This window comes from Papaver somniferum, chromosome 10 (assembly GCF_003573695.1).
Source record: "Papaver somniferum cultivar HN1 chromosome 10, ASM357369v1, whole genome shotgun sequence".
Lineage (NCBI taxonomy): Eukaryota > Viridiplantae > Streptophyta > Magnoliopsida > Ranunculales > Papaveraceae > Papaver > Papaver somniferum.
In genome coordinates this window covers 115,712,935-115,781,169 of record NC_039367.1, presented here as the reverse complement: position 1 = coordinate 115,781,169, position 68,235 = coordinate 115,712,935, and the positions used below count along the sequence as shown (strand labels likewise).

Genomic DNA, 68,235 nt, shown 5'->3' with positions numbered 1-68,235 from the left:
AAAGAAAATTAAAAAAAAGAAGAAGAGAATTTATTTTATTTTTTTTAGAGACCTTCCATTTTTTGTAATTATTATTTTTATTTCTTTTCTTTTGCACTTTATTTGGACTTTGGACTTGGACAATTTTTTTTTCAAACCCTAAGGAAGGGTACATTAAATATAAAAATGTTTGCAGGGAAGGACGACGATTACAATATCGTCTCGGCCCCTCGGGTTCGTACACGACATTGGAGTTGTGGCCCGAGTCGACTTCAACGGTTCATCCCCCGTCTGGAACGGGAGGTAAGTTTGTCGAAACACTCGTGAATCTCCTGTCAGCGAGTTACTGTATTCCTCCGTTTGCATATATGCTGAGGACTTGAAAACGGCTGCTTTAATTTCCTAGTAAAGGGAAAGGACTGGCCATACAAGATAAGGGTTTGGATTTCATCACCGTTCTCTTCTTGCCCGCCTTAGGAAAACAAAACCAAACGCGAACCTAAACCTAAAATTTGGAATAAAACGAGACCTATAGGGTAACGAGCTTAATAGGAAAGTCGTTCGAAAAATATTGGTTACTCTTTTGAGCATACTTCGAAGTTCATGATGGTTTCTGTGAGTTGAATGCGTGACTGTGCCGCCTTGGAATACGGTGAGGCCTTGGGTATCGAAGCTCTACGCAGCTTCCCTCGCCTCTATTCAACTTACTTTGACTCGGATTGATTCCAGAGGGGTTTTCTCAAATTGTAAAGAATTCCCATTCGAAGGATTAGAAGCTGGTATAGAAACAATCTAAGTGGAGCCATCATGCTTTTTGTTTGCTAGAAATCAGTAGGTTTGTTGTGGTGGAGTCAGCCTTGTTTGTGTTTGCATAGAACTTCCCTTCCTTTTAGGACGTTTTTCTTTTTCTTTTGTTTTTTTTAGTGTATGCCCGAAAGGGCTGGGAAAAAAAATACTTTTGGTCGTTTGATTAGTGACGAGCCTAGAAGTTCTTCTTGTGAAAGCGGGGAGCTCAAAGACTCTTCTTTTGAGAGCCCTGTTTTTGGAAACTTTAGTTTTGAGAATCTGTCTCTTCGTGAGGAAAGTACCCCTAGTACTTATGTTGTGCCAGCGATGGCAACTTTGAAAGATTACATGTTCCCTATTAGGTCTACCCGAGCCTCTTGCATTAAATTGCCAGCCACTACGGCTAATTTCGAGATAAAACCTAGTATTCTTCAGATGATCCATATATTCTTAGGGAAAGATGATGAGAACCATTATTTTCATATTAGGGACTTTGAGGAAATTTGTGGGACAATTAGAACAAAAGACCTTACTGATGAAGTCTTGAAACTTAAGATGTTTCCCTTTTCCTTGAGAGATAAAGCCAAGACCTGGCTGAACAACCTACCATCTAAATCCATTGAAACATGGCAGGAACTTGTTGCTGCTTTCTATATGAAATTATACCCTAAGCATAAAACTGCAGCTGTTAGACAGAAAATTAGTGCTAGTGTGCAACAAGAGGGAGAGTCTTTTTATAGTTTTTTAGAGAGATTCAATGATCTTCTATCCCAGTGTCCTCACCATGGATTTGATAAGATGAAACTTGTAGAGATTATTTATTATGGTTTAGACTATTCGACCAAAGCCATGGTCGAGTCTATGTGCGCTGGTGAGTTCACTAGTAAAAATGCTAATGATGCTTTTACCTTCTTAGGAGCTATCGCTGAAAAATCCCAACAGTGGGTGTCTTGTGTTGAACCCCCTAAAAGACTCTTGGTCAATAGAAGTAGCACCAATATGGTAGATGCAAGCTCCGGGTCAGATGCTAAGTTTGTTGTTCTTCCTAGAAGGTTAGAAGCTCTGGAAATGGGTCAGTCTAAAAATAGATCCCTTGATGAACCTAATAGAGCCTCTCAAGTCTCTAGTTGTGGAATAGATCCCGATAACTCATTTTGGGAAGGTCAGGTTAGTGAAGAGCAAGCCCGTGCTGTCTATAACAATGCTAGGTTTGAGAACCGTCAGAAGTTTGGCCCATACTCAGAGACCTACAATCCTGGTTGGAGAAACCATCCTAATGTTTCTTGGTCTAAGGGCCAGAATCAAGGTCAGTCTAGTAATTCTCAGCCTCCCCCAGGTTTTGGTTATGCTAAGAGCTCTTCAGGACAAGCCCAGTTCCAGAACCCTTCTGAGAATAGAATGACTAGCTTAGAGGAATCTCTTAGTATATTAAAAAAGAGCCAGGATATGCTATCACAAAGCCAGCAAATGCTAATAAGGATCCAGGTTAATTTTCAAGAGGAAACCAATCAGAATTTTAAGAATAATTCCCAGTCTCTTGCTAAATTAGAACTTCAAATCGGCCAAATAGCTAAGTACCTTACTGAGAGAGAGGATGGAAGGTTCCCTAGTCATACTGATCCTAATCCAAAAGGAGAGAAATCGTACAATCATGTGAATTCTGTTACTACCCTTAGGAGTGGAAAGAAAGTTGACAACAAGGTCGCCATGCCTGAAAGTGAACATGTTGTAGTTCACCCTTTTGAGCCAAAAAATGAGGAGACTGATAGAGTCTCTAAAGAGACCAATGAGGGTCCTAATGAGTCCGACTTTGTTCCCAGAGCCCCGTTTCCCCAGCTGCTAGTTCCAACTAAGAGCAAGTCGAACTTTAATGATATATTGGAGGTTTTTAAGCAGGTTACTATCAACCTACCATTGTTGGATGCGATTAAGCAGATTCCCGCTTATGCTAAGTTTCTTAAGGACTTGTGTACACGAAAGCGTAAGCTTAGTGTCCAAAAGAAACCCTTCCTAGCTAGTCACGTGAGTTCCATTATTCAGAATACCACTACTCCTAAGTATAAAGACCCAGGGTCCTCTACTATTTCTTGCACAATAGTTAAATACCGTGTAGAGAAATCTTTGCTTGACTTAGGAGCCAGTGTGAATTTACTTCCATACCATGTGTACCTCAAGATAGGACTTGGTGATATGAAACCTACCCAGATGACACCTCAGTTAGCTGGTAGGTATGTTAAAATTCCTCGTGGTGTGATCGAGGATGTTCTTATTGAGGTCGACAAGTTTATTTATCCAGTGGATTTTGTTATCCTAGATACCCAACCTGTCCCTGACCCAGAGAACCAGATACCAGTGATTTTAGGTCGCCCATTTTTAGCAACATCCAATGCGATCATTAGTTGTCGAACTGGTATTATGAACTTGTCTTTTGGTAATATGACTATTGAGTTGAACGTCTTTCATATTAGTAAGCTACCCTATGAACTAGATGACTCGAGCATAGAAGAGGTAAACATGATAAGAACATTAGTCGAGGAGTCATTACCAAACACTTTGTTAGAAGATCCGTTAGAGAAATTCCTAGGTCACTTTGGGATTGATTTCGATGATGATAATGTGATTAATGAGGTGAATGCTTTGTTAGATTCAAACCCTTTGCTAGACACTAGTAACGTATGGAAACCTAAGTTCGAACCACTACAATTTTCTAAGTCTACCCTAGTTCCTTCATTAGAAGAGCCTCCTAAGTTGGACCTAAAACCATTGCCAGATACCCTGAAGTATGTGTTTTTAGGCCCGTCTGAAACTTTACCTGTGATTGTTGCTTCCGACTTGGTAGTGATCAGGAAAGTAGGCTAGTGACAATCCTTCAAAACAACAAGGAAGCTTTAGGGTGGACCATAGCAGACATTAAGGGTATAAGTCCTATTGTTTGTATGCATCAGATCTATTTAGAGGAAGATACCAAACCTTCTAGGGAGATGCAACGAAGACTAAACCCTAATATGAAAGAAGTAGTTCGAACCGAGGTTCTTACTCTATTAGATGCAGGCATTATCTACCCCATTTCAGATAGTAAGTGGGTCAGCCCCGTTCAGGTTGTTCCCAAGAAATCCGGTATTACTGTAGTCCAGAATGATAACAATGAGTTAATCCCGACCCGAGTGACCACGGGTTGGCGTGTTTGTATTGACCATAGGAAATTGAACTAGGTCACTAGGAAGGACCACTTTCCCCTTCCCTTTATCGACCAAATGCTAGAGAGATTAGATGGAGATAGTCATTACTGTTTTCTAGATGGCTACTCGGGCTACAATCAGATCGTTATATCCCCAGAAGACCAAGAAAAAACTACTTTTACCTGTCCCTTTGGTACCTTTGCATATAGATGCATGCCTTTCGGGCTATGTAACGCCCCTGCGACTTTTCAGCGTTGCATGATGAGCTTATTTTCCGATATGGTAGAAAAGTTTTTAGAGGTCTTTATGGATGATTTTTCAGTGTTTGGTTCGTATTTCGATGAGTGCTTGCATCATTTGTCATTAGTGTTGACTAGGTGTAAGGAAAAGAATCTAGTGCTTAATTGGGAGAAATGTCATTTCATGGTTCGATCAGGAATTGTCTTAGGGCATATCGTATCTTCTAAGGGTATAGAGGTAGATAAAGCCAAAGTTGACCTTATCAAGACTTTACAGGTCCAAAAAACCGTAAGATATATTAGGTCATTCTTAGGGCATGCAGGTTTTTATCGTCGATTCATTAAGGATTTTAGCTTGATTTCTAGACCTCTTTGCAACTTGCTTGCAAAAGATGTTAAGTTTGTCTTTGATGATGCTTGTTTAGAGGCTTTTGAGAAGCTTAAGACTTTACTCACTACCGCCCCCATAGTCCAGGAACCCAACTGGAACTTACCCTTTGAGATCATGTGTGATGCTTCAGATTATGCTATTGGTGTTGTGCTAGGTCAGCGAGAAAACAAATTACTTCATGTGATTTACTACGCTAGCAAAACTCTGAATGATGCCCAGTTGAACTATACCACTACTGAGAAGGAACTGTTAGCCATTGTGTTTGCCTTAGACAAGTTTAGACCCTATCTCTTAGGTTCTAAGATCGTCATATATACTGATCATGCTTCTTTGAAATATGTTTTGTCTAAGAAGGATACGAAACCTAGATTGATTAGGTGGATACTTTTGGTGCAAGAGTTTTCTCCAGATATTAGAGACAAAAAGGGTGCCGAAAATGTAGTAGCAGACCACTTGTCTAGGCTAGTTGTTGATTCCCCTGATGATTCCCTTCCTATAAGGGATAGTTTTCCTGATGAAAAACTTTTCTTTGTTACCCAAGCACCTTGGTATGTGAATATAGTGAATTATCTTGTTACTGGTCGAATGCCCCAACATTGGGGTAAACAAGATCGTTCTAGGTTTTTAGCCGAGGTTAAGCACTTCTTTTGGGATGATCCTTATTTGTTTAAATATTGTCCAGACCAGATTATTAGGAGATGTATACCTGAGAGTGACCAGTCCAGTATTATTTCCTTTTGTCATGATCATGCTTGTGGAGGTCACTTTAGTGCTAAGAAGACTGCTGCTAAGATATTGCAGTGTGGATTCTATTGGCCTTCGTTGTTTAAAGACTCCCATAGTTACTGTGTTACTTGTGAGCGTTGCCAGAAATTAGGAACCATTTCCCGTAGGAACATGATGCCCTTGAACCCTATTTTAGTTGTTGAGGTATTTGATGTGTGGGGAATTGAATTTATGGGTCCGTTTCCTAATTCTTTTGGTAACCTATACATCCTTGTCGCCGTAGACTATGTCTCTAAGTGGATTGAGGCGGTTGCGTGTAAAACCAATGACCATAGGGTTCTGATTGAGTTCTTGAAAAATAATATACTTACACGTTTTGGCACACCGCGAGCTATAATTAGTGATGGAGGGTCGCACTTTTGTAATGGACCTTTTAGGCTTCTGATGAAGAAATATGGTATTACACATAAGGTAGATACCCCGTATCATCCGCAGACTAGTGGTCAGGTAGAGGTTTCCAATAGGGTAATAAAACGTATATTAGAGAAAATAGTTAATCCTAATCGGAAAGACTGGTCGTCTAGGCTTACTGATGCCTTATGGGCATACCGTACTGCGTTTAAGACCCCCATCGGAATGTCGCCTTATCGGCTTGTGTATGGGAAGGCATGTCATTTACCTGTTGAGTTAGAACATAGAGCTTATTGGGCTGTTAAGCAACTAAATTTTTTACTTGACAAGGCAGGAGCCCATAGGAAACTCCATCTCAATGAGTTGGACGATATTCGTATAGATGCTTACGATAGTGCGAAGGAGTATAAGAACAAAATGAAACTTGTGCATGATAGAAATATTTTACGGAAGTCATTTTCTCCAGGTCAAAAAGTTCTTCTGTATGATACCCGTTTACATCTTTTCCCTGGGAAGTTACATTCTCGGTGGACGGGTCCTTTTTATTGTTCGCACTGTCTTTCCTCATGGAGCTGTTGAAATTGAGACACCGGATGGTAGTAGTTCTTCGAAGGTTAACGGTCAAAGATTGAAACCATTTTTAGAGCCCTTTCCTACAGGTGATGTTGAGGAGGTCCCTCTGGAGGACCCTATTTACCATTGATTGAACATCGAGGAAGTTGTATGTTGTATATTAGTTTTTGATTTTCTTCACCCAGGTACTATCTTTCCAACTTCTCCTCGTGTTATTTTACTTTTGGTATCGCTCTTTCATTAGAAACATTGAGAAAAATGTTAGATTTAAGTTTGGGGGTGGGGAAGAACTTTTTAGTTGCACTTTTTAAACTTCTAGCGTCACATGGTATCCGGTTAGCTAAGTTTACATACCGTTTCTCACCGAAAAGATAGAAATTGGAATGCTAGGGATAACAATCTTTTGAGACATTAGAGAAAAAGACATTGAGATCCTTGAAATTCAGGAGAGAACTTGTTCCTTTTAGAGGGTAACCGTGATGGACCTAACCATACATGATGGAAAGGCAAGTAGGTCAGGAAATGCCAGAAAGACAAAGAAACCTCACAATGTAGTCTTAGTTACTGGATTGCGACTCTCTCTCAGTAGAAACTTATCATCATCAACAAGCGGAGCGACATCAAAATCTATGAAGAAAGTTGAAGACGTTTTAGGTTTAGAAGCAACAATAGAAAAGAATAATTCAAAAATCAAAGTTGAAGTTATAAGAGCAAATGATATAAGTTGTTAGAATCCATGATACCAAGACATCACAAGTTGCGAAGATCCAAGATTTGAAAGTCCTTCTCTCATGGCCATGTAAATTGTTGTCTTGTAATTTTTGTTTCCAAAAAAAAAAAAAAAAAAAATCGTCGTTACGTTTTGTTCAATAAGGCCAAAGGGAAGTAAAAATTTATAAGTCAAGGAAGAAATCGAAGATAAGAGTTAATTGTCAAGGTTCTATGAGGTTCGATAGTTTATCATCAACAGTTGAAGACCAAAGAAGACGTTGTTTCTACTGAGCACTATGAGAGAGTCGAAGAAAGATACATTTGGTTGCTTTGTTAGTCCGCTTTCAATCTGGCACAAGATCTTTCTAGCACTGGTTTAACTCATCACACGTAATTAGTCTAGCTGTGTAGCAGATGTCCCTCTCGTCTTTATCTCTCTCCTAATCTTATCCAGTTGTAAAGCAGCGGACGCATCTTACAATGTTTATCTAGCTGTGTAGAGGATATCTCTTTATCTAGCCGTGTTGCGGAAGTGTCTCCCCTTTTCTTCAGTCAGCTTTAGAGCTGACACCTTTAATTTCTATGGCATTCTAGTTACTTGGAGATAGGTTGAGAATTTGTATGTCCTCATAGCTCTTTGGATACTTGTGACCAATTAGAAGTCATGGTTTTGTGGGTACACCTCTGGTAAACCCTCCCGAGATCAACTCGGTTTTGTTTTTTTTATTAGTTTTGCTCGAGGACTAGCAAATAATAAGTTTGGGGGTATTTGATAGACACATTTTTGTGTCTAAATTGTCCTCATGATGAGACCAAGACAATGAGGAAGCTATTTACGCATGAATAATTGGTAATTATTTATTCTCTCTAATTTATAATTTATAATTCACTCAATCACTGCTTTTGCAGAGTTTTTAATTGTTTGCAAAAAATTTCTTCATTAGTTGTGATTCAATTAGATAGGTTATGCTTTGTTTAGATAATCTATACTTAGGGATACAATTAATTTTTGAGAATTTTCCAGATTATTTGTGAATTAAGAAATAAGAGTCTTAAAAGATAATTAGAGTTTTGGATTGTTTACCATAATTTATTCATGTGTAATAGTGAAATCAGTGTCTTGGTTGTTTTCTAATATCTTGAAGTCAATTTTGTAATAAGTTTTCTTTGTTTTTAAATTTTTATTAAGTCTAAAATTCATTGCCTTCACAAGTCTTAAAACAACCCTTTTATCACTATCTACAACAACTTTGAAAACACATCAGTGTACTCCCTGCTAATAATAAGGACACAGCCAATATAAAACAAAGAGAAAATATTTGTGTTTCATGAAGGAACTCTGTACCGTAAAATCTTTGGAGGTGATCTGTTGCGATCTCTGGCAAAGGTGGAAATCCCAATTATGTTGAAATAGACGCATGAAGGTGAACACCAAGGGAAAAAGAAACTATTCCTCCAAATATAAGAGAAGTATTACTGGCCAACTATGGAAGATGATGCAGCGGCGTTTGTTCAAAAGTGTCACGAGTGCCAAATTCACAGAAGCCTCATCCACGCACATTCTACTCCCCTGCACTCGGTGAGTAGTCCGTGGCCATTTTACAGCTGGGGACTTGACATCATTGGGAAGATTAACCCGCCATCATCAAAGCAGCATGAATATATCATAACCGCAACAGAGTACTTTACTAAATGGGTTGAATCCATTCCTCTGAGAGGGATTACTGGAGCGACAATTGCAGCATTTATTAAGGAATACATCATTTGTCGTTTTGGCGTGCCTAAGCACATCATTACTGATAATGGCACTCCCTTCGTCAACAAGAAAGTACAAGAGTTACTCGAAGAATACGGAATTAAGCAAGTCTTCTCTACTCCTTACTATTCCCAAGGGAATGGGCAAGCCGAGAGTACCAACAAGACTTTAATCTGAATTCTTAGTCGAACAGTGCAAGATAATCCACGGACATGGCGTGAACAACTGCCTATAACACTATGGGCATATCGAGTGGCACCTAGAAGCTCCACAGGCGTCTCCCCCTATTCACTTGTATATGGCGCGGATGCAGTCCTCTCAGCAGAGATTAAAATTTCGTCGGCCAGAATTGCAGTAGCAAGTGGAGTTCAATGGGATGAAGTCGCAGCATCAAGTGCCAGAATAGCAGAGCTAGATACTCTGGACTCCAAGAGAACTAAGGCGGAAGAACATGCTCAGGTATACAAAAATAGGGTTTCCAAGGCGTACGATAAGGCCGTAAAACCTCGAGTTTGTCAAACAGGAGATCTGGTATTGAAGACTGCTAAGCACATTCAACAAGACATGTCTGCACCGAAGTTCTCTCCAAAATGGGAAGGACCTTATGTGGCTACCAAAGCATATAACAGTGGGTACTACAAGATTTTCAAAGAAGATGGAGGCAAATTGGAAGCGGTCATCAATGGAAAATGACTCAAGGCATACTACGTGCGACCATCACTCCATCCCTCGCCGTTTCACGACACGGCCAACAGGCATTTTCCATTTCCCTCGTTTTTGAGTTATCAAAATTTCATTTAGTCAGAAAGTATTAATGAAAATTCCATTTGCTTTTCCCAAAAACCAATACAATTCAAAAAGAAAAAATCAGACATTCTCATGGCCGCACATTCAAAATAACAACTCAGAAAATACCATCCAATAAGTTGTAGTTTCTTGAAAGCATCATTTTCAGCCTGTTTTGGTACCTTTCAGTCCTATTCTTCAAATCCCGGATTCCCTGTTCCACCTTTTGAGATTCAGCAGTCAGAGCATTTTTCTCTTCCAAAATAGCCTTTGTAGCAGGAACAACGTTGGCAAAGATGCCGGCTCGATCAACTTTAACAATGTCAAGACGGTGTCGCATCCAACTTACGTTAAACTTCAGGGATTCGCAGGTAGATACCATGTTTTCCCACTTTTCAACAGTTGCTTCAGTGACGTCGCGAATGGATGTGCCTTCCATTTAAACAATCATGGGTAGAAGACAGTTCACTGTGGTGACCAACGCAGACGAGCAATGCTGCACCACGTTCCTGGTTGCAGTGTGGCCATATCTTCTCCATATTTTCGTGTACAAATCCACGAACTCCTTTCGCACCTAGAATCTACCTACACTTCGGTAGTTAGAAGATAAACACTTCATGTGGATATCGAACGTCAAACCTGCATTGGGATATTCGTAGCAAGAAATACCCAAATCAACATTTTCCAGGTCTGCAGCAGTTGGCGTACTCGAGTTTGAAAGAAGAGGTGTGGTCAGATCGTCGTCATCAACCACGGTCACGCATGTTCCAACTGGGTACCTCTACACAAAAAAAAATCTCTATTTGTTAAGCACTGATGGTGGCAAGAAAATATCTATTTGTCAGTGAAAAGCATACCAGAATGATCTTCTTGACTCGGATGTCCCGGATGGGGGAGTTGTCACAAGACCCAGGAGTTTGCCCACTCTAAAAGAAAAAAGAAGCAACGATGTTATGAGGAAGAGAGGAATTATCACTTCAAAATCAGGAGATAATTAGAATCATACTCCAGAAGCGAGCCGCCTGCGTTTGACCGAGGAATCCGGCTGACTCGAGGATGATTCACTTCTGTTCGACATAATGAAGAGATATGAATTCAACGAGAAGGGTCTTTATTCTGAACTGAGAGGAACAATCTAGTTTCATCTGCATATATATTGAGGAAACCCTAAGAAAAAACGGATGCCGAACAACCCCAACGGGACTTATCTGATAGCCAAGGATTCAACCCTGACTGGGTAACGTTTCTCATCGAAACCCTAAGGAAGACCGGAAGGAAACAACCAGATAGTCAAAGGACAGATGCGTCTCCAGCTTGAAGCCCTGGAAAAAAACACATCCTGAGTATATGAGGCAGCCACTTTCCTGGTAATATTTACTTACTTTAGTTTGGCCTTTTATCTCTTATCTGTCACCATCTCATGCTTACCCCGCAACAATGCCACTGTTACGTGCTAAGCAGGGGGCTTAATGTTGATGGTGGTTTTTAGTTCAGGGCTAAATTTGTAAAACCCTGCATTTAATGTGCGGTCACTCTGCAAGGAAACAGAGCCATGTAAAAGTGATGAGTGTTCAACCTCTTCACTGACGCATTTATTGAGCAACTCAATATGTATATGAAAATTATCCAGAATGGTGCATGTAGCAACAATCCCTGATATTCTGTACATTTTGGCACCTTGCCTGTATTATTCAGTTAATATAAGTTTTTTTGAATGCCTTATGTGCTATGTTCCCCGACTGAACCCATAATGTTGATATGGCATGACAATTTGTGTTCACTCGCAGCAGAGTAGCACGAATTTCCAAGTATCAAGGATAAGGTCTTTGCATAAAGTATTCAATCAGAAAGCATACTGCTCTCTGACAATGAACTTAAAGAACTCTGTGTCAACACATAGAATTCAATCAATTTTGTGATAGTTCACAAGATTCAGATATTACCCTGACTAATTTGCAAAAATTAGGGTTTTGCACCTTGCGCAGTATATCAGATCTTGCCTGTCGAAATTAAGCCTAAGGAAACTAGGTAACTAATCCGACATGGATTAGTGCCTTTTGCTAGTCCTCGAGCAAACTACAAAAATAAAATAACGTACAACAACTCCCTATCGCCGAGGACACGGTTGCATTTAGCATATGCAACAAGCCTTTAAACCCTTAGATGTCCCTAGTGGACGAGTTATAGTCTCGTGAGGGCTTACGATAGGTATACCCACAAAACCTACTCCAACTTCAAAGCGTTCCAGCGTCCCAAGCATCCAAAAAGCTATGAGGACATAGAGTTTCTGCATGCTAGTAATAAGAAGTTAGAAATACCAAAGAACATATTCATTCTTAAATCTTGAGTGAGAAATAACCACACCATAATGAGAGAATGCGTGTTTGAGAGCGATCAATAAGCATTTCGCCTCGACTTCTGCCTCACTTAAAAGGATTTTATGATAATTGCACTCAATAAGACAGCTTTTTTTATGGGTCTCACATGTGTGCAGGTAGGAATGAAGAAAGAATCCTACACACGTTGAATGATGGGAAGGAAACCTTCCGAATAATTTCTGGAGACTCCACAAAATAGTGGAAATTAAAAGACTTTTTTTTCTGATGATCTCTTAGAAAGGAAATCAACCATGTGGAAGGATGGGAGTGCTTACCACCTTCACATCCGATCGGCAGTGACGAAATCACCACTCTCACAACATCCAATAGAAACGTAGAACTTCGTAGAACTTCATCTTCTTGGTCTTCGTCTTCAACTGTTGATGATAAACTCTTGAACTTCGTAGAACTTCGACAATTTGTAACTCTTTCTCTTCAATTCCTTGTTGCTTGAAAATTCTTCGTAGATTTTTCTTTTTCCCCATGGCTTTATTAAATGAATACAAACAGAAATACAAACCAAAATAATACAAAGAATTTCTCTTGTCTTTTTTTTTTTTTTTGACAATAGAAATAACTACAGATTGAATATATAAAATACACAATGAAATTTTTATGGCCATGGGATAAGTACTTTACCGCTTGATTCTTCACAACTTGTGTTGTCTTCGTATCATAAACTTCAATATAATTCTCATATTTTGATTTACTTCGCTCTTGTAAATAAGTCTTCAACATGTATATAAAAATATGCTCATTGTATGTTGCTTTACTTGGATATGAAATTGCGCTCTTCCTTGTATTGTTGCTTGTAAACCTTAAACGCCTTCAACTTTCCTTGTAGATTTTGATGTCGCTCCGCTTGTTGATGATGATTGTGTTTCTATGGACCTGTTGTTGGCGAGAGAGAGAATGGTTCTAACTGCAAATCAAACTACAAGAAGGTGGTTTTCATCTATAGATGTCACCCTCATGATTGGAAAAATTAGCACTCAAAAGATCAAAGTGTAGTGCTTCTATTGGTGGGAGGTTGGGTAGCTCACCATTCTACCCGGAATTAACGTACGGTGACACACACTCAAAAGAAAGCTCTTTAGTCATTTATAAAGAAATCTGGTCTGGTGACTCGGTTGATATGAAAATGGGTAGTCTCCACTAATGATTGATCAACAACTCTAATAATGCGTTTCTCCATGCTTCTCATTTGCATCACCGGCATGATTAAATCCATTATTTAACACTCCAATTCGTAAGAAATCCGAACGTAGTTCCCTAACACTTCCAAGTTCAGTTATGTCGGTCAGAATTGTTTATGTAAACATACCTAGAAGCATTCTAGTGACTCTAAAATCTATACAAGTTGGACGTTTTTTTTGTGCAAAAATTTTAAAAACTCAAAAAGACTAAAAACTCTATATGTAAAATACTCCCCCACACTTAAACTTTACATTTTCCTCAATGTAATTGACTCGTCCTAAGTAAAATCAAGGTGGGAAATCAAAATATGATATGAAAAGCAAAGAAAAATAAAATACAAAAGATAGAGATAGAGATACAAAAATGATGGGTTGCCTCCCATTAGCGCTTGGTTTAACGTCGTCAGCCCGACTGTAGACTCTTTGGCTACTCCTTAGCCTGCGTCTAAGATATTAGCATGAACATCCGAATGAACGTCGCAAGGATACCGCATTGCTCCAAAAATATTGGAACGAATCTTTTCATCATCAAATTTCATCGTGAGCGTTCCTTTGTCAACATCCATTATGGTTTTGGCCGTTTTCATGAAAGGCCTCCCCAATAACAGCGGTATAGATGCATCATACCCGCTATCCATTTCCAATACACATAAATCAGCTGGAAATACGAATTGATTCACCTGCACAAGCACATATTCAATAATACCAATAGGGTAAACATTAGTACGATCAGCTAGTTCAAGAACAATACGGGTTTCTTTCAAAGGACCCAAATTAAAAGACTCATAAATAGATGCGGGGATAACATTAAACAATGCTCCTAAATCAAGCATGGATTTTCCAAATATTTTATTACCAATCACAACAGGTATATCGAAACTACCAGGATCCTTGCATTTAGGTGGGAGTTTCTTTTGGAGGATAGAAAAAACGTTTTCCCCCACACTCATCACCTCATTACCGGTTAATCGTTTCTTCCTAGTGCATAGGTCTTTCAAAACTCTTGTGTACTTAGGAACTTGCCTAATTGCATCTATCAGCGGGATATTCACATGAATCTTTTTGAATATATCTAAAATCTCCTTGTCTTGTTCCACCTTTTTAGCATTGTCGAACCTGCGAGGAAAAGGTAAAGGAGGAACATAAGTTGAAACAAGAGGTTTAGAGTTTGTTTTAGGTACCTCATCGGCTTGGGAAGAGTCAGTAATATCTTTCTCCAAAACCGTCCCCTTGGGGTCTTTGCTTTTCTCAGCATCTTCTGGTTGCACAGTTCGTGTACCACTTCTCAATGTTACAACATTAACAGTTTCTCTAGGATTAATAGGTTGAGAAGGGAGTTTCACACTATTTTGCGTCTCCAAAAGGTTCAATCTACCTGCCATGGTGCTCATTTGTGTCTGCAACTCCTTGATTGCATCATCAGTCGTTTGCTGATTGTTTTGCACCATTGTGGTTAGATTCTTCATCATAGCAAGCATCTCTGATGATTCTGAGTTCTGCACTGGTTGTGGTTTTTGTTGGAAACCACTAAGGCGATTAAAAAGCATCCCTGGAGCTGCTGCTTGCGTATTCGCATAGCTGAAATTGGGGTGATCTCTCCATCCTGGATTGTAAGTGTTGGAATAGGGATCATACTGTTACCTCTGCTGATTTGGGAATATTGCATTTACTTGTTCAGCATACGCAATGCATACATTCAATATTACCTAGCATTCATGGGAATCCCCTATCCTCATTCTCCCTTAATATTTCTCTAACATCTTCCTCGTTTGGTTTTCTTAAATACGTTGGAACAAAATTATTAATTATTACTTCACAAAACAATGAAAGATAAGTGAATAATTTTTTTTATACGAAGGTACTCATCGCTCGTATCTGCTGGTTTGCCGTAATCTAGAATCCTTAGAGCCGAAGTAACTTTTTGTTCATGACTATGGCCTATAATATTTAGTGCATTAAGATGATAATTAAATTTAGGTTCTACTGGACAAAGCTCATTAATAATCTTTATCACCAGGTACCGGGGCAATGCGGAATCGACGTTGAAAACATGATCGAGTACACACAATTGGGAAGAAAATAATTGTGCATCAGATTCTGGTGGAACCATTCCCTCCCTAGATATGTATATCTTCTTGTGAACTCTAGGTATTTGGTCTAAATGTATGAGCATCACAGTGTTGATTAGTTCTTTATCTTCAACTTCCTCATCATCAAGTTGTTGCAACCTCCGTCGATGCATTTCTTGCTACAATTTAAACCTATTGATATGAATACTCCTCTCTCCATCTTCACTCTCCATTGATGATTATGAAATTTAAAATTGATAATACAGATAAAGAAATAGGTAAAATATATGTAAAAACAGATGTGAGTAATTTGGTGAAGTAAAGGGGCGTACATATATGAATGACAAAGGGGGATAGTCGTCACAAAAGAGCCGTTCAATGATATAGTGTTCATCGAACGATGAGAATTACAACACCAAGATATTCATAATATCGCCAGTGCTACAGTGAATACATGTCGATAAAAGCACTATGCCTCAGTTGTTTTACCATAATGACACAACTGATTTGCCATGCCACCTGGTATGCCAATATACTTTTTTGACACGGTGCGTAAGAATTGGCCAAATTATAAGGCAGCTAGCTCACCTGATCATCTCCGTTCCTCAAAAGTTGATGCGCTCTAGCAGGTTTCAGGTTTGAGTCCTAGATGGTACAATATTGCAGAATTTAACATGGAAGGTAGAATCAACTTATCCCTATAATCAACCCTTATCTGCTTCGTCTCCTCGGCTGGTTCCTCATGAGGCTCGCTGGTAAATTGACACGACAACATGTTCACCTAATGCAGTAGTACATTGTTGGGGCTTATATTGTTAGGCTTCCACCTAGTTAATGTAATAATACTTAATAATTAAAAAAAAAATTAAGAAAAAATAAATGATGCAGCTAATTTTCCAAGGGTAGTATGACGTGGTAATTTAGTCCACTTTAGTGCCACGACTCCTTGGAATAATCTGGTGGGATATATTTCTTTCATTTTAGCATTACGATTCTTGTCTCTGGTCATTTTCCAGCCAATTAGGTAACAGATATAATGATCTATCAAATTCTCTCCAGACCACAAAACTATTCTCTCTATCTCCTTCCCTCCCTTCTTACTACACAAAACAAAATCCTTATTCCTTCATCACTTTATTTTTCTTCCTCTGCTTCACGAAAGAAAAAAACATCTTAGAAAATCCAAAAATGTTAGCAAGAGAATCACCTTCGAGTTGTTTTGATATTCCAGAAGAAATTCTATCGTTATTACCATCAGATCCATTTGAACAGCTCGATATCGCGCGTAAAATTACATCGATTGCCTTATCAACACGTGTAGCAAAACTCGAATCAGAATCGAACCGTCTAAAAGCAAAAGTTGAAGAGAAAGATGATTTAATATCTGAATTACAGTCTCAGATTGAAACCCTTGATTCTGCTCTTTCTGAAACTGCTGATAGACTTACTCAAATTGACCAAGAAAAGGTATGATGTTTTTAATTTGTATCATTCAGTTCTACTTGATATGTGTTTATCCCGTTTGTTTTGAATCCTGTTTTTTGGTTGTTGATGTAGGAGAGTTTACTGAAGGAGAATGAATCTTTGTCAAACACAGTAAAAAAGCTCAATCGAGATGTTTCCAAGGTAATCAATTGTCATACCATTTGGTTATTCTCATCTTATATAGTATATTCCGTTAATATGAGACCAATAGTATGCTTTTTACTCACTGAGTCACTGTTTTTGGGTCGCACCGGATGCAGGACAAAACTAGGACACTTTTTTTTTTCATAGTTTGTACCCTGAATGAATTGAGGCCTACCAAAATTAGCTGCACAAATTGAAATTGTAATAAGCGGTGGGACTGGGTCTCCCTTTAAAAGAGAGCAAAACGGTTTAGTTTTGGACCCGGCATTATAATAATACCGAGTTACCGAGTCATTACAACACGGGACTGGTTTAAATTCCTAGCACTTTTATCTTGCATATAAGCAGCATAACAAATGGGCTGGTGTGGAATAAATAGAGAACTGTGAAGAAACATAACCGATTAATCGCTTGAGAAACTGTGATCTGGTCAAATAACTAACCAAACTGTTTTGCAAACTTGCAGTTGGTATTCAAGAAAACACTCATGCAGTCACTACAAGAGGAGGATGAGAAGGCTGTAAGTTATCGATCACTATCACTCTAATACTGAAAAAAAAAATTATGCCAGCTTGATATTTGGCGACTACTTGTTCAAAACATTAATGACGAGTTTGACTATAAGAACTTTCCTTCTCTTCCCTTTCTCTCTAGCCAAAAGGATCTTCCCAAGTAGCTAAACAGATACAAGGAAGTCCAAATAGTATTTCTTCAGGATCAAACCATGGAGGTATATTCAAACTCGTCATTTCCATCACTTAGGGAGACATTTTAAATTCGTGGTTGACAGTAAAATTCGTTTCTTGTGTACCATTACAGAAGATGATGCTGCCGTATTGCCGCCATCGGTATCATCTTCAATTAGCAAGAGTCAGTTTTCGGAAACTGAAAATTCACAAGAAGACAGTGGTAATTCAGTAGAGACAGAGGGTATGTTGCAAGATCATCTGTCTATATTAAGACCTCTCAAAAAAAATTGTGTTAGTTCGTTATTTTGGTTTTGACCAATAAATGTTTCTCATCATCCTTCTGTTTTTCATACAGTTGTGGCAGCACCAAGATATGGTTCACAAGGTCCTCTACTAGCTTCTTACAGTAACACACCAAAGCTTACTCCCCCGGGTTCCCCTCCAAGTTATCCTCCACGAAGAACACTGTCTAAACCTACATCACCAAGGCGACATTCTATTTCATTTTCCTCCACAGGGTCAGGAATGTTTGATCGATCATCAATTTACTCTTCTATGCCAGCCAGCTATCAGAGTTCAGTATCAAGTTCTCCTGCTCCTGAAATGGCATCTCAATCTGGTTAGCTTAATTTAATAAATACTTCTAACTCGCCAAGTTTTTTTTTTTTTTTTAAATCGTTCTAACAGTTTTTTGTCATTGCTGAAGGCCGAACTCGTGTTGATGGGAAGGAGTTTTTCCGCCAAGTTAGGAGCCGTTTGTCTTACGAACAGTTTGGTGCATTCTTAGCCAATGTGAAGGAGTTGAACTCACACAAGCAAACCAGAGAGGTATGCATACAAAACTTAAAGACAAGCCACGATCAATTTCCTTTTCATTGTCATAGGTTTCGTTTAGTTTAATTGAGGACTTAATTTTGTTTTGCAGGAAACTTTTGTTGGAATATTTTCAACGCCGCTAACCAAAGGGGGGTTCTGGGGGGCATCGCCCCCCAGGCTGTGGTCGACCTGACAGGTCAGGTCGTGGGGGTCCAGGGGAGACCGCTCCTGGTAGGGGTTTCAAAGGGGCAACGCCCCCGGAAGAATTTTTTGAACTGACGGTTTTATTTGGCCGATAAAAGCCTGTTCGAAAATTTCGAATCCAAAAGACACCATTGATGTCTGTTGATGAAGGAACCTGACGTTTCGTGAATAGAAACCTGTTGGCGAATAAAAACCTATTCCCAACAGGTGCAAAACCCTTTATAAATAGCTTCTCCCAGTTTCGTTTAACATATAAGAAAAATCAATCTGTTTTCTCTGTTTCAAAAAGCATCATCAGAAATCAGAAATCTCTTTGTGTGTTCTTGATTGAATCAAGGGGTACAAACCTTGAATTCAGTTTTCGTTGCAGGGCTTTCATTGTATCCTGAAGGCAATATTTCGCATACCTGTTGTAATCGCCAATTGTTATTGGGAGGGTAGAAATATTTGTCTAAAAGAAATTTATACAAGCCTTGAAAGTTTTGGAGTGCAACACTTTCTTCTCTGATTCATTCATCCTTTGTGAAACCCAATTTTTTCCAACAACTTTAAGAAAGGCGGATGAAATATTTGGCGTGGAAAATAAAGACTTGTATACCATTTTTGAAGGATTGATAACACGAAATCTTCATTGAAGCGCAGATGTGATCATGTAATATTGCGATATGTTTAAAGTGAATGTAGGAGCAGTTCTTAGTATATTTTACATTCTGACTCATGAATTTATCCATGTGAGAAGTTGTCGACATTGTAAAATGTCTGGTAATGGTACATTCTGATTTGCAAAACGGAACCATATGGTCCAATTTCACTACTAAAGCTAACACAACGGAGTAGCAAATCAAGTAATACCATCGTAGACAGCTCTACTAAGGGCAGATACCAGTCAACGTAGACAGCTGATGTAGAAACTTGGGCCTGTAAATCATGTACACACAAGTCAACGGACACTGGCTTCCTACGTTTAGTATTGAAATGAATAAATAAGCGGTCTTGTCCCATTCCCATACTGAGATTTTTAGACAAGACAGGTCTGGTCTTCTCTTTGCCGATTTTGACAGAAAAAAGAAGATAATTATCCCACGGTGGGATTTTCATTTCAAAACTAGTCGTAAAAATCCAAGGTGACTAAACTTGTGGTATAAAAACCCCACTCAAATGTTGGGATCCATTAATACTCCATCATAAACAAAATGAATAAAAAACCCCCAATTTTTAAAAATTGATACAAAAACCCCAAATTTAAATGGTGGTTTCATCAAATTTTATTACAGTTTGAAACCAAAATTTAAATTTGGGATTTTTGTGTTAATTTTGTTTTGGTGGGGTTTTTGTGCCATTTTTGTTTTGATTTTTTGTGGAAAGATGTTGACACCTTTGGGGTTATAGCTCGCGGACCGTTTCAAAACTAGTTATTCATGTGGCACGTCAAATTTGCAATTCTGGTTATCCTCATTGGATTTGCCCTTAGCTTCCAAATCCAAAGCATCCACTTCTCAGAAACTGGAAGCATCAACGGTGCAAGAACCCCAAAGTTTATCCAACTCTTCAAAAGCATGTTTAACTCTCACGATCACACCATCACATTACTTCGACTGAAAAACAATGATTTTTTTCTTCTTAGTCGCATAGTTTCATTGCACAAAGGAAATTTAAAGATTGCTCCAAAGGTGTTTGATGAAATGTCCATAAGTACTGTCTTAACTTTCAATACCATGATATGTGATTAGGGGGATAGCTTAAAAAATTTCTTGATTTTGTTAGTCTAATCCGAGGATTAAAAGGTATGCACCGGGTGGTAGAATTGATGATTTCAAGAGTTACTTAAGAAGATGCTTTGAAGAGCCGTAGTTACTTGGAATACTATGATCTCTGTGTATCTAAGAAAGGTAGATCTCGCGAAGCTTTTGAGCTTTTTCAATAAACAATAGACGAGAGAAATGCTGTTGCATGGAAGAAGGTGTATATTTGAAGTGACTGACCCAAATATTAGAGAAGGTAGAGCTTTCAACTTACCATAGAAGTTCAATAGATGGACGGTAAGCATTACTCTTTCTATTCTAAATTCTTATTTACCTGCTACAAAATAAATTTATCTATCATACTTCATTACAGGAAAGATAATTTTGGTATGATATGGAGAGTGCCTTGTGATAGAAACTTAAATACAAATTTTATCTCTAAACTGCTACATCATGTATGTCACAGTTAGTAAATTTCTTATGCTTCGTCTTATAATTTCTTGCCTATTAGGAATATTAGTGAGTCAACAAAGTTAGCTACCAAATACTCAAATCTATGCAGCTAAATAGAATTTGATCTTGTTTTGAGTTATAATCAGAAGTAAAAAAAAAACTTGGCTTCTGTTCAACGTCACTCTTGTCCGTGTTGAAAATCACCGTGGTTCAACATTAATAATGGTTGACGATTAAATGAGTCAATTGATTAGACTAGTTTGATGGGTATATCTGCCTCTAATGATGCATTCTAGCCCCCAAGGATTCAGTCCAGCAAGTCTTGTACTTTTATTTGACTTACCAATACCATACAATCACCTTGCTACACTTGATGCACAGATTTATATGAATGTGACCAATTTTTTTTCATGAACCTTTCTAGCAAATACAATCTAACCTAGAAAGATATCTTCCAGATCATATTCAGATGTGCTTTAATTTACATACTGAGTCTTAGAGAAGGCAAGGAATGAAATTTATGTCAAGACAGAAACCACAAACTAGTATATCTGAGTTGGATCCTTTTGAATCAGGTGTCCCTTTGACAGTGTAGTAGGGGCGTAAAACACAACTTGGTTGGGGATTTTGTGATGATTGATGGGTGGATATATCCAGTCAATGCTAATGGCAAGTATCTTAAGTTCTTTGTCCATACTGATATAATTTTTGAAGAGTGTCAAGAACTAACATGCAATCATACGAAAAATGACTATTGATTTTACCAAATATAAATATAGAAACCCTTTACTTACTACCTTAAGGCTATAATCTGTGATTACACGGATCTAAAAGAGAGATTTAGAGAATTATACGAACTCGGAAGAGTAATATGGAATCTTCTTCATATGTCTCAGTATCTTTTCTGCCATCTGCTTTGTTAGCTCATCTCCATGATGAAATGCATTCACAAGCGTAGAAGGCAAAACCTATCCTGTGATATGTCAGAATTTGACCTGTTCCCACCTTTCATTAAGAACTTCTGAATTATCAAAAATGATTTCTGCCACAACCCTTCTTGTTGTTTTTGTTCTTTCAATACACTCAGCACATGTTTTACAATATTCATCTCACTTAGCATATTTACACTCATTTCCACATCCACTTTATCATCTAACAACGTAGTAATGGCTGAAAGAGCAGCTTCAACCACCTCACTGTTTTCATGGTATAAACAAGCTAATAACCTCTCTACTGCATTCGCATCAACCAAGCAAAAGGTGGTTTCTGAAGAACATACCCCTTTGTGAACTGAACACACCTGTGTCTTTTTATGCTTCTGCTTTGTAAGAAATAGAAGAAGTCTTGGTATGTAGAACAACTTCATGAACTTGGTCCTCTTGATTTGTGGTGGTTTTGATAGAGTTATTGATTGTACTGACAGCTTCTCTAATCCAATTGCTGATAACCTCTGAACTTCATCACTTGTTCCTCTAATTAGTAGTTGTGTCAATACTAATGTGAAGTTGCAACTACTTGCAAGCTGTAAGATCTGTCTTTCATATAATGTAGTTGTAAACCTGACAAGAATACCCACTAATCCTTCTAGGTAAAGATTTGTAAACCTGCTTGTTCTTGTTCCACTTATTTGGATTTCATTGATTGTTCGTATAACTGCAGGTATTCTTCCCGTCTGTAAAAGGGCTAGATTGAGTGGTAAGTTCTGGTGGGGCAACATTGCTAGGAATTTTGCAGCTATTGCAAAATTTTCAGTTAATTGGGTGATTTCAGGTGGAATTTTAATCAGGTTTTCTGGTTGGCCTTTTGTGTTACATAGTCTCTCTGCAAGTGTATGGCCCATGTAGGTTGTGAGTGTAACTAAGAGCTTAAGGGTTTCAATTCCAAGTTCCTCAAATGCAGAATCAAGAAATTCAATTAGAGTGTAGCTTGCTTCTGTTTCTTTGATCGCAGATACCACAGTGGATGCTGATTTTGGATATTTGATCAAACAGTGAAAAATCTTGATGAGGTTAAGGCTCATTTCATCTGAGGTCGAATTTCTCAGCAATTGGATGAGATTATACACAACATAATGTGATGTCATTGTGTGTCCATGGGTGTTTACTTTGATGTTCTCGAGAAGAATACCTGAGTCGAGTAGGTTTGCTAGGATTGCGACTGATTCTTTCTTAGAATTCAGTCTTCCGCTATCAATTTTTCGTTTAAACATCTCTTCAATCATGACGGGGACAATACCTGCTTCTACAAGTGTATTACTGTTTCGTCGGTAGGATGAGATTTTTGCGAGACCGTTGAATGCTACTTTTCTTGTTAGGGATTTTTCACTCTGCACCATTTTGATAAGAGTTGGGGAAGCTCTTTCAGCAACATAAGTTTCAGAGTCATGCCCGAGAACAATTACCCCAAGTTATGCCCCCATCTGCATGTCCTCGGATCCTGTTTCACTTATTCGTTTTAGAACATCTCACGGGTATCCATGCTACTATTGTGACAAGCTTGGGTAGTTTGGTTATTTTAGTGTATGCATTCTGGTGGACATTAGACCAAGTAAGAAAATTAATTGATAGTGAACATTTTGCAGGAAGTTACAATGGGCATACCGTCGATAAAATGGTTTAGAAGGGGTTCCAGGAGACCATTTTCAGCCATGCACTTTATGTTCTTCGGAGATTTCTCTAAGTTCCTTAGAATTTTGTTTGTGCTCTCTGCAGTAAAAGCATCAAAGGACTGGTTATATTTAATAGTGATCAGCATCAGAATCGCCCCAGCTATAGAACCAATTTTCTCGCTAAGTAGTTCAGAGGTGGAAAGTTCTAGCAACAATGACAGGGCAGCATGCCTCTCTGGAAGGTGATTGCTTGACAACATCGTTATTATAATCGTTATAGTTTTTTTCTTAGCAATCATATCCTGCACACATGCACCCACAACACAAGAATGTTTCTTTAGACAAACAAGATAAACAATGTTGGCATCATGCACGTGCTGTGGTATTAGAAGGAGAAATGTTGATCCATAAACTAATGGCTAACTTCCAAGTTTTTACTCAAACAGCCATCTTATAGAGTGTATTACGAAGTTATATCATGTAAAGTGAAGAGCTCATAAGAATATATATGTAAACCTTGGCTTCGTCATCGTTTTCTGCCAATAGCTGCAGTGTTGCAAGTGTCATGCACCTCACTTTCTTGTCCGTGTAAATTATTAACTGAGAAACTAATGACAAAACTCCAGTTGTACGCACTTGAACCTTGGTATATGGCTTCTTCTGGCAGAGATTCTGCAAATCTTTTAGTGCTTCAATTATCATAATGTCCGAGCTGCACAATGACAAAGCTGCCCGGGCTACTTTGATTCTTGCTGCTTCATTTCTCTCCGTCCACTCTTGAATTGTAGTCTTTAAAGCTATGTTGGTATTCAAGTCCTGTCACTAGTTTCTCCCTTGTGGTTGGACAGACAACATCCTCCGCAGTATCGCCTAGGTTTTTGAACCACTCTGTTATTGCCGTCCTCTCATAGGTCACTCCACTTGCTACAGTAACTGGATCGTTCATGATATCTTTAGTTAATGGGCAGAAAAATGTCTCATATAAGGGTTCCATATACTCGGCCAGTCGTGGAATTGTCTTTGATGACTCTGAACTACTAGTGGCATGGTTCCCTTGCCCCAAGTAATCTCTTCCACTAAGAAAATTGATTGTATCTGGGATGTCGAATGATTGAGAAACCTCTGTAGAGACTTGATCCATTGTGTAAAGATCAGTTTCTGTCGATTCTGATTTTAATACAGCTAATTTAAATGGTGGAAACTGTAATTGTGACTTTTTGGCTTCTGATACTTGAATTTGATTGTGGCTAATCTCAAAATGAACATCTTTCATCTCACTTGATATAGATCGAACAGCAATTTCTGCATATTCTTGGTCGGCAAAAACCGAGGATGGTATTAAGTTTAAGCTCTCTCCTATATTTCGTATGACACCAGTTAACTGTTCTATGATGCTACTGACTTCAGGATCAGGAACTGATAGGACCTGATTACTGCATTTTCCTATCAGGAACTTTGCATGAACTACATTTTCAGAGAGAGATTGTAGAATATCTGTTGCATTTGGTGGTGAATTCTCTGATGTTAGCAACTCCATTATGATGGGATTAGTTCGTTGAAAGTAGCATCCAATATCCATGAAGGTTTCGTTTTCTACTTTTACACACACAACTAATTCGGCAATCTCTGAAATAGATGCCAACAGGGACTGAGCAAGAATTGTATTACAGTTTGGATCATCCTCCAGCTGCAGAACAGAAGGAGCTCCATGTTATTCGTGATCAAGTTCATAATCGATAAAAGTGATTATAAAGACAGCGGTTAGTCTTCTTTCTAGTATATCTGATAAATTCACATTTAAATTAATAAATAGGTTTCGGCTACATTTGTAGTGGAGTATTTGAGTCATTACTGGAAATTCTAACCTTAATTATTTTTTTCGTTACATGATCACAGGTAAACTGAGTAATACTGAAGTCTGACGCAGAATCCCAAAGAATGTAATATTTCAGTACTTTAATGTTTACTATAAATAACAAAATCAAGAGGTAACTTAACTTTTTCCATTAAATCTGCAAATTTAGCTGAATGAAAAAAATAGAAACACAGGTTTTAGCGCTACTTTTCATGATTAGTACATGTGATTCCGTCAACGAGAGTGTGAAGGTTTGAACAAATATTTGAAAACTGAAAGCTAAGGAGTGCTTACTGCTGATATCTTTTCCATGATCCTGTCTGAACTGGCTTCTGTATCCGAGCTTTCGTAAGTCATGTTAGAGCAAAAAATAATTTGTTGAAAACACATAAACTAGAAAGAATGAAAATGTCGTTGAAGTGTTCACATAACTAGCAAACTGTATTCATTGTAAAACTAAGAAAGCTACGTGTGATTTAATATAAACTCACAGTGACAGTTATTTGTCTCGGTATATTAGAATCTCACAAAGAATCAGTTCTTAGACCGATGCTGATTCATATTATATGAATATGGATGTGCATATTGTAGTGGATTCATACGGACAATCTAGTAAAGCATGGCAAAGTAACCATGGACCTGGTCAAACTGAATTCGACATATAGCTTGGTCTCAAACGCTTCATTTTCAGTTTTGGCAAGTCATCCACAATCCCACTAATCTTGTAATCTATTTTACTCTGTTTTATTTTTGTGTATCGTTGTACAAGTTTCTCGATGAAAAAGACTGGAAACCACCATTATTTAATTTTATGGGTTAGGTAAATGTTGAGTTGATTGGGTAAAATGGTGACGTGTCCATAAGTAACATACAGGTTTTGTTATCTTGTGCATCCATGCACAAGATAAGAGTCAATCATTGGCATGGGAAAGTGTAAAAGACTATCAATCAAGAATATAAAACAAAGCTTGGAGCCTTGGACAACTTAGCCTAAATAAAGAGCGGTCAGGAGCCTTGGACAACTTAGCCTAAATAAAGAGCGGTCAGGATGCATTCTGATGAAAGCTAAATCCATGGTTGTGGTTTAAAATTAATCATTACGAGTGTTTTATTAATTAGTGTCTCATTAATCTTTTACAATGAATAATTTATTAATTTTACATCATTAAATGTCCTCTTAATTAATCTAATAAATATGTATTTTTACATTAATATCTAATTATAGTAAAAATTATATCAATAGAAATTAGTGGTTAGTAGTGGAATAAGTAGTGGCCGGTAGAAGCGGTGGTGGTGGAGGCGATAATATCAGTGGTGGTGGAAAAAATAATGTTGATGGGTGGTTTTATGGTGTTGGTGTTGGTGAATAGTCGTGGGCATTATTAGTTTTGTATATTTATAAAACTAATCGGTGATGTCAATGAATAGTCGTGGGCATTATTAATTTTGTATATTTACAACACATGCAACATTGTATTGTGAAAGATGTACATCATGATTGAAAAAAAAACATATATCATATTTTGAGGATGAGACCATACCATTTAGGAAAAAAAATGATCATAACCGCCGGATCAACTAAAAGGTATCCTACTACCTTTAGTACCTGGATCTATAAATTATGGTTCTAACCGTTAAAACAAAATTGATTGCAATCAACAGAGTATATAACAATAAAAAGCATAATGGAATAAATTAATTAACGACCTAAGTTTGTTCAACCAAAACTTTACTCATGATGTTTGTGATTCAAAATTAGAAATACGACAAACGGCCAACGGGAGGTAGATGGCGGTTGTGCTGGAGAAATAAATGGTATTAGATGGTTTTATAGTGGTGGCGACGGTTGGTGAGTAGCAATAGGCTATGTTAATTTTGTGTCGCTACAAAATGGGTAACATTATAAATTAAAAGTTTTGGTTGATCGTCTTATTGTAATATAAACTCGGTTAAAATACATGAAAGATCAAAAAAATAATATGAACCACAAATGTCACGTTATATAATTATTACAAACAAATGGGCATAGGTCAAAATCAATACAGAAAAATTACTTATCGAGATCTATCGTTATGGTAAGGGTTGTACCCTAGCTATGTATACTTTTTGCCTATTTCTTTGTACTGTATTATAAAATGAAGCTTCGCTAAGTTAGCAAAGATAAAGACCAGTCATGATTTTTCCTCCCAATTGGTAAATTCACGGGTACGGTCGATCCCATGAATACACGCTTTAATTGAGAAAAATTCATTGCATATTCTATTATTCCCATCTTAAAAGTCTAAATCAAAATGGAAAACTTTGATCAACTGAAAACAACAAACCTACCTTCCCATAAAACTAAACAATTGATTCTCTCGCTCACATTCGGTAGGATGAGTGGGTTTGAAAATTCTAATTTCTTACTTTGGAGAAGACGAAAATCAGAAATAAAGTTGGGAATGGAGATAGATCGCGGAGAGGAAAAAACTCAAATCCAAGAGTATAGTTCCGCTCAATCTTCTTTCAGTTTTCTTTCAATCTTCGTTCGCCAAAACGTACGTCTGTGACCAGTTAATGGAAATAGAATTTTGATTTTATCTTAATAGATAAACTCAGAGAGACTTACAAGATTATTCGAATTACACGTTATAATTTGACAATGGATTGATATTTACAAAATGAGCTTACATGTATACAAAATCCCGTGTTCTCCGGGCTTCTATTTCAAAGTCCATAATAATTTGACTAGAAGTTATTTTCAATAAATAATCTAACATGATTATATATAATTTATAAAACACTCATGCCATAAATTTACGGTTGTAAAATGATCAGTTTAATTAACTTTCAGTAGTAATGTTCTATTAATTAATATTTTATAATAAATATTTCTTTAATTAATCAAATAAATATTTTTTCATTAATACATAATAAATTTATTTTATATTAAAAATCAGTAGGTATTAACAGTGGTTGTGATGGTGGGCGGGGGTGGTGGATCGGCGATGGGGATGTGACGGTGGGCGGGGGTGGTGCATCAGCGGTGAGGATAATGATAATGGGTGTTGGTGAGAATGGCGGAGTGATGACGTTAATGATCGTGGTGGTGGAAGAAGTAGTGGTAGTGGGATGAGAAAGGTGTCTTAAGGTAGATAATAAATTTAGTTACCCTTGGTTAAATATTTTTTTATTTGATATATAGTTTTTTTTTAATTAAAATAAAAATTAAATGCCAGATTTTTCTAGGGAGAAGATAAATTAACAGTTGTGGTTTTAAGATTTGTCTGTCGGGTCGGTGCAGAGAAGAAGATGAAACCTATTAAAAAAAAAATTGACCATGTACAAGGCTACAAGCGAATCAATTGTAATTGATTTAGTTTCTCATATCTCTCTATATTCTTATTTTTTGTCATGATTTCTCAAACTACCATTTCTCCTCGACTTCATGTTATTATGCATGTTTGAGAAGTAGTTCATGGTAATAGATAAAGAGAGAAGATAAGTAGATAAGAAATAAAATTGATCAAGAATTACAGATTATTAAACTTTAGTAAAATGAATAAACACAATTTATGTAAATTTGGAATAATTTATGTCACCAAAGGGAGAAAATTAATTCCTGAAGCTAGCAGATTGTGTAAGATTAATCTGATTGATTTTCAAGTAATTTTTTGTTTTCAGTTTTGTTACAAATTTGGTGAACGACCTTTGATGATTTATTTCTTTTCGAATTAGGGATACTATTTTGTTTTGAAGAAGTGAATGAAGCAGTGTTCAACTATCCATAGGCCCATAGAATTTTGAGGAGTTGGTTAACGATTAACTATGTTTGTCCTAAAGGATTGTATGACTTACAAACACAATATTAAAAGATTTGAGGACATGTATATTAACCAACACCTCAAAAAACATTTAGACTTGGATCGATTTTTCGCAAACAGTTATGATATGTATGAACCGATGGATATATTTGAAATACATATCCTTTCCCGTGTCGTAACGGCACGGGTTAAGCCCTAGTAAAATATAGGAGAGAGAATGATTCTTTGCATATAAAGATTCATGGATTTTTGAACTTTTCTCTCTACAAATGCATTCTCCAATGCAAAGAATCATTCTCTCTTATATTTTGTATATAGTTTTTTACGCTTTTCCATGCCAATGATTGGCTCTTATCTTGTGCATGGATGCACAAGATAACAAAACCCGTAACATAATACGACTGTATTTATTTTTGCAAAATAAAATTTTTCTTATCGGCTGAAGTGGTGAAGTGTACATAAGATCAGGGTACAGGGCCATGGAAGCATCATGTGAAAATATGGCATTAGTAATGGATTTTTTTGGTAGAGAAGGCCTTCAACCATGTCGTTTCTCTGTATGGCTAGATGCTCTGCCGCATGAATGCTGGCTCACCGGAAAAAAAAAGTTACATGTGTTGTCTTTGCAGGTGTCCAACGGTTAAATTTCGACCTTCCTAGGCGCGGACCATTAGAGGTGGACCAATTTGGTCTACCTCTCCTCCACCACATGATCTAATAGGGGTGGGGTTTTAAGATGTTAGTGGGACCTGCCAAATTTTGTTGGATGGTTGGATTTCATTGGTTCACAATTGGACTATGAAATTTGGTCCACCATTAGCTTTTTCCGTTAAATTTGGTCCACATTTAATCCTACTTATATCAGGGATAACACCAGGGATTGCTTTAATTTTGTATTGACCTAGGCTGATAATCAAGTGATAAAATTGAAAGAAGTAAACAAAAAGATCGTAGACATGGGCCAGAAGACTACCCGGGCTAAAGCCGAGGTAGCCCTCTCACAGATCCGTCCATGTCTTGTATCAAGATGAACTTTTTTTCCTCTCTTTGTGTAGCTAATTTGGCTTGCGGTAGCAAAGTTTTCTTATAAAGTAGTTTTTTTTTATAGGAGTAGTAAAAATTTATTAAGCAATATAATACAGAAGGTCTGTAATTTCATTTTTCCGAAAATATTAGAATTGATACTTTCTTTTTGCACTTGCTGCTGCAAATGTTTCGACATGTGTTGCAGTCTACTAATTCTTGCTTCTTTTACCACTGAGTCCGCTACTGCATTGTGATCTCTGTTAATAAATTTTACCTTAGCTTGTGGTAATCTGCCTAGAGTAGAAGTAGTTTCTTCTATAGTATTCTCTGCTTCCCAGGAAACGTCTTTTCCTTTTTTATTAATGTAATCTGCTAGAACTTTACAATCTGTAACAATAAAGACGCTAGAAAGAATATTGTCCTCTAGCCATTTTAAATCATTTAAGAGAGATTTTTCTTCTGCATGTAAAGCCAAGGACGCCCAATCTGAACCTGCGGAAATATGTATAAAAGCTTCATGTTCAACCGAAAAAAGAATGAAGGCGTAACCCATGGATAAGTTCTCCTTGTTGAAAGACGCATCTGTAAAAATGATCCAATCAACTTTGAATTTGTTCCAAGCGGTTTTTGTTGCTTTCTTTTTCTGAATATCTTTATTAATTTTCTCCTTTTTGTACGGATGAGCATGTATGAAGTTCTTAATCTGTTGAATCAATGAATATAGGTTTGGGTTGGTTTTTCTAAAAATCACTTCACATCTATATTTCCATAGAAACCAGATGACTGTTGCAATTTGTTCACAAAAAAAAGAGAATTTAGGATTAGATATCCAAATTTCAACCCACTTAACAATTGAATCTGTGTTAATTTGCGAATTAACCATGTTCAAATCGCAACCAAACCAAATCGATCTAGCGAAATGACATTTCCTGAAAAGATGGTCTTATGTTTCCGTTGCTTGGTTATCACATAAAGGACACTCAGAGGGCATTTCTGAGTTGTGGGCTGCTAGTCTGCTATTGGCCGGAAGTGCTCCAGATGAATAGTCTTATCCGAGGGATGGCCTGCAGTTTCCAAAGGTTTTTCTACGGAAAAACAATATCCTCCTCATATTATTATTATGTTGCTTGACGAGGTAGTTGTAAATATTTTTTGCCGAGAAAGCCCCAGAAATATGGTGTTTCCATCTAACTCTATCCCTCTTATCTTTATTGTGGGTAATTGCTAAAAAAAATTCCTTTATTTATGGCGGAAAGTGCTCTTCAATTTTTCCAAATGTCCCAGGAACCGTCGATATTTAATAGCTCTTGGACTTTTTGAGGTAGAGGATCGGCTCTATCACTGGTTTTATTTACTATACCTGTATTAGGGATCCAACTGTCTTCCCAGATCTTCGTGTTAGCTCCATCTTTCACTTGCCATATAAAGTTTCATTTTATAATATTGAGACCTTTTTGAATGCTTGTCCAGATCCAAGAGAGTTCATAGTTTCTGGTCGGTTCAAATGGGTTGATCTTTTTCTGTCATTACTCTGCTCGCTAGCTTTGTTAGAAGGGCTATATTCAAGTTGTGAGGATTCTTAATTCCCAATCCCCCTTGCGATTTTGGTTTACACATGCCTTTCCACGCTTTTTTATAACCACCTTTTCCTTTTGACTTGTCTTTATTCCACCAAAAATCTCTTTGAATTTTGTCAAGCTTATCTAGAGTTTCTTTTGGAAGTGCTAGCATCTGCATCTGGTAAGTTGGGTATGCTTGGAGAATAGATTGAATTAAAACTGTATTGCCCGCTTGCGATAACAACTTTGCTTTCTAACCTTGTAGAGTATTGAAGTACCTTTGAAGGAGTGGTTCAAAATTCTCTTTTCTGTTTTTATCGAAAAAAAGAGGAGTACCAAGATACCTGTCCTTTTTTGTCAATAGGGGAACTTTTAGGATTTTTGCAATTATTTTTCAATGTTTTGGGTGGATTTTAGGGCTGAAATAAATTCCAGATTTTTGCAAATTTACCATTTGCCCCGTGATTTTCCCAAAAATAGATAAAATATCCAATAAATTTTTTGCTTCCCCTAAGTCTGCTTTGGTGAATAGAAAGAAGTCATATGCGAAGAATAGGTGGGACATAGTACGGGCATGTTTGTTTATTTTAATACCCCGAAATTCTTTTTCGAGGAGTCCTGAGAGAATCTCCATGCAAATTAGAAAAAAGATATGGAGATAGTGGGTCGCCCTGCCTTAAACCCCTAGAGGTAGAGAAATTTGGGCCCGGGGATCCATTAAGAAGAATAGAATAAGAGGTCGTGGATATGCATTGAGAAATGAGGTTTACCCAGCAATCGCTAAAACCAAAGGAAGATAAGGCTTTTGTAATAAAAGGCCACTCAACTCTATCAAAAGCTTTGGAAAGATCAATCTTGAGAGCTAAAAACTCTTTTTTTTCTTGGAAGTTTTCATCGAGTGAATCAGTTCATGGGCTATAATAATATTGTCCATAATTCGTCTTGCTGGAAGAAAGGCAGACTGATTTGGGGATATTAACCTATTTAAGATGGGTTTTAGCCTGTTCGCCAATATTTTTGAAATGATTTTATAAATAGTATTGTTGAGGCTAATAGGTCTAAAATCCACTGGGGTCTGCGGAGTTGAGATTTTTGGTATGAGAGTAATGTAGGAGTGATTAAAGCCTTTTTTCCATAATCCCAGTTCTAAAAAAATCTTGTGTAGAACTTATTATATCCGGGCCCAAGGTGTCCCAATTAGCTTTGAAAAAACCCGGTTGGAAGTCGTCCGGGCCAGGAGCACCCCAAGGGTTCATGTTGGAGAGAGTAGACCAGATTTCCTCTTTTGAAGGAATTTGGGTTAATTCTGTGTTTTCTGAATCAGTAACACAAGGTTGTATAATTTCAGCTAGGTCTACATTGTAGTTCTTCATTTGGGAATTTCTGATTTGGGTGAAATGATTGATTAAGAGGGAATTGATTTGGTCCCGATCAGAAATCCAGAGTCCTGATGGTTCTCTAAGAGAATGAATTGCATTGTTTTTCTTCCTATTAGAAGCAGGGGCATGAAAGTATTCAGTATTTTGATCATATTCTTTGAAAATTTAACCCTTGAGAGTTGATGGTAGTAATCATTTCTAATTTCGTACCATTTTCCTAGCTCAGCTTGGAGATTTTTGAGGGTATCTATCTTTGAAGAGAAGTTTCCTGATCTATGAATGTTATCTATTTTGCTATCATGGTTTTTTATATTTTTATCGATATTACCAAAAATATCTGTAATCCAATGGGCTGAATCCAAAGAAAGTACTTTTAGATTTGAAGCGAAGTTTTTGGCTGAAGAATTGGATGAGTGTAAATTCCACGACGCTTCTACCACAGTTGATAGAGAGGGATGGGAGAGCCAATACCTAAGGCATCTAAAAGGTTTATGAAGTCTTTTTATTTCCGGATTGGTATCGAAAAGTATAGGGGTGTGGTCAGAGCCAACTCTGGTTAGGTGACTTACCTTTGTGTTTGGGAATAACTGAATCCATTGATAGGATATTAAAGCTCTATCGATCCTTTCGCAAATATTAGCATCTCTGCTTCTGTTGTTTGACCATGTGAAAGGAACGCCTTCATAACCCGCATCTTGGAGCCCCAGATAGTCTATTATCTGTCTGACGGAGTTTTACTGCTTGAGCTCGTATTGTTGCCACCTTGCTTTTCTCCCGGGTCCAATATTATATTCAAGTCCCCAATTAGGACTCATGGTTTTTGAACTTTTCTCGCTAAATTCTGAATATGAGACCATTGGGCTATTTTATCATCTGCTTCCACTGCACCATAAACACATGTAATTTCTATTTCTTTGTCGCCAATTGTTGAATCAAAGTGGCAAACATTAAAATGAGCCGATATTAGGTTTAGCTCTACATTATTATGCCAAGCTATCACTAACCCCTTAGCTATCCCCACTGACGGGACTATGAACCAATCATGAAAGTCTGATTTTTCAATAACAGGTCCATTCTATCGAATGGGGCCTTTGTCTCAGATAAAAAAATAATATCTAGTTTGTAAAAATTGCATAGGTGATTAAGATGGTCTCTAGTAATAGGGATCCATATTTCTTGTACGTTCCAAGAGAGAAGTTTCATTGGAAAAAATCAATAAGGCTATCAGGAGGGAAAGGGCAATTTTTAAGTGAAAAAAAGGAAGAACAGATACTTGAGAACCAAAGAAGAGACTTAGAAATTAGGTTTGAGAGAGAGACTACCAAAATAGAGAAAGAAAAAATATTAAGGGACAACACCAGAGGACACAACCAAACAGGGAGAAGATAAACTATAACACTAGGAAGATAGTTTAAAAGGCTGAGACCAAGTCCAGGAGCTAAGAAATTCAACTCAAAGACTACCTAGACTTATTACAATAAAAAGAAACTGCACCTGATTATTGTGCAAAAGTCAAAAAAGAGAGATAAATTATAGAGAGACTTACCAAACCTGCACAACTAAATTATAGGAACTACTAAATCCAAATAGTTAATCGGGTACGACGAAGGGAAGAAGCATATGGGTATAAGTGACTGCTGCCATTTTGAATATAAGGAAATCTAGGTAATTGCTTGGTTCAGATAGAATAAAACGATCAGAGAGACTAATTTGAGTTGCGATAAAACATAAAACGATGACAATACCAAATATACGGAGGCTAAAAATAACCAGAAGGTCCAAAAAAAAAACTAACTGAAAAAATTGTACACAATAATCGTGTGAAGAGAGGTGATCAAAATCAAATCGACAAATTATAAGAAGTGAAAAACCAATCCTGGGAAACTAATAAACTCTTAAGATTATGTTGTAAGACAAACTACACTTAACACCAAGGAGATTGAATTGACCCTTTCAAATAGCTAATCTAACAAACAGCTTGTCTACAAGATTGCGAGACAAACTACACCCACCACCAAGGAGATTGAAAAATTCCCTTCAAAGAGCTAAACTAAAAAACAGTTTGTCTACATGGGCACCAAGAGAACTAGATAAGGGATTTGAAAATGAATCAAGTTTCCTGATGTAAATATGGGTTGCCAAAGACACATCACCATGTCAAAAAAGGACGCAGTGATACAAATTGCATCAAAACAGCCGATTGATTCAACAACATAAAAAGAAATTGGACCAAGATAATGATTGATTGGAGGAAGAGATTGGGAACATTACAGGTAAGTAAATAAGATACAAAGACCCAAAGAAATAACGCAAATAAGATGAATTTCAATGAAATCTAATCAGATAAAAGTAATCTAAACCAAGCAATACCAAGCATAAGAAAAGTTATGGATAATGGCAGCATAGCAGATAAATTAACCTACCCATATTCCGTAAAGAAGAAAAACACCCGATAACCACCATGATTTAGCAGTCATAATCCTTGCGCAGGTCCGGTAAGCTTAAGAGATTAGCCACTCATGAGGATGAGATCTTTGACTCAAAATTATCTAATTAACTGTTGCAAATTCGAAAGAAGATACGAATAAACAGATGAAAGCTTAAAAAGAGAAAGAAGAAAGATGAAAAAAAAATTTTACAGGGGGTAAGTGGTGGGAGAGTTCGAGAGATTTTAATGTATTTAGGTTTTCTCATGTTAGTCCTGAGGGAGTTTGAGGGAGTCTCTCCAAATCTCCGTTAGTCGTGGGGGAGTTTAGAGGAGTCTCCTAAACTCTCTAGAAAATACCTGTTAGTCGCTGGGGAGTTTAAAAAAAGCTCTTGAACTCCCTGTTAGTCATAAAACCCTACAATACTAGGGAGTTGGTTGCTTTGGGGAGTTCGAAGGAGTTTTTAGTGTATTTTGGTCTCACAATAAATCTCTCAAAAGAGTAGAGATTTGGGAAGGAGTTTGGTGCATAGAAAACCATAGGAGAAAGAAGAGGAAACGTTTTTTTCCAGGTATGTTTTTTTTCTTCTTTGATCTCCATGATTGTTTATAATAGTTTGATTTGTGTACTATTTTGATTGTTTTTCATATCTTTGATCTCCATGATTGTTTATTTTGATTGTGTGTATAGTTTTTTTTTGTGGGTACTCTCTCTCTGTCAAAACCCTTGTGGTTCAAAAGATCTTGGTAAGAAATTGCATGATTTGATTATAATGATATCTTTAAATTCAACCGTTGGAATATGATGAAATTTAAGTATGTCGTAGTTTACCTTGTTATAGAAGTATAATAAAATTTTCACGCAGATCAGGTCACGTTTCCTACTGCAAAGCTTGCACAATATATGACTATGGTCTGCTGAGTTTAAATCCCAAATAGGGGACTGATTCCTATTTATCTCATTCTCCGCTTATCGGACAAAGCTGAAATTTTAGTATGATGTTTGTATATATGAAGGTTACCTATTGTAGAAATTTCATGAAGTTCTGATCACTTTAGGTACACCAAAGTGTGAGAAATCCGGAACTGAATTCTGTATGCACGTATTGAAAGTAGTCGGGTTCTGAGTAATTTATATTTTTAATGAACCGTTGGAATGCTATGATTTTTGAGTGTGTTGTGGAATATTGAGTTGTAAGTGTAACATAAAAATTTAAATAGGATCAGGTAAGTATTAGTACTGCAAAGATTGGACAATCTGAAACTGTGTTTCGGTGAAACAGAATTCCTTTACAGCTATCTTCATAATTTGTTATGTCATCATGCATTAATTAGCTTGCTACTTTGCATGGGTGTCATTGAGAATCACTATCACTTGTTAAGTCATCTTATTTAGACACATACTTCTCTTCTATTCTATATGCCAAAGTTCAATACAGCGGCGTACTTCATTCCGTATTGGCGTGTTTTAGCCAATTCATACGGTGCTTTTGTTATAATGATATCTTTAAATTCAACCGTTGGAATATGATGAAATTTGAGTATGTCGTAGTTTACCTTGTTATAGAAGTACAGTAAACCTTTCACGCGGATCAGGTCACGTTTGCTACTACAAAGCTTGCACAATATATGACTATGGTCTGCTGAGTTTAAATCCCGAAGAGGGGACTGATTCCTATTTATCTCATTCTACACTTATCGGACAAAGCTGAAATTTTAGTATGATGTTTGTATATATGAAGGTTACCTACTGTAGAAATTTCATGAAGTTCTGATCATTTTAGGTACACCAAAGTGTGAGAAATACGGAACTGAATTATGTATGCACGTATTGAAAGTAGTCGGGTTCTGAGTAATGTATCTTTTTAATGAACCGTTGGAATGCTATGAGTTTTGAGTGTCTTGTGGAATATTGAGTTGTAAGTGTACCGTAAAAATTTCAAGAGGATCAGGTAAGTATTAGTACTGCAAAGATTGGACAATCTGAAACTGTGTTTCGGTGAAACCGAATTCCTTTACAGCTATCTTCATAATTTGTTATGTCATCATGCATTAATTGGATTGCTACTTTGCATGGGTGTCATTGAGAATCACTATCACTTGTTAAGTCCTATTATTTAGACACATACTTCTCTTCTATTCTATATGCCAAAGTTCAATACAGTGGCGTACTTCATTCCGTATTGGCGTGTTTTAGCCAATTCATACGGTGCTTTTGTTGCAAGGAGTTGCTAAGGGATTTTCTTTGATTAACAATTTGGCTAAGTAGCTCTGCGTGTTAGTACTGTGTAATCTAGTATCACATTTTTTTATCATGTTTACATTAGACTGTTTGGTGTTATTACTATCCTTGCTTTGTTAAGTTCTAGTATTAGTCTAAGTACTAATGTAGCTAACATGTCACACCATAGAATGGAAAAATCCAGCCAACCTGCTGAAAACAACAAGAAGAAAAAGAATGTTAGGAAGAATAGTAATACAGAACCGGAAACGGAAGCGACTACGAATTGTAAACCGACGATATTGTTTAACACCATTTCGTGGCCAACGTTATCATTTGAAAGAATTTTCTGGTACGGGTAATCATGCGAAAAAGGCTGAAGAATTATTTAACATGCGTCATGCTTCTTTGAGGAATGTAATTGAAAGATTGTTCGGTGTTGTGAAGTCTCGTTTCTTGATCTTTAAGTCTCAACCTCCATTTCCGTATCAGGTGCAAGCGGAGATAATGACAGCTTGTGCAGGCCTACACAACTTCTTACGAAAAGAATGCCGTTCAGATGAGTTTCCGGTCGAGGAAGAGGAAGAGGAAGATATCCATCTATCAACGCTTGTAAATGACGATGAAATTTTGACACAACAAACTCAAGAACAACAACGTCAAGAAGCTAATGCACGGAGAAAGAGTATAGCGGATGATATGGAGACCGTTAAATTGAAGGAAAAAAAAATTATCTCGTTGCACAAAATAACATACTATTGATACAGAGATATGATCATTTTCATTTATTTTTTTCTTTTGATTAAAGATCAATGTTATTTGCAAATAATGGTTTATTGTTTCTTAAAACAGAATGAGTTAGGAGTGAACTCTCTCAAACTCCCCCAAACTCCCTCTAATAAACTCTCTCAAACTTCCTACACTCCCCCAAACTCCCTGAACTCAAAAACACAAAACTCTCTCAAACTCCCTACACTCTCTCAAACTCTCTCAAAATCCCTGAGATTTAAAATACACTCAACTCCCACGAAATCACTCGAGGACTAACATGCAAGGATCTGAGGTTGAAGATTTGACGAAAATCGGTTGGATTTGATTGACTCAGTTGGTCGCCCGATTCAAGAATCTAATGAGGGGATTTCTAGGAGTAGCATAATAAAATGAGATTTTTAGAAGTAAAATAATAAAAATGTATTTCAATTTATGATTCCCAATCTAACGAGAGCTAATTAAATCAAAAGATTTTCATCATCAGATGAAGTAACTATATTCCATTTTTGTTGAATTGTTCAAACGTAATTTAAAGGAAAATCTTCATCTTATTTGTTTGTTTGGTGCGGTTTTTTGTTAGTACTTCATTGACCGTTTTTAGAAGAAAAGAAATAAAAAATGTATTTCAATTTATAGTTCCCAATCTAACCAGAGCTAATTAAACCAGATTTTCATCATCATGTGAGGAAACTCAAAGTCACCTTTTTCTTCACTATAATGAGACTATGAAGCTGTGGAACTATTTTTTGGACAGTTTTGGAGTAAATTGGGTCTTCTCTGAGAGTGTGAAGACAAATATTTGGGAATGGAAAAACAAAAAAAAGTAGTGCTTTGGTGAAGAAAATTTGGGGAATTCTCCCTTTTGCAATTTGGTGGTACATTTGGAAAGAGAGGAATTGCAGGTTGTACAATAACAAGAAGAGAAGACTAGAACATCTAATTGTCTCTGTTAAGTGTACATATGTATAACTGGTCAGTGCACACTGATAGGTGTCTAAAACACCTAATTTTATATCTAGTATTTATGCTTTCTTTGCTAAGTTTTCTTGTAAATTATGTATCTTATGTTTGTTTTTGAGTATTTAGGTACTTTAGAGTCATTTGGAACAAAAGAAGGAGAACAAGGCAAAAAGATACAAATGTTGTTGGAGGCGAACTACTTCTCATGATTTGTTTTATTTCTTCATCTATGTCTGAAAAGCATGTCGGTTTTAGTGATGAAAATTATCTGTCTGAAAAATACGACAGCTTTAGTGATGAATTGAAATTGAAGAGAGAAAGTGAATTTGAGAAGTAAGAGGCGGATGATGTTGGTGAAAGAATTCAAGAGAAGAAAGGAGCATTCATCTGAGAAGTAAGAGGGCGGAATTTTCGTTGCACAGGCAAGCGTTATCGGAAGCATACTGGAGGATAAAGGGCTGTCATTTGGTGGCCTGAATCTAAATGTTGGGTGCTTACACTCTGGGGTTCTCAGAGCTAGGGTGGTTACATCCAACCTCAATTCTTACAGAAAACCTAAACTTCAGAGAAAAAATCATTTTCTCATAATTGGTTCTCTTTCTCTTGTCCACCTGAACAATGGCGGCACAGCTAAAACTCAGAGAACTCGGATTCAGAGATGAAATTGGTGTTAGTGAAATGAGTTGTTGCTTCTGGTATGAGGTTGAGAGAAGACATCTGAGATGAATTAGGGTTTAATATATTGAGAAGTTGAAATCGAATTGGATGAGATGATTGATCCATTGAAGAATCAGAAGAATGGGTATTCGAGTTGAGTGAATCTATGATATTCTGTGTTGATTGCAGATCGAGTTCGAAGAGAAACATGGAAGAAATTGAGTTGTGGTTGCTCAGTTGATGTTGTCGATCTAGGAGAAACATAAATTAGGGTTCCTGTGTGTTGAAGCTTCTCTTGAGATTTGGATGGAGATGGAAGATGTTCATGGGTATGAATTAATGGATCTGGTGTTGGCTCATAAGCAGTTGCAGTTCAAGTTGCTGCTGCAATTAGTTGCAGAGCTGGTAATTGATACAGAGATGGAGCTTGTTGGTGGCTGAGTTTATTGCACTTCTGGGTTTAGATGAATGCTTAGGACAGGGAGAAACTCTGGTGGCCATCGATTCATGGTTATATTGAAGATTATGAGACCAACATAAAACATGGGAACTGTGATAAGTTGCAGATGGTGTTTGCTGGTGACACTGAAGCTGAAAGAAGGGTAGTGCTCAAGTCTAATGTGAGGTTCTGGTAGTGAGATTGGAGGAGTGTTGGTGATGCAGATGCTGCTCCTAGGTGTTGGTGGATTTGCAACTGAATGATGTTATTACAGGGTGATGGTTGAGTTGAGTTTCAGCTGTTGCAGGTCTATGAGTGTAAGCTGTGAATGAAGCTACAGGTTGCTGCTGTTGGAATTGCAATTGGATGCAGTTCACATTGCAGCTGAGGTGGATTGATGTTATGCAATGGAGCAGCTGGTGGTTTTTGCAGGTGAATGCCATGGGTGCAGTTGGAAATGGGTTGATGTTGTGTAAGTGAAGATGCCGGTACTGCATTCGGCTTTGCGATGGTGGTGAAATTCAGAGTTGGCCTGAGCTGTGAAGTGTGTAACTTCAGCTGAATTGAAGTTACAGGGAAGATCAAATGGAGTGCTGCACAATGATTGTACAGCAGGAGATATGGCTGGCAATGTAGCAGTGCTGCACAATCATTGTGCAACATACAGTTCTGGCTTGTGCTAGACTGTGGCCTGACAAGTCAGACCAGTTAGCCTCTGATTCAGTTGAGTTGTCTGACTCAGCCTCTGACTCGGTTTGACTTTGACCGAGTTGACTCATGACTTTGACTGAGTTGACTCGACGACTTGACCCGTTTGACCGGTGACCTGGCGGACTTTGCCGGTTATCGGAGACACTATTCCGGAGACTTTTCCGGTCAACCTCCGGCCATTTCCGACGATGTTTTTGGCAGAGTTTCTACATGGGTTTTTCTCGCTTTTGGGTCACGTGGATTTTTATCTAATGGACTTTGACCTAATTTTGGAACAAGAGGAGCTATAAAAGAGAAGACTTCTACAACTTTTGGGGATGGCGTATTATTTTTGGAGCTAAGGAGAAAGCCGCTTTTGTTTACACAACTAGGGTTTGCTTTCGTATTTATTTTTCATCTTCTTTATTTGATTATTGATTATGATGAACTCCATAGCTATGAGTAGCTAAATCTTATATTATTGGTTAAGGATGTAGTCCTATATCTACAACTTGTGCTTGATTAATGCATTAGTTTTCTCTCTTGATTATCGTTCAAATCTCTATTGTTTTAATAATCACATGATTGATGTATTGTGATAGGACTTAGATGTTTGGTTAGTTAAGTGGCCAATTAATTGAACTTGCATCCTTGTCCATAGCTATTTTAGGGTTTTTCATCAAGCGATAACTCCAAATACGAGAGCATGATATGATTACGGTTTGTAGTGATACACTCTTGTAATCATATGTAGAGTTTGACCTTTGTCCGAATTGTCATGCGCAATGTATGACAATTGCATTGATTAGCCTATTTCCAAAACTTAAAGCTCCTAGGAATTGAACTTAATTAGCGCAAGCCGTTAGGTTATTCTTTAGGTAGAATTCACATACGCAGCTCTAACGTGTGTGTTGATGAACTTAGGAAATTATTGGAATATCTTGCTCTCTTGATACTCTAGGCTTTTGATGATGAAGAGATTAAATTGTAATTCTAATCATGTATGCAAGCACATGTTTAAGATAGAAGATGAATTCCTTGACCAATATCTTTCTCTCATTGATTATTTCTCCAATTACTTTGCTTTTGATTTACTTTTATTGTTTACATAAAAATTAGAAATCCCCCCAATTGGTTACTTTAGGAAATTGATTACATAATAACTACATTTGCCTCTCTGTGGAAACAAAATCTTTCTTATCATATACTTTAGGAAAGTGAAATTATTTTTTACGCATACGACAGCGATCAAATTTTGGTGCCGCTGCCGAGGAGGCATACGGCTAGTTATTAAGTTTTTAGTTTCTTATCATCATTTTTGCTTCCGTATTTGCTTTTTGTTTCTTGTTTCGTTTTTCTTACTTTTTGTGAGAATTGTTTTTTCAGGTACCTAATCCCTGGCTTCTAAAGATTGGAACTATCCAAAGTGCGGGATAGCTACTCGAAGAGGCACAATACTCCAACCAAGTCAAGACACGACGAAAGAACAAGAGTTAGAAGTGGAAAAAGAGTTACAACTATAAGAAGAACAAGAGGTTCCATTCGTAGAAGAAACACTAGTTGAAGAAGAAGAGGCAACGTGTGATGCAAATCGTACACTCAAGGACTTGGCTTCTCACAAGTTGGATACACAACAATGGTGTATTCAAACAAACTCTACTTTCGAGATCAAGCCAGGGTTGCTTAGAGAATTACCAAAGTTCCATGGCATGGTGAATGAAGACCCAAACAAGCATCTTATGGAATTCCACACCATTGTCACGGCCATGCTTCCAGCGGATACTGATGTGGATGGTGCAATGTTGAAAGTGTTCTGATTCTCTTTGGCGGATAGTGCTAAGGATTGGTTGTATTACTTGCCCTCCGGAAGTGTCACAACATGGAATGAATTGAAGAAACTCTTTTTAGAGAGATATTTTCCAGCATCAAAGGCTACTCAAATTCGCAAGGAGATTTGCGGGATGAAGCAAAATGTGGGAGAATCTTTATATGAATGTTGGGAACGGTACAAGAGATCGGTGGCAAGATGTCCTCACCACCAATTTAGTGATGCAATGATAATCCAGTACTTCTATGAAGGACTTCAAACAAGTGATAGGAATCTTCTTGATGCTGCGGGTGGTGGTGCACTAGTGAACAAAACGGTGACACAAGCTAGAGAGTTGATTGAGAACATGGCAGCGAACTCACAACAATTTTCAAGTCGTGGTTCAGATGTGCTTCTTAGGAGAGTAAATGAAGTGAGAGAGGTCGAAGAACTTCGTCAACAAATGGGTAACATGACAGCAATGATGCAACAAGTTGCAGCCGCGGTGATACCAAAGTCTCTTCAAGGGTATGAAGACCCCAATGAACAAGCTAATGTTGTCTTTCCAAATCAACAAAGACGGTATGATCCCTACTCCAACACTTACAATCCGGGATGGAGAGATCACCCCAATTTTAGTTATGCCAACAAGCAAGGAGCGGTTCAACAACCTACTTTCAACCGTCCGAGCGGATTTCAACCACAACAACAACAATTTCAGCAACAACAATTTCCACAACAACAACAACCTCAAAATCAGGGGTCAAGTATGGAAGAGTTGCTGAAATCTTTTATGCAAAGAACGGAGAGCACGGTTAAGGAGTTGCAAACTCAAGTTGGTTCTATGGCTATTGAGTTGAATCAGTTGAAGGCACAAAATGGTGGGAAACTCCCTTCTCAACCTATCAACCCAAAAGGGTGTCAATGCAATTACGTTGAGAAGTGGTACACAACTTGTGCAACCCGAAGTTACTGATTCGGGCAAGGTGGAAACACCAAAGGAACCTGTTTTGGAGGAGAAAAATGAGGATTCTCCCCAAACTTCTGAGGTACCTATTTCTAACTCTAAAACTCGGTTTCTACTTATGTTCCTCCTATACCTTTTCCTCGTAGATTTGCAAATTCCAAGAAGGCGGAACTAGAAAAGGAGATTTTAGACGTTCTCAAGAAGATCCATGTGAACATACCACTCATAGATGCAATCAAGCAAGTTCCAAAGTATGCAAAGGTGTTGAAGGACTTGTGTACCAATAAGCAAAGGCTCAAAGGTAATGAAGTGCTAAGTGTGGGGGAGAATGCTTCGGCAATCTTACAACACAAACTCCCACTGAAATGCAAGGATCCCGGTAGCTTTGACATTCCAGTCACAATTGGTAACACCACATTTAACAAAGCTATGTTGGACTTAGGTGCATCCGTTAATGTTATGCCTGCATCTATGTATAACTCACTCGATCTTGGTCCTCTTAAAAAGGCTGGAATTGTATTGCAATTAGCCGATCGCTCTAATGTTTACCCAATGGGTATTGTTGAGGATGTTCTTGTGCAGGTTAATCAACTAGTATTTCCAGCTGACTTTTGCGTGTTAGAGATGGATGAAGGTTCACCGGACTCATCTCTTCCATTGCTACTTGGGCGTCCCTTCATGAAAACGGCGAAAACCATTATTGATGTGGACAAGGGAACGCTAACTATGGAGTTTGATGGAGAAATAATACGTTTCAACATTTTCGAGACGATGAGATATCCTAGTGATGTCCACTCTTGTTTCTCCATTGATGTGATGGATACATTGGCGCAACAAATGTTTGAGTTGAATGGTGTTGATACTTTGGAAACCGTGCTCACTACACCCATTGATGATGGTTTGGAGTATGGTGATGAGATTAAAGAAACCATTGGTTCTCTTGACTCATTACCGGAAAAATCTGCACTTAAGAATATTTCATATGCTTCTTTACCTTGCAATGATGAAAAGCTTGTGCCTTCTATTGTTAAATCTCCAAAGTTAGAATTGAAACCTCTTCCAAGTCACTTAAAGTACTTGTACTTGGGTGATAACGAAGAATTACCTGTGATTGTTTCTAATGAGCTTAGTGAATTACAGGCAAAAACTTCTAAGGGTGCTAAGGACGTACAAGACGGCCATAGGATGGACAATTGCCGATATCAAGGGTATAAGCCCTGCCGTTTGTATGCACAAGATCCGATTGGAAGACGATGCAAAGCCTACAAGGGAAGCGCAACGTCGTTTGAACCCTCCCATGATGGAAGTTGTGAAAAAGGAGATACTCAAGCTTTTGGATGTGGGTGTTATCTACCCCATATCCGATAGCAAGTGGGTAAGCCCGGTACAAGTGGTACCAAAGAAATCAGGTGTGACGGTGGTGGAGAATGATAAGAATGAACTTGTCCCAACTCGTGTGCAAACCGGTTGGAGGGTTTGTATTGATTATAGAAAATTGAATGCCACCACTAGGAAGGATCACTTTCCATTACCTTTTATTGATCAAATGCTTGAACGTTTAGCTGGACATTTACTATTGCTTCCTTGATGGCTATTCAGGTTACAATCAGATTGTGATAGCGCCGGAGGATCAAGAGAAAACCACTTTCACTTGTCCTTTCGGTACTTTTGCTTATAGAAGGATGCCTTTTGGCTTGTGCAATGCTCCAGCTACCTTTCAAAGGTGTATGGTAAGTATTTTCAGAATATGTTGAAAACATAATCGAAGTCTTCATGGATGACTTTAGTGTCTTTGGTGATTCATTTGACCTTTGCTTGCACAATTTATCATTAATCCTTGAACGATGTGTTGAAACAAATCTTGTGCTGAATTGGGAGAAGTGCCATTTCATGGTAACTCATGGCATAGTTTTAGGCCATATAATATCTTCTAAAGGCTTGGAAGTCGATAAATCTAAGATAGACCTTATTCGTGCTCTAAACCCTCCCACTACGGTGAGGGAGATACGCTCTTTTCTTGGTCATGCAGGTTTTTATCGTAGATTCATCAAGGACTTTTCCAAGATAGCATCACCACTTTGCAATTTATTGCAAAAAGATGTGGTTTTTAACTTTGATGATAAGTGTGTGGCGGCATTCAATCGTTTGAAAGAACTTTTGATTTCAGCCCCTATCATTAAACCACCGGATTGGAGCAAGCCTTTTGAGCTCATGTGTGATGCAAGTGATTATGCGGTTGGTGCGGTGCTTGGGCAGCGTGTGGGGAAGATACCTCATGCCATTTATTATGCTTCTAGGACACTCAATGAAGCCCAACAAAACTACACAACCACTGAAAAAGAGTTATTAGCTATTGTTTTTGCTTTGGAAAAGTTTCGCTCTTATCTAATTGGTACAAAAGTTGTTGTCTTTTCTGATCATGCAGCACTTAGGTACTTGCTAATGAAGAAAGAGGCGAAACCGAGGCTCATACGATGGATTTTGCTTGCAAGAATTTGATATAGAGATCAAAGACAAGAAAGGAATTGAGAACACCGTTGCGGATCATTTGAGCCGTCTTGCTGTGGACAAGGAAGCTATCCCATTGCGTGAAAGTTTCCCGGATGAGCAACTATTCTCAATTGCCTTTGGAGAACCATGGTACGCTGATATTGTTAATTACTTAGTGTCTAAACAAATCCCAAAGAACTTGTCTCGTGCTGAGAGGGACAAACTTAAGAAGTTAGGAAACCAATACATATGGGATGATCCATACTTATGGAAACATTGTAGTGACCAAGTAATAAGAAGGTGCGTTCCCGAATCAGAATTTAATTCTATCTTGTCTTTTTGCCACTCATATGCTTGTGGAGGACACTTTGGGAGCAAGAGAACCGCTCTCAAGGTACTAGAATGTGGTTTCTTTTGGCCAACTTTGTTTAAGGATGCGCATGCATTTTGTATCACATGTGATAGGTGCCAAAGAACAGGCAATCTAGGTGCTCGAAATCAAATGCCACAAACTATTATTCAATTTGTTGAGGTTTTTGATGTATGGGGAATTGATTTTATGGGCCCTTTTGTCAATTCTAGTGGGAATTATTATATCTTGCTTGTGTGGATTATGTCTCGAAATGGGTGGAAGCTAAGGCCACCCCAACTAATGATTCTAAAGTTGTTTCAGATTTTGTGCAAGCAATATATTTGCAAGGTTTGGAATTCCAAGGGCTATAATTAGCGATGGAGGTTCACACTTCAAAAACAGGTTCTTGCAAAACTTGTTAAGGAAGTACAATGTGTCGCATAGGATTGCAACACCCTACCATCCACAAACAAATGGACAAGCCGAGGTTTCTAACCGGGAGGTGAAATCCATTCTTGAGAAGACGGTGAATCCAACAAGGAAAGATTGGAGCATGCGACTTAATGATGCTTTGTGGGCGTATAGAACCGCATACAAGACACCTATTGGGATGTCTCCCTTTAGGCTTGTGTATGGTAAACCTTGTCACTTACCCGTGGAAATTGAGCATAAGGCGTTTTGGGCTATTAAGCAATGCAATATGGAGTTGGATGGTGCTGGAAGGCAAAGGAAGTTGCAACTCCAAGAGTTAGAGGAGATTCGCAATGATGCATTTGAAAGCTCACGAATTTACAAGGAAAAGACTAAAGCATTTCATGATAGTATGATTACAAAGAAACAATTTTGCATTGGGCAGAAAGTGCTTTTGTTTAATTCTCGTTTGCAATTATTTCCGGGTAAATTAAGGTCACGTTGGATTGGACCTTTTATTGTGACTAATGTGTTTTCTCATGGTGCAGTGGAAATTCGTAGTTTAGCTACAGGAAATGAACTTAAAGCAAATGGGCACCGTTGAAACCATATTATGAGAACTTCTCTTCGGAAGTCGTGGAAGGAGTTAACCTTGTGGAAGTACTCCCTCTGGAGGAGCCTTAGCATGCAAGGAAGTCGGGCTGACGACTTTAAACCAAGCGCTAAGTGGGAGGCAACCCACCGGTTTTGTATCTTTATCTTTATCTTTTTATTTTAAGCATTTTATCTTTGTTTTTGCATATCTTTTGCGGAATTTCCCACCTTGAACTTTACTTTGAATTTACATTGAGGACAATGTAAAGTTTAAGTGTGGGGAGCATTTATATGTTTGTATAGTTAGTTGATTTGATGCCTTTTGAAAAAAAAAAAAAAAAAAAAGAAAAAGAAAAAAAAATGATAAACTCCAAGTCTAAGCAACTTGTGCCTTACACTAATGGAAACATCGTGGTTGTAGGAGTTGAGGAACCCATTAGTAGAGTTATTCATATGAAAACGAACAAAATATAAGAAAATAATATGTTAGTTGTCACCATATCTCGGAGTCGTCACCATATCATGTTCTATTTTTATTTTTCCATATTTATCTATTGTTTTTCTAAGTGAATTGGTGAGGCACGAACGTCGAATTGTTATCACTGCTAGGATGAAATATAGTGATTGAGTTGCTAAAAGAAAAAGAAAAAAAAAAGACCGACCAATTGACCAAAAGGAATAAAAATGACACTTGGATAAAGCAATATGTGTGTGTTCTCCTTGTCTCTGTCGCCTAAGCAAGCGTGGAGTGCAGGATCCAAGGGAACTATCATGTAATCTGCTGACAAGAAACATGCGCTTGGATCCACAAGATCCAATCATGATGTCATTAAGAAAAAAAAAGGGAAAAAAGGAAAAGAAAAGAAAAAAATATATTGTGTTGAATAAAATCGATCGCTGGTTCCCTTGTATATGTCAGTCGTGTTGATCTAGAATTAAGTTTGTCGACCGCTGGTGCCCTTGTATTTGCCAGTCGTGTTGATATTAGTTTTCGGACCAGTAGCTCAATCCAATAGGATTTTTAGGTTTGTTTTGGCAGTGACCTTCAGACAGATATGGGAAACACCGTTCACCTTAGTCAACATTCCGCCACCATCTACTTTCTATATCCATCTTCTTAATCTTTTCATGTGATTGTGGTTGATTAGATTCCGAGTATTGTGGTTGTATTCAACTCTCTGATTAAGCTATATTACTAATTTATGAATGAATTGGATTCGAAAGTGGGTACTTCCTCCTTTTATCATTGATTTTATGCCATCGAAAAAAAAATGTTTAGTGTCATTAACTTGTCACAAGTAGCTGGATTTTGGAAGAAAAGGTTTTGTAGGTACACCTCTTGTAAACCTTCACGAGACTATAAATCGTCCAATAGGGACACCTAGGGGTTCAAAGGCCTGTTATAATAGTCGTTAGACATAAAGAATCGACTATCGTCATCAAAGCTATTTTAAAGATTGAAACGTCATCATGACTTTCGTCACGGGTAAAGATGAAAATGGTTAAAGCAAAAGCGTACCAATAATATTTCGATAAAAAGATAGGGGAGTAAACTCGGCTCGAAATAGCAAATGTGTATGTATGAAAACTATCATAGTTATACGACTTTTGTCTCAAAAGTAGGAGATAGAGTAGATAGACTGTTGAGTGACATATGAGTTCAAGTCTCCACATACTTGTTGGTCGGATGAAGTTCCACTGTTTCCTTGAGTAGTTCTTCGTCTTTGTAAGATAATCGCCATGGAGTCTGGAGCTCGACTATTCCTAACTATCCTAGACCGAGACTTAGTCATAAGTAAACTAGAAATCAAGACATATAGTTTTGATCACTAACATTGACAAACATGATTGAGATAGCAACGCATGCGAGTTCGACCGAGCAATGTTCTAACAATCTCCCCCGTTGTCAATTTTAGTGACAAAACTATCAATACATATGGATTACAAAATAGATAAATATTTGTAGCTTCTCGTCCACATGCTTGATCTCCTTGGTGCTTCAACATTACTCGAAAACTTCGTCTTTTCCAAGTACTCCCATGATTCCATAGATGTTCAATTCAACATCATAGTTGTTGAAGTTCCGTAGCCATAACAATGAGAAAACAAAAGTTCTCGATCATTGTTATACAGTGTCATAATATTATTACACAACATCAAAGCTCTTATATCACAACTTTGACAACAATACTGTGATATGTATCACTCCCCCTTAGTCAATACTTTCGTCTCAACATGAAAACCACTCCCCCTTACATAATCATCCGTAAAACACGTAAATCATATGTATTTGTAGTGTGAACTATATATATTAATTCTCCCTATTTTTGTCAATAAAATTGGCAAAGGTACGAAAACGGGGTCCTAATGAAATTTCCGCGAAGACGCTTCAAGACCAAAGAAAAGTACATATCAACTTATTTAGATGCAATCATAAAGCCGAAGCTAAATGAATTCATCAAGGAGTTTATAAAGATACAAGATAACCCCTAACTAATTCCACAACCGCACTCCCCACAAATATATGATAATTAAGCGCAAGTTCAAAAGAACTCTCTCCCATTCGATGTCATTCTCGAGAGAACAACAAGAGCGACCTTGCTTTTACAAGAAAAGAAGGATTTTATTGGACACCAAAAACCATAATGAAATGATTTTCTATATCCAAAATTCTCAATTAAACTAATCACAAGTAAACCCATGATCAATTTAATCGAGAATACACAATCAAATTAAACACAAAAGTGATCAATTTAATTGAACATGCTCGACATAAGAGAACTTACGGAGCTACGACTATGTTAACCATAAAAGAATGATTAACTCAATCGTTTTATGCTCAACACAAGAAAACCTTATGGAGCATTGCAATATACACATAAGATATGGATCATGGAAAGATCAATACTGCGGCATATGCAAAGATTCATTCTATTTTCATCACTATTTGCATAACGACATATAATAGACATAATCTTTGTTAATAAAAGATTTTAACTTATCTTTCATCAAAAATTGATATAATAGGCTTAACTTTTGTTTGTCAAAATTTCATTGATCTTGTATCAATACTTGCATATCGACATATAAACGAGATAACTTTTGACATCGTATGGAACAATAATAGTTCACGGACGCAAACACACATATCCCATAACACATTGCAATATATAAAATCATAAAGATTAATACTGCAAAAATCATCTTCCAAACCAAACTTTAGGATTTAAAAAAATAAATCTAAAAACAAGAAGACGAAAACGTTGGACATAGCTATGTCTATTCACAATAATGGATATTCCAAACTCTAGTTATGCTTCTAAACAAAACACGAAAATAGAAGATTTACTAGACATTATAGAGCTTTCTCAGAGCATATACTGAGAATTACTTCTCATTATTGAAGAAGCTATTGATTATGGGATCATTCAATTCCTCTAGATCTTCAGAAATGTCAGTTAACTCACTAAGTTCTCTTTTTAGTCCACACAAGGTGTTCTTGGTTAGAGACAACGTTTGTTCATAGTGAGTTATCTTTTCCAAAGAGGAAACGATTTGAGATTTTAAATCATTTCTCTTGTTGATGAAATCTTTCACCATGCCTCTAAAATTATTATCATAATGACAAACAGATAAGAGACAGTTATAGGAAGAACCTTCTCCATTATTTGTCGAATTTGCTTTCTTATCCTTGAGGAAGAGATTCCTTCACACAGATACACATTAACTGCTTCAACTGCATCCTTTTTTGTGATCCCTCTAATTACAGGAGCCATGAGACTGTATCTTATGAACATGAATGAGAAGGGAAATATATAAACGGACTTTAGGAACACAAAACCCTAGAAAGACATTGAATGAGTCTTTCAAGATTTGTTATCCGTCTTCCATCTTCTTAGGAGATAATTTTCTTAACAAATATAAGAAAAAGAAAGAGATTTACAAAACACAAAGACTTGAGCCATTTTAGTCCAATCCTCATTTTTCCCAAGCTAAAAACGAGGATGCGGACGTCACCAATATTAGTTGGTGACTGAGTGAGAAATATGCTCAAACCTCTTATTTTTTTCGTGGCTTATCACTGTTTGTTGTGTAAACATATTTCTTACCTTGTCTAGATCTGTATTTCTTTAAAAGAGCTCGGTTTTCCAGACCTAGATTCATTTTCTGCATGTTCTCTTGAAATTTGGTGATTCTCTTATTGCTCCTTATGAATCTCCAACAAGTGTCTTGATCATGCTTCGAATATCCACAAAAAGAACAAATCAATGGGTACTTTTCGTCTTTATGTGGCTCTTCCTGTTTAACACAACAATCAACAATCGTTGTTCCTTGATTAGTTTGAACAGACAACATTGAGATTTGAGTTTTGCTTTTGAACCCTAAACCATTAGTGTTTCCAAAGGATCTCTGACCAAATAACATTGCTGCAATTTTGTCAGAGCTTCCAGATAACCTTTGCAGGTCATACATGAGAGTGTTAATCTCTTCTTACTTTAGAGACATGGTTCTGACGAACTTATCATTAAGACGCTCTATCTCAATATTTTTCGGCTGGAGTGATGATTCAACTCTCTTTAAGGAGGCCTTTAAGTGAAGTTTCTCTTGAAGGATTTCTTTATTCAAGAGATCAAGAAACTCTGTGGCATTCTCAAGTTCTGAATCAGAAGTTGAAGAGGATAGAGAATCTGTAGTAGACTCATCTGAGACATCCAAACGTAGTTTTTCCTTCTATTGAATCATCTGAAGCATTAACTGAAGATGGATATTTATCACATCTATTCTTCCTCTTTATCAAATCCTTGACCTTTCTGATTATCAGTGATTTATCAAGATCAACATGATTGGGGCAACATTCATCTGCCCAAGACAAGTGAGAGGATACACTTGTTTTAGTCACAATATTGAGCGCGAACGTTCTGCCTGTGTCAAGATCAAGAATTTTTAACTTTCCTATCAGAGTGTTTCTGGAAAGTGTATCAAGGTTATTTCCCTCAACGATGGCATGCTTCTTAGAGTCGTATCTAGATGGCAGCGATCTGAGAATTTTCATCACAATGTTCTTTTCAGGAATAGTCTTACCCAATGCAAAAGATGCATTAACAATTTCAGACACTTTGTGGTTAAACTCATCAAATGAATCTTCATCTGCCATACGAAGGTTTTCCCAATCGGAATTAAGGTTTTGAAGCCTAGCTTCCTTTTCACTGGTATTTCTTTCGAATACGGTTTCTAAGATATCCCAAGCATCTTTAGACCTAGTGCAATTTGACACATGGTGCTGAAGATTTGGGGTAATGGCATGTATGATGGCATTCAAACCGTCGGAGTTTTGCTTTGCAGCATCGTATTCGCCAAAATTGTTTGGAACATTAACGTTACCTACTGCAACAACGGGAGCATCATAGCCATTAACAACATATACCCATGATTGAAAATCACGCGCTTGAAGAAAAGCCTCGCATAGCAAATTTCCACCATAAGTAATTAGAGCCATCGAAGACTGGTGGTAGGTTAATAGAGATAGCACCTCTGTCCATAGAGTCAGATCGCTACAAACACATACTTGTAAGGTCTCGAACATGTTTGCCCGCTCTGATACCAATTGAAAAAGAGGGGGTCTAACAACCACACCCAATATTTCGATTAGCAATCTGTATGGACTAACTCCAATATACTTTCTAGAGAATCAACTAGACAGTCAGACTCAATCTAGGTAAAAGTATATCGAGGAGTTAATATCTCTTCTTTTGATTTGATCTTTACTCAAGCAAATAAGAATTTGCGAGTCTTTATCAAATACAAGGAATAAACTTGGATGGTAATAAAGACCAATATCCAAGGGTCAATCAATATCCAATCAACAACCAAAGGTTGGATTTCACTATAGATCGATACAACGCACAACCTATATTATTTCAATTATATAACAAACTATAATGCGGAATAGAAATAACACAGACACCTAAAATTTTGTTAACGAGGAAACCGCAAATGCAGAAAAACCCCGGGACCTAGTCCAGATTGAACACCGCCCTGTATTAAGCCGCTACAGACATTAACCTATTACAAACTAACTTCGGTCTGGACTGTAGTTGAACCCTAATCAATACCACACTGATTCAAGGTACAGTTGCACTCCTTACGTCTCTGATCCCAGCAGGATACTACGCACTTGATTCCCTTAGCTGATCTCACCCATAACCAAGAGTTGCTACGACCCAAAGTCGAAGACTTTAATAAACAAATCTGTATCACACAGAAAAGTCTACGATAATAGATAAATCTGTCTCCCACAGATAAACCTACAAGTTTTGTTCCATATTTTGATAAAATCAAGGTGAACATGAACCAATTGATAATCCAGACTTATATTCCCGAAGAACAACCTAGTATCATCAATCACCTCACAATAATTTAAATCGTATGGTAGCCAAACTAGATATTTCGGAATCACAAACGATGAGACGAAGATGTTTGTGATTTCTTTTTATCTTTCCCTATCAGAGATATAATCTCAAGCCAATCTTATAATTGAACTCGTACGATAGAAAATGGAAAGATCAGATCGCTCAACTACAAGAGAAGTAGTTTCGTCTGGCTGCACAATCCCAATGAAGTCTTTAAGTCGTTAACCGACAGGGTCTCGAGAAGAAACCTACGGTTAAAGGAGCATCGACTCTAGCAAAACCAACTAGTATCACACAGGAGGTGTGGGGATTAGTTTTTCCAGCTGTTAGACGTCTCCCTTATATAGTTTTCAAATCAGGGTTTGCAATCCAAGTTACCTTGGTAACAAAGCATTCAATATTCACCGTTAGATGAAAAACCTGATTTATCCAAGCTAATATCTTTCAGCCGTTAGATCGAAACTTAGCTTATCACACACACAAATGAAATGTGTTCATTTAGGTTTGAGTAACCGTACCTAAACTTGTACACTTAGTTGGTTCACAAATAGTTAACCAATGGTTAGCCGTATGAGCACTTTCATATTAACCGTATTCATCTTTCCCATAACTAGTTCAAATGACTCATAAAAACTAGTTCAAGAGTTGTTCAATTGCTTAGATCTTTACATATAGACACAATTGAAACAAAATCGGTTTGATTCACTTGAATTAATTCATGAACAATATAGCCACGGTTTGCAAAGATTGCATTCTTATTGATTTATTGTTTAAGTTCATGAAACTACCGATTTGAGAAATATAACCAGCTTGGGTACGCGTACGGGTATGCGTACCTTAGCTACCGGATTTTTGTTGGTTTTTTATTTCCAAACTCAGCAGAACTTTTCAGGTAGAAAAGTTTCGCCAGTACGTGACGGGTACGCGTACCTAAGGTGACTAGTTTATGAGTTCGTAAACTCCAAACTCAGCAGAATTTTCCGGGAGGAAAAGTTCCGCCAGTATGCGTACGGGTACGCGTACCCAACCTGTCTCCTTCACCAATACCGCATGCACACATATGCACGCACTTGGTTTCCGGTACATGGATTTATACACTAATGTGTGAACACACTATATATGCTTATATCCATAGTTGTTTACGTAATCTCAACTTTACATTTCAATCATTGAAACATTCTTCTATAATGTTATAATAGTCGTTAGATATAAAGAATCGACTATCGTCATCAAAGCTATTTTCAAGATTGAAAATTCATCATGACTTTCGTCATGGGTAAAGATGAAAATGGTTAAAGCAAAAGCTTACCAACAAATATTTCGAGAAAAAGATAGGCGAGTAAACTCGGCTCGAAATAGCAAATGTGTATGTATGAAAACTATCATACTTATACGACTTTTTTCTCAAGAGTAGGAGAGTGATTAGATAGACTTTGAGTGACAGGTGAGTTCAAGTCTCCACATACCTGTTGGTCGGATGAAGTTCCATTGGTTCCTGGAGTAGTTCGTCGTCTTCGTAAGATAATCGCCATGGAGTCTGGAGCTCAATTATTCCTAATTATCCTAGACCGAGACTTAGTCATAAGTAACTAGAAATCAAGACATATAGTTTTGATCACTAACATTGATAAACATGCTTGAGATAGCATCACATGCGAGTTCGACCGAGCAATGCTCTAACAGTTAGGTTTTGAAGCCTTGCTTCTTTTTCTGCGGTATTTCCTTCAAATACGGTTTCTAAGATATCCCAAGCATTTTTCGACCTAATGCACGTAGACACATGATATTGAAGATTTTGGATATCAGACCATCAAAGTTCTCTTTGTCTTATGATTTGTGATTCCTCAAAATAGATATCTGATCTTAATTGATTACTTCATGATTGTTCTTGAGAGGTAGATAAGAATCAAGGCTTCTCAACTAATTGAGTTTAAGTGTTCCGTATTTGTGAGGTTTGGTAACTTTGTCTATTGCAAATAAATTTCCAAGACTTGATCTTTGATCTAAATGGAAATCATATAGGCTTACCTGTTAGAGGAATATTGGTATAAAAAGTCTCCACTTAGGTTGAAGCAACTCTTAGGTTGTAAAGGACGCCGGATAAGAAAATCAATTTTAGAGCATTGAGAGGTTCAAAAGACGTAATTAAGAGCATGCTCGTAACTGAATTGCTTAGAGGGTGAATTCGGTCTCAATTACATTCCAGACTGAAGTGCGATAGTAGGCTAGTATCTGTAGCGTCTTAATACAGTTTGTGTTCAAATATGGACGAGGTCTTTGGGGGTTTTTATGCTTTCCGTGTTATATTGGTTGTCTTTATAATATGATTTACACAAGTAGTACGTATTAAATTATAGTAGATACTTCCATATAATTAAGACCAATTAGGAGACTCGTTTCTTGTAGAATTTGTATCTTAAAAGATAGATAACAAGTTCATACTTGGAAGAATTTGGATCTGAATATATTGGATACGACTAGATTGATCTTGTATATTGATTTTTGAGATCGTCCAAGTACTCTTCTTAGCAACCGGGTTCACGTAATCTATTGTTTAGACTTTCTGATTAAGAAGAGATAGAGATATAAACTCTACATACATATTTTCAAGGATCATTAAGTTGGTCTACTTGCAATTGTGTTAGGTTTTCTCCAAACAGGTTGCCGAACAAAAATTTGGTGGTGTATTTGGTACCCCCTCCTTTTCAATTGGTATCAGAGCAGGCAAACATTGTTAGACCTAACAAGACTATGTTTTTGGTGATCTGAATTATGGAAAAGAGTGCAACATAGATTAACGTAACACCAACCTTCGATAGCATAAATTACTTATGGTGGAAAATAGTTATGATATCCTTCTTACAAGCTCGTGATTTCAAAATATGGATTGTAAATGGGTATAGTGAATTCTGTCATAATCAGTAAGTGTTTTAAATCTCTGTTTTATTATATTTCTCCAATAAAAACACTTTTTGAGCTAAACCCCATCAATGGGACAACGAAGGAAGCCAAACTTCACGAAAGTGGTAATTTTATTAATTCTTATTATGACTATTTGCACTGTTATCTAATTGAATTATGATTATCATTGAACGGTTGCAATTTCAATTGATGGGTCATGCTTAGCTTAAATGTTTTGATGTCCCGTGCTCTAGATTTACATCCATTACTTTCGAAATATACATTAGGCAATGAATTAGAGTCAATGAAACTTTATTTTATGAGCTACTATTGTTTAGAATTGATATTTGAACTGCATGAAATTGAAGTATGGTAGAACCCTGAGTCCCAGTAAATTCTTCATCTCGTCAATTTTTGTATTTTTATTTTTTTTTATTATTTTCATTTATTAAATCTGGAAGCAATCTCTTCAAGTCCGAGTAAACGTCATCTTACTTATCACTATATTAAATCCGATCAAACACATTTGGGATACAGATAATATCTTTTTTCCAGTACACAATTTTTTAGGAGAGGTAAGTAGTTTCATCTTACCATCGCAACATGGATCTGTGCATGATAGAAGGTTGATTTTAGCGACATCATCTTCATACGGAGCTAGAGGCTCATCTATCTAATAGAAAAACACAACATGTGCATTTTGAAGTATACGGTTGATATACATCTCCTATTGCAGCTTTCTTAAGAAATAAGAACCGCTTACAACCATCAATGGTGCATTTGCTTATGGATAATCATTTGCAAAATGACCGCTTAGTGTCGATAGACTACAAATAATTGGTAATGGTGCACTTGAACCTTCCGTTCTTTATTCTTTGTTGAAGATGAAGTTGAAAGTGCTTTTATATTAACAACACACTTAATGTTTGAATTTTGAAAATTCTAGCCGTTGAGCATTCAATGGATTGTACTTTGTACTTAAAGTAGTATTTTTATACTAACAACATGTTATAGGTTACATTAGTCGTATGGTATATAATTTAGTACCCCAACGACTACAAACAGTCGGCAAGGTCGAGCATTTCAAACCATGACGACTTACTACTACTCTAATATTGTTTAAACATGCAGAAAAAGACTAAGTTTCTAAAGCAAGTGAAACTGAAAATTAACATAAGTTTAAGAGTTACTGAAAAGTCTAAAACCACAACGACAATCTAAGAGTTGAAAACATAATATAAAGTGTATCAGATACACTCCACAACACAAGCATATCAAATACATTTTCATGGATCCTTCTCATTGTTGTTATCTTCCTTCACTTCATCAAGGTTTGCAGCATTAGTGTCTTCCTCCACATCACCATCCTTTTCACTATCACCAACTTTTTCACCAGCACCAATTTTTGCTTTTAACTCCTTTCTTGGACCTATGTAGTCACCATCCTCATTGAAATAGGAGTTCACTCCAGAAATGTCAGATGCCTTGGAAAAAAAAGTCTTGGATCAAAATCTTCTTATTCTTATTCTTCCTCTGATGATGTACATCATTCAATGTAGTTGAGGAGATTGCTAGGACTGTTCATATCCCTTAGAAATTATTCAGGATTATTCTTAGCCATCAGAAGTAAGTCTCTTATAGGGTCCTTCTCTCTAATTTCATCACAAGGATCTTCTAAAGAAGGATAAACCTTTTCAATCCAGGCTAATACCTCTGCTGCATTGGTAGGGAAAGGGATATCTTCTATGTTTTCCTCTTGGAACCTAAACAATGCACAAGTACAAGCTATGAACACAAACAACAATGTTGAACATACGATATTGGTCGGTACATTCATGAATTTGGATAACAATTTTCATCTCTCTCCCGCTTTAGGTGTATGGGGAAATGGTGAAAAAGTAATTATTGTTCTCCTTGTTATTTTGTTTCTTAGAAGACAATAATCAATTTCTCACCACTTCCCATACACCTAAAGCGGGAGGGAGATGAAAATTTTACACATTGAAACATGATTTTGGTGACCTACTAGTCAGCATGGTCGATAATCTAGAAAAAGACGACTAATACTTAGTCGGCAGGGTTTTATTCATCTACGATGGCGACTAATAACAAAATTGAACCCAGGAAAACCAAATTTCTGCAACATGAATGTTATAAGTTTAAGAAGATGAAGACTAAAGAAAATACAACAAGTCGTCATCTTTGATTATTGATTACCTTACCGGTCCTGGTTAATGTTTCACAGTCGCCATTACCAGTATAAAAAGTCGGCATGATCTTCATCCTACGACCTAGACGTCTGCCACTAACATCCTTAGGTCGTCATCTAATTCTTTTAAAAACCATGTCGGCTTTAGACCCATAAATCACAATTTTTCGATAATCTAACCTAATATAACAATCATACCACACAACAGAATAATGGGTTTGAATTTAGACATCACTTACAGTCTTCTTCTCGCCGGTAGTGGGTTCTTTTCAACATCTTCAGGGATTTGATATTTGAGTTCACTGATTTCACTAGATCCAACTTTTCCCTTACCTTTTTCCTCTGATTTGGATCTTTTGATATCACCTGTTGAATCAGTATTGCTACTTGATCGTTTAGAATCAACCATTTTTTAGGAAAATCAAAATGGACGATTTGCAGAGAGGTTGATGGAAGATGCAGGATGAAGAAGATAAAAGTTTTTTAGGTTTTAGTTTTATGGTTAACTGATTAAGAAATATGTTACATTTTTTTAAGTTTAATTAGTTCAAGGGTATTAAAGTAAAATCACCAATTTTAACCACCTCTTAATAAGGGCACTAGGTTCATTTAAATTTAGGTATACCCCAATCAAACTGGGTATACCCCAATTTGGCCAGGAGGTTACGATAGGCCTCAATTTAAATTATTTTTTTTATCGAATACAGTACGTGCAGACAGTTTTGAAATTTAGGGAACATTTTTTTCTTTTAGTATAACCATCTCTATTCAGAATAAATTAGAATCAGGGGACATGGAGAGATTTTTTTTTTTTCTGAAAAAGAGACGAGCCTCAAATTTTAACATTGATAATAATCCGGTTTAGAATCGGACGAGTTACAGGACTGATACATATACTTTCATCAGACTCAGTAACATCAAACAGGCAACAATCATCTACCAGAGTAACCAGACAAAATACAATTTCGGACCACACACCAACATGGATACAATTCCTAATCTGAATAAGACATCTAACCATTTCATGCCTATTCAGGACAAGTTTAAATGGCCTGGTTTGGACATGGAGAGATAGGAGCCGTGAGATACTAACAAAATTTTCTTGAGAAATCTTACTATTTTAGAAGATAATCAGGGGAAAATAAGAAATCCGTTAATTTAGTTGGAAATGCCGCAAAATGTAGAAAATGAATTCAAAGTGTTGAGATGCCCCTTGTTTCCTTATCTCTTATTTTTAGCTCTCCTTCACTTTTTGCGTTTGCTCTCTCTTTTCTGAAAAGAACAACTCATGGAAGAAAACCTTGATCCTTCACCTGAATGGTACTTTTTCTTTCTTTTTTCTTCTACATTTCTTTTAATTTCAATTTGATTTCCATTTTGTGGGTTGTTTTGATTTAGATGCGAATGTTGTAACAAAGTATGAGTTTTTATGATATCCTTGGCTATTCCCTCTTGCATATCTAAGGTATATAGGTTGTATTTGCAATTAGTTTTTCCAAAGATAAGAGATAATATTTTTAGCTCTTGTTCTGATTTATATATTAGTCACCGTCGTCTTTGTCTCTGGTATCAAAATTCGTGTCGGAGACAATTTATGAGTTAATTTTGTGGCATATTGGCAATCTGTAAAAACTAACATTTTATGGCCATTTTTTGGTTCTCCATGATGGCATTACTGTATATCAGTATCCAAGCTATCGTAGGCACAACTTTTAACGGTCTCTTATCTTTGTTTAGTTTGGTCATGGTGCACGTTCAGTACTGAAATGTATTGATGTTATCATGTTCAGGCTTCCTCACCTGCATTTTCTTCGTTTTTTGTTTCGAGAATGGGCTGAATATATGATCCTTTTTTTTAATCATTTTCTCCCTGTAGTGAAATTGGTAGTGCTTACTGTGGTCTAGCTATAAGAACATCACCAAAAGATGAGCTTTTTTCGGTTATCGATAAAAACTCGATTTCTCCACTAGCTTCATCTGCTTCTGCACAAGGTAAAATCCAGTAATTACTTGTTTTTAACAAAATTTCTCACGTAATTATGCTTGCTTACGTTTACTATTGAACTCATATGCCTTCTTAGACTTTAGTTCTTTGGATTTGGAGAGGGCCAAGATTGATGAACATTCTCCTAGAGGAGTTCTTGGAGATTGCATAAGCAGCTTCGAATCAGAAATAGGCTCCTCCAATGCCAGCACATCAGATTGTGAACCTCAACCTCAACATCGCTGGCGAGGATTCGCTCGCTTACTTAAAAGTAGATCCATGAGACGCTTACCTAACATAAGGCCTATGCGTGTTCCAAAATTAACACGAAGACACAGCAGAAGTGCCAGAGAGAACCCGGTTTATTGAGAATGTGTCTGAGACTAATTAGGAAGGTCTCAGATGTACACGTCTCATAGAACATAAACTAGGAAAGTCTGAGACTGATATGGAATGTGTTTATACTAGGAAAGTCTAGGAAAGACTTATTCTAGGAAACCGAGACTGATATGGAATGTATTTCTATTAGGACTCTATTATGTGGTCGCACATATATATATATCCTTGTAATCAGTTTTGAAGAGACATGAAATAATATACACAAAATTCTTAACATGGCATCAAGAGCCAGTTTCGAAACCTAAAAAAAAAAAAAAACTAAAGATGGTTAACGAAATTGAATCATCCAAAGGAAAGACGGTGGAATATGATGTACAAAAGAAGAACCATGTATATTACCTAGGTTCGAGTGATGGACCAGGAAATATCATCACGCCAATAACTTTGAGAGGAAATAATTATGATGAATGGGCTAGAGCCATAAGAAGATCGTTAATAGCCAAAAGAAAATTTGGTTTTATTGATGGAACAGTTACAAGACCTGAAGATCCGGATCAGTTGGAAGAATGGATAGCAGTGCAATCAATGCTGGTCTCATGGATCAGTAACACGCTGGAGTTATCAGTGAGATCAACTCTGGGAGATTATGAGGATGCAAGTCTATTATGGGCACACTTGAAGAGAAGATTTTGCGTTGTTAGTGGAACAAGAATATGCCAACTAAAAGCATCTTTAAGTGACTGCAAACAGAAGAAAACGGAGGAAGTTGCTATATATTTTGGAAGATTGAACAAAATATGGGATGAGATGGTGACTTATATGAAGATACCCCAATGCAAGTGTGGAAAGTGCACCTGTAATATTGCATCTCAGGTAAGTTTGTTGAGAGAAGAAGATTTATTGCATTATTTTCTGATTGAGTTAGATTCTGTATACAGCTCTTTGCGTGAACAATTGCTTGCAAGAGAACCATTGCCGTCTGTGGATGTTGCATATCAAACAATTGTGAACTCAGAACGCCTGAAAATTGGAGATGGAGTTGTGACTACAGAGATGCAAGAGAATGTTATGGCTTTTAAGGTGCAATCTGATCAACGCCTACTTAATAGTGCTTATGATCCCAACAAGTACTGCAAAACTTGCAGCAGACAAGGACACTCTGATGATGGCTGTTTTAAGATTATTGGATATCCAGAATGGTGGGGAGACAGACCAAAGAATGGAAGAGGAGGAAGAACTGGAGGAAGAGGACGTACTGGAAGAGGAGGTAGAGGACAAGGAGGAAATCCTGTTCGTGCTCATAACTTGCATATTTCGGCAGCAAAGGAGAGTGCTGGTGCTGGTACGTCATCAGCTGATGGAACGGGTCTAGTAGGAGTTACAGCAGCACAAGTTCAAGAGGTGATGGAGTTTTTAAACTCAAGAAAGTCTGGTTCTCATCTACAAGGTAAAAAGAATAAAACATCCTGGATTGTTGACACAGGTGCAACAAATCATGTTACGTATGAACTTCTTAACATGAGGAGTGTACGAGATATTAGGGCATGTTCAGTTGGATTGCCTAATTGAAAATATGCATACTCTGAGAAAATTGGAACCGTGATTCTCCCTGGTGGATTGAAACTTGAAAACGTGCTTTATGTACCACAGATAACCTGTAACCTAATTTCAGTCACACAACTTATTGATGAGATGAGTTGTATTATTCAATGTACTAACAAATTATGTCTTATACAGGACCGGTCTACGAGGAGGATGATTGGAGTGGCTGAGAGACAAGGTGGACTATATATTTTTTGTGGTGTGCCGCATGTTGAAGTTATGGCTGTGCATGAAGATTCATATGAGTTGTGGCATCAGCGTATGGGACATCATTCAGAAAAATTTTTGCAGAAATTGCAAGGTGTGAGTAGATTAATTAAGAAGAATAATGATGCTTGTGATATTTGTCCCCGGGCAAAGCATCGTAGAAGCAGTTTTGCTAGTAGTTTGAGTAAATCGAATTGTATTTTTGATTTAATTCGTATAGATTTATGGGGTCCTTATAAGATCCATTCATCATGTGGAGCACAATATTTTCTAACAATAGTTGATGATTTTTCAAGAGGTGTTTGGATTTATTTAATTCGGAATAAAACAGAAGTTGAATCAATATTTCGTGAATTTGTTGCTCTTGTGAAGCGTCAATTTAACAAGGATATTAAAATTGTTAGAAGTGATAATGGAACGGAATTTAATGCATTACGTGGGTATTTTAAGACTAGTGGAATAGTCTTTGAGACGTCTTGTGTAGGTACTCCACAACAGAATGGAATAGTTGAGAGAAAACATCAACATATAATGAATGTGGCACGGGCTTTGAGATTTCAAGCAAGCTTGCCGAAACGGTTTTGGGGAGAGTGTGCATTGACAGCGGCGTACTTGATCAATCGTACTCCTACACCTATCCTAAATAATAAAACACCATATGAAGTATTGTTTGGAAAACCACCTCTATATAAACAATTGAAGGTCTTTGGATGTTTGTGTTATGTATATGATCAAAGTAGCAAAGGAGATAAGTTTGCTAGTCGAGGAAGAAGGTGTGTGTTTCTAGGATATCCATTCGGTAAGAAGGCATGGCAAGTGTACGATCTCGACACAAGAAGTTTTATAGTGTCTAGAGATGTAAAATTCTATGAGACGTGTACATCTGAGACCTTCCTAATTAGTCTCAGACACATTCTCAACACGATCTGTCTCATGTGTAGTGCCAGCGACATCAGTCGTTATATGAGACACAATTTCCATATAAGACCGAGTTGGATGGAACTAGAACTCATATAACGACTGATGTCGCTGGCACTACACATGAGACAGATCGTGTTGGTGAAGAATGGAGTGATGATAGTGATGAAGATTCAGTAATAGCTGGCGGAGAAGAAGGTGCAGAAATACAACGACAGACAGATGCAGATGTCGTTGTACAGACTGCAGCGCCTGGTGGAAATGTTGCAGTTCAGACTGCGACATCTGCAGAAACTGCAGCAGAACAGACTGCGACATCTGCAGAAACTGCAGCAGAACAGACTGTGACATATGCAGAAACTGCAGCAGAACAGACTGCGACATATGCTGAAGATAACGCTGTTAAGCACAAGTCTACGGCATCAGAAATTAAGGCAGATGTAAATGGTGATGGACAACCCACAAATACCGTTGCTGTGAACAACGATTTGGGTAAGGGCAAGCGTCAGAAGATCCCATCAAGTAGGCTGAAAGGTTTTGTGACGCACACCATTCGAGAAAATAGTCCATCTCACTCTCAATCATCACAGTCATCATCCTCAGGTACACCTTATCCTTTGACATATTATGTTAGTTGTGACAGGTTTTCTGACATGCATAAAAATTATATTGCTGCATTGTCGGCAAAATCTGAGCCGAAAAATTTCAGAGAGGCAATGACACATCCAGGTTGGAGGAAAGCAATGGCGGAAGAAATACGGGCCTTAGAAGAACAAGGCACATGGGATATCACCGAATTGCCACCTGGTAAGAAGGCTCTAGGAAGTAAGTGGATATATACGGAAAAATATGATGAAAATGGTACTTTGGTACGTTTAAAAGCAAGACTTGTGATTTTTGGAAATCATCAAGTTGAAGGTTTGGATTACAATGAGACGTTTGCACCAGTGGCAAAGATGACAACTGTTCGTATGTTTTTGGCTGTTGCTGCGGCTAAGCAATGGGATGTGCATCAGATGGATGTGCATAATGCATTCCTACATGGAGATTTGGAAGAGGAAGTATATATGAAAATACCACCTGGATTTGCTAAGGGTAATCCTAATATGGTGTGTAAAATGAAGAAATCATTGTATGGACTAAAACAAGCACCGCGGTGTTGGTTTGCGAAGCTGTCCACTGCATTGAAGAATTATGGGTTTCGAAAATCGTACTCAGATTATTCTCTCTTTACTATGCTAAAGGGAAAGATGCAACTTAATGTGCTGGTGTATGTTGATGATTTGATTATTGCAGGAAATGATCTGGTTGCGCTTACACAGTTTAAAGCATACTTGGGTCAATGTTTTAAGATGAAAGATTTAGGAAAGTTGAAATACTTCCTAGGATTGGAAGTGGCACGTAGTAAAAAGGGTTTCTACATATGCCAAAGAAAATATGCGTTGGATATTATAATGGAAACAGGTTTATTGGGTGCGAAACCTGCAGAATTTCCTATGGAGACAAATCATCGTCTTTCCTTAGCAACAGGAGATTTGCTTAGTGATGTAGAGAAATATAGAAGATTGGTTGGGCGTTTAATATATTTATCCGTCACCAGAACAGATCTTGCTTACTCAGTGCATATCTTATCTCAGTTTATGCAGCGACCTAGACTGGAGCATTGGGAAGCAGCACTTCGTGTGGTTAGATATTTGAAAAAGAATCCTGGACAAGGAATTCTGTTGCGCTCTGATAGTAGTCTCAAATTGAGAGGTTGGTGTGATTCGGATTGGGCAAGTTGTCCTATAACTAGACGCTCACTGACGGGTTGGTTTGTTCTTTTTGGTGATTCACCAGTATCTTGGAAGACTAAGAAGCAACAAACTGTGTCTCGTAGCTCGGCTGAAGCAGAATATCGTTCCATGGCTGCGGCTACATGTGAATTAAAATGGTTGAAACAATTACTCCGAGATTTGGGAGTTCACCATACACAAGCAATGAGTCTTCTTTGTGATAGTCAATCAGCGTTATATATTGCGAAGAACCCTGTGTTTCATGAAAGAACGAAACACATTGAAGTGGACTGTCATCTAGTCAGGGATGCGATAATAAGGAAGATTATTTCACCTTCTTATACTCCTACCACAATACAGTTGGCGGATATATTCACAAAGTCGTTGGGGAAAGCTCAGTTTCATGGTCTATTGTCCAAGATGGGCATTTGTGACCTGCATGCTCCGTCTTGAAGGGGGTATTGAGAATGTGTCTGAGACTAATTAGGAAGGTCTCAGATGTACACGTCTCATAGAACATAAACTAGGAAAGTCTGAGACTGATATGGAATGTGTTTATACTAGGAAAGTCTAGGAAAGACTTATTCTAGGAAACCGAGACTGATATGGAATGTATTTCTATTAGGACTCTATTATGTGGTCGCACATATATATATATATATATCCTTGTAATCAGTTTTGAAGAGACATGAAATAATATACACAAAATTCTTAACACGGTTACTACGTCCACTCCTGCTGAAGATAATGATTTTTGTTTATTAACTACATGGAAGAACTTCAGCCTCTCTGAACTTCAAACTGCCACAAACAATTTCAGTCCTGGTTTGTTATTCCTTCTGCACAACCAGAACTATTTAAATGTGGTGGTTAAACATTAACTTGACTTCTTTTATCCATTAGAAAACTTGATCGGCAAAGGCGGCTATGCCGAAGTTTATAAAGGGTGTTTACAAGATGGGGCACTTGTAGCAGTTAAGCGGCTGAACCGAGCAACAACGGAAGAGACCGTTGCAAACTTTTTAGCTGAACTTGGGATTATAGCCCATGTTAACCACCCTAATACGGCAAAGTTGATGGGTTATGGCGTTGAAGGGGGAATGTACATTGTTCTTAAATTTTCTCATCTTGGGAGCTTAGCTTCTATACTTCACGGTTTGTCCCTTAACATAGTGTTGCTATTGCCTATTGGTTATAGACCAAAAGGTTTTCTGTTTAATCCGCTGTATGTATCATTTTTTAGGAGGATCAAAGTAGGGGTGTAAATAATACCCGAAAATACTCGGTCTGCCTGTATCTGTCCGAGCCCGCCTGTACCCGAAGTAGCCCAAAGCCTGTTATGGCCCGTCATGGACCACCCGGCCTGGCCTGGATTAATTTATTGGGCGGTCTCGGGCTTTGCGATTAATTATGATGCCCGGCCTGATACCCGGCCTGGTGCCCGGCCTGAAAACCTTTTATGTGCCATTAATCATTTAATATCCTCTTAAAAGACTTAAAAGTTACAATTTTATAATTGTCAATTTTGTGTCAAGAAAAATAAAATATATAATTGTTTTTTTACTTATAATTAACCTTTTCAAAACATTAATGGTAATATATTTTCTTAATTAGAAAGCTTATTGTACTCTAATTAATTATTTATTATAGGCTAAAATTAAATATTTGTCAGTGTAATTTAAATATAAAATAATACTATCACTTATGATATGCGATGTTGGAAAGGAAAGGATATTGTATTTAATACCGTTCATTTGAAAATTTAAACTTAAAAAAAAAAAAAATAGTGGCATGTCCGGCCCGATCTGGCCTGCCCGTATAAAAAGCGGGCTTTGGGCGGTCTTTGGGTAGCAAATTATCTACTTGTGCCCGGCCTGTCCGGTCTGAATTTGTTTACGGGCTCACAAATATTAAGCCTGGCCTGCCCGGCCTGTCTTAATTTTTGGGTCGGACGGCCCGGCCTGCCCGAATTTACACCCCTAGATCAAAGGGAATACTAGATTGGAGTGTTCGTTATAAGGTCGCTTTGGGTACTGCCGAGGGCCTTCTATACCTGCATGAGAGCTGCCAAAGGCGAATCATCCACAGAGACATCAAGACTTCTTATATTTTGCTTACCGACGACTTTGAACCTCAGGTACTGGACACCTTTTTTGGTTGCCC

General features: G+C 37.4%; 2 protein-coding genes and 1 pseudogene across 2 annotated transcripts; 1 reads left to right on the top strand and 2 right to left on the bottom strand.

The window, feature by feature from the left end:
• Nucleotides 1-13,545: 13,545 nt before the first annotated feature.
• LOC113316129 lies at nucleotides 13,546-15,353 on the bottom strand. Its single transcript, XM_026564350.1, has 2 exons — nucleotides 14,966-15,353; nucleotides 13,546-14,714 (listed from the first exon to the last, which is right to left on the bottom strand). Exons 1-2 carry the CDS (start codon nucleotides 15,351-15,353, stop codon nucleotides 13,546-13,548), a joined length of 1,557 nt encoding a protein of 518 aa, XP_026420135.1.
• An 861-nt stretch (nucleotides 15,354-16,214) lies between these two features.
• LOC113315133 (uncharacterized protein At4g15545-like) lies at nucleotides 16,215-18,744 on the top strand. The gene is made up of 8 exons (XM_026563445.1): nucleotides 16,215-16,647; nucleotides 16,738-16,806; nucleotides 17,276-17,329; nucleotides 17,464-17,539; nucleotides 17,629-17,739; nucleotides 17,854-18,117; nucleotides 18,205-18,326; nucleotides 18,424-18,744. Exons 1-8 carry the CDS (start codon nucleotides 16,369-16,371, stop codon nucleotides 18,505-18,507), a joined length of 1,059 nt encoding a protein of 352 aa, XP_026419230.1. The 5' UTR covers nucleotides 16,215-16,368; the 3' UTR covers nucleotides 18,508-18,744.
• Nucleotides 18,745-21,561: 2,817 nt separating this feature from the next.
• On the bottom strand, nucleotides 21,562-25,554 carry LOC113316128 (annotated as a pseudogene).
• Nucleotides 25,555-68,235: the final 42,681 nt, after the last annotated feature.

Coding starts and splice junctions, on each gene's coding strand:
- LOC113316129 (XM_026564350.1), bottom strand. CDS start 15,353: ATGCATCGACGGAGGTTGCAACAACTTGATGATGAGGAAGTTGAAGAT. Junction 14,715..14,965: donor TACGAGCGATGAGTACCTTC/GTATAAAAAAAA, acceptor CTTACAATCCAG/GATGGAGAGATCACCCCAAT.
- LOC113315133 (XM_026563445.1), top strand. CDS start 16,369: ATGTTAGCAAGAGAATCACCTTCGAGTTGTTTTGATATTCCAGAAGAA. Junction 17,740..17,853: donor TAATTCAGTAGAGACAGAGG/GTATGTTGCAAG, acceptor TTTTTCATACAG/TTGTGGCAGCACCAAGATAT. Junction 18,118..18,204: donor TGAAATGGCATCTCAATCTG/GTTAGCTTAATT, acceptor TCATTGCTGAAG/GCCGAACTCGTGTTGATGGG.